The sequence below is a fragment of the Mesocricetus auratus genome, unplaced genomic scaffold (assembly GCF_017639785.1).
Source record: "Mesocricetus auratus isolate SY011 unplaced genomic scaffold, BCM_Maur_2.0 Super-Scaffold_100013, whole genome shotgun sequence".
Classification (NCBI taxonomy): Eukaryota; Metazoa; Chordata; class Mammalia; order Rodentia; family Cricetidae; genus Mesocricetus; species Mesocricetus auratus.
The window spans coordinates 74,636,382-74,706,148 of record NW_024429196.1 but is presented as its reverse complement, the minus strand read 5'-3'; the positions used below and the strand labels follow the sequence as shown (position 1 = coordinate 74,706,148).

General features: G+C 54.0%; 4 protein-coding genes across 5 annotated transcripts in view; 3 read left to right on the top strand and 1 right to left on the bottom strand.

Annotated features, from left to right (window-relative positions):
* Positions 1-314: 314 nt before the first annotated feature.
* Positions 315-8,114, top strand: Sncb (synuclein beta). Its single transcript, XM_005078343.4, has 6 exons — positions 315-582; positions 1,194-1,323; positions 4,200-4,241; positions 4,389-4,507; positions 7,058-7,147; positions 7,500-8,114. Exons 2-6 carry the CDS (start codon positions 1,203-1,205, stop codon positions 7,530-7,532), a joined length of 405 nt encoding a protein of 134 aa, XP_005078400.1. The 5' UTR covers positions 315-582; positions 1,194-1,202; the 3' UTR covers positions 7,533-8,114.
* Positions 8,115-18,706: 10,592 nt separating this feature from the next.
* Positions 18,707-31,633, top strand: Gprin1 (G protein regulated inducer of neurite outgrowth 1). The gene is given in 4 exon segments (XM_040756010.1): positions 18,707-18,824; positions 27,851-28,649; positions 28,651-29,178; positions 29,180-31,633. Coding segments are annotated over 3 exon segments (2,817 nt in total). The 5' UTR covers positions 18,707-18,824; positions 27,851-27,893; the 3' UTR covers positions 30,713-31,633.
* An 8-nt stretch (positions 31,634-31,641) lies between these two features.
* On the bottom strand, positions 31,642-63,297 carry Cdhr2 (cadherin related family member 2). Of its 2 annotated transcripts, none has more exons than XM_013119324.2 (32): positions 63,190-63,297; positions 54,509-54,571; positions 54,203-54,274; positions 53,234-53,373; positions 53,054-53,107; positions 52,813-52,902; positions 51,137-51,226; positions 50,457-50,582; positions 50,236-50,382; positions 50,077-50,152; positions 49,866-49,981; positions 49,542-49,775; positions 48,506-48,661; positions 48,262-48,423; positions 47,936-47,997; positions 47,146-47,389; positions 44,383-44,622; positions 42,666-42,735; positions 41,810-42,415; positions 40,824-40,895; positions 40,373-40,422; positions 37,903-38,051; positions 37,635-37,743; positions 36,448-36,536; positions 36,027-36,095; positions 35,859-35,936; positions 35,700-35,760; positions 35,499-35,623; positions 34,978-35,091; positions 34,820-34,897; positions 34,420-34,477; positions 31,642-31,858 (listed from the first exon to the last, which is right to left on the bottom strand). In XM_013119324.2, the coding sequence occupies exons 2-32, from the start codon at positions 54,558-54,560 to the stop codon at positions 31,718-31,720; spliced, it is 3,930 nt and encodes a 1,309-aa protein (XP_012974778.1). In that variant the 5' UTR covers positions 54,561-54,571; positions 63,190-63,297; the 3' UTR covers positions 31,642-31,717. The 2 variants fall into 2 exon arrangements, with proteins under 2 accessions (XP_012974778.1, XP_040611943.1); XM_040756009.1 differs by having other exon boundaries at positions 52,879-52,902.
* A 5,940-nt stretch (positions 63,298-69,237) lies between these two features.
* Rnf44 (ring finger protein 44) overlaps positions 69,238-69,767 on the top strand; it is a 14,377-nt gene continuing 13,847 nt past the window's right edge. The window contains exon 1 of the mRNA XM_013119320.3: positions 69,238-69,384. The gene's annotated coding sequence lies outside the window, so the exon portion shown is untranslated. The remainder of the gene's footprint in view (positions 69,385-69,767) is intronic.

The window sequence follows — 69,767 nt, the reverse complement described above, 5'->3', positions numbered from 1 at the left end:
AGACAGGCATTGACTCCCTCCTTGGTTTCCCAGAAGACCTACCTGGCGATTCAAAGGGAGAGCTAAGCGGTGGGAACAGTTACTAACAAACGCGGCTAGGATTCCGATCTACCCGAACTCCCAAGCCAATGGCATCATTTCCTCCCACTCCTCTCTCGCAGCATTGCCCCCTCCCACGCTCCCCAAAGACTATGTCTCAAGCTCCAGGGTCCCCGGCTGCACGTCAGAGGCCCTCCCCTGGAGGTTGCTTGCTCTAGGGAGATGTCATCCTCCCCGCCCCCTGTCAGTCAGGCGGAAGGGGCGGCGCGGCCACCAGGGGGGGTGCTGAGCTCAGAGCTGCCGCAGCGCCTGAGCAGGAGCCGGAGCTGAGCCTGAGCGCGGGAGTAGCATCCTTGGTGGCAGCGCACCCAAGACCGGTGCACCGCTGCGCTTCTGCTCAGGGCGGGTGACGCGAGCGAGCGCTTGACCACGACCGGACCCCACTGGCCCCGAGCCCAACCCTGCCCGGCACAGCCCAGCCCCGGCGTCTGCTCGCCGCTGCCGCCACCACAGCTCCATCCCCAGCCCGGCCCCAAAACCCAGGTGAGGTGCAAGGATGGGGATCAAACCGAGGGTCCAGAGGGGCCGAGGGTGAGGTGAGGAAGGGAACTGAGACTGCGTTTGGGGGAAACGTGGGCACGGAGGTAGGAAGCGCTGGGCAGACGCGGGCAGGTGCCCTGCGGGATGCGTGTGTCTGTCCTCTCCGATTGCTACAGTCTGGGTGGATGTGCGGACGTGCATCCGTGCCCGTGTGTCAGAGCGTCCGTGCGCTTCTGAACGCCTCGTGTCCTGTGTGTGCACGTGAGCGTGTCCATGGTGTGTGTTTGTATGCAGACTGTGTGACTGTCGTGTGTACAGAAAGGCCCGGGTGTTCGTGCTGAGCCCAGCTTCCGGTTCTGCGGGCCTGCAGGTTGCAGATCTCCGGATAACCGAGATGGTGGCCCCTCCCGCATCCCGGGGTTTCAAGGACGCTAGGACTCACCGCAGCATGGCCCTGAGGCCTAGAGCTGGGGAGTGGAGTGGGTAGGAGGGGGTTCTGGGTCCAGAAGCGCGCCAATTCTCAGGGATGGAGGGAGGGGACACCACATCCCCCGGGAGGGCCAGAATGAGGGTGTGGAGCCGGCTCCTGGCACTTATGTGTTCACCCTCCCCAGGCCGCCAGGATGGACGTGTTCATGAAGGGCCTGTCCATGGCCAAGGAGGGCGTTGTGGCTGCAGCTGAGAAAACCAAGCAGGGGGTCACCGAGGCAGCAGAGAAAACCAAGGAGGGCGTCCTCTACGTCGGTGGGCAAGGGGCTGCAGGGGCTGCAGGGGGGTGCAGGGGGCTGCAGGGGGTGCAGGGGGCTTCAGGAGGCTGCAGGGGGTGCAGGGGCTGCAGGGGCTGCAGGAGGCTGCAGGGGGCTGCAGGGGGCTGCAGAGGGGTGCAGGGGCTGCAGGGGGCTTCAGGAGGCTGCAGGGGGTGCAGGGGGCTGCAGGGGGGTGCAGGGGCTGCAGGACTGGGTGTCTCCTGGGTATCAGGAAGGGTGCTCAGAGGAATTGAGGGGTCTGGGCGTGGGAATATGAGTCAGCAGATGGACGAGGTCAGTAGGGGTCACTGGGGACACAGCTAGCTTGTGGGATCGACCAGGGGGAGGTGGGGACAGGGTGAGAGCTATTGAAGGTGGGGTCCGAATGAAAGCCCAATGGAGCGTGAGCGTCAAAGTTCCCTTCTTCTTAGCCTGTCATCACTATTAATAGTGGCCTGATGGGGAACCTTTTCTTACTGTGAAATGCCACAGCGTTTGATGCTCCTGGCCTTTTTTCCTACAGCTCAGGGACACTGGGGCCCTCTGTTAACCACTCTGCCCAAGGTCACACAGCTGGGAAAGCTTGAAGCTGGGGTATGAGTTCAGCTGGGAAGCCCCACCTTCCCTGGGTATTGGCGGGCTCTCTCCAGCTACCCCCTTACACTCACGCACACGCACATGCACGCGCGTGCGCGCACACACACACACACACACACACACATACACACACACTGTCTGTGCAGTCCCTCCAGTCCACCCTCCTCTCAGCTGCCAGCTGGTGCCAGGACAAAGGCCAGGAGGTTAATGTCTCTCACCCAAAGTGTGAAAGGACTTTGTGGGTTGTTTGCATACTGAAAGAAAAGGCTGGAGACGAAGCTGGCCCGCTTGGAGCTCACATGGCGGGCCAGAGCTTGCCTTTGTAGAAAAGATACGAAAGAGCCAGATCATTTGCCCAAGGTCAGAGCACATTTGGATTGTGATCATTAAGAACATGCTGTGTGCCAAGCACCGTGTGGATGCTTAGCTGGGACGATGAAAGGGGACAGCACTGCGAACTTCTCACGGCTACGAACAGCATTTGGGCGGTGGGTGGAACTCACCGAGGGAAAGAGGCCAAAGGCGAGCTTACTGTACAGGCCGTGCGTGCGTGCGGGATCAGTCCTGAGCACTAAGGATGGAGCACAGGAAGGCAGGAAGGTGGGTTCAGGGACCGTAGATCCAGCCTGGAAAGCAGAGGGCTGGAGTCGTGGTGAAGGATGGGCTCAGGCTGGTGGGCAAGAGCCAGTTCACAAGAGGACCTTGCATGTCTGGCTGGAGCATCCTCTGGTCGCCATTAGACTGTATAAGGGAGAGAGAGACTGGCGTGATCCGGCCAGTTCAGAATGGTCCCTCCAACCTCCAGGGGCAGAGCAGATGCAGGGAGGCCAGGAGGCATTACCACCTGAGACAGGAGTGGTGGTAATTAAGCCCACCCTTGAGGCCACATCTGCCTAACCAGTCTCTGGCCTCTCTTCTTCTCTCCTCCCAGTCTCTCAGTATTGTCTCTCTGCTAATGGGCTCTGCCTCTCCAAGCCACAGTGCCTCTTCCTTGGCAGGCACTTCCTACTCTTCCCGTGCCCAGGAACCTGTAGCCTTTCACGAAGCGCCCCTCACAGCCCTGCTTCAGCCTACATTTCAGCACTGGTGTCCACCATGCCCAGTGCTCCTGGTACTCGGGTGGGGTTTTGCCTGCCTGGTTCCACAGCTTTGGCTCCTCCTCCCGAGTCTCACTTTAGAATATCCATGTTCCCCATTTCTCAGATCCCAGGCAGCGCCCCCACTTCTTGCAGTCCCTGGAGTCTAAATGTTCTTTCCCTACAGTGAGCCGCTGGCCCAGGCCTCGCACATGAAACTCGCAAACGATTTGCTGATGCGTGAATAGCGTGTAGCATGACTCTTGTCCCCTCTGCCTCCAAATTCTCGCTGGCCTTAATTTTGGGCACACTTCATGCCAGCCTGGCCTCACCCTTGGCTCTGGCTGACCTAGCCTCGTGCTCTCTGTATCGGCCTCAGCCTGGATTTACCAGCCTTTGTCCGGTTGCTCAGACTACACATGCCGGATTACCCAGACCCAGGAGGACACACACCCTGTGGTCAGAGTGTCTTTCCTCTTCCAGTCCTGCCCCACCATCCTTTGAAGACCCACCCTGCGTCACAAGTGCCTTCTACAATCTGAACGTCACCTTTACAGTCATGTGTAGCTGACATTCCCCACTCTAGTCAGAAGGAGGAACTGACCCTTGCTGGGAGGAGACACTCATGACAGACATCCATGAGACATGCATGGGGCACCAAGGGCGTCTTCCAGACACATGGCTCTCTTCCTCCCAGCATCGCTGCCTCCCATCATGGGCTACACATTCATGCAGTATCTGGGAGCGGGAGTTTCAAGTTGGCTGTGAATGCTCGCTCAGCCACTGACTGACTGCAGGGCCCGCACTGAGCTTCTGTTTTCCAAGTATGAAGAAAGAACAACTCCCACCCTCCCACCTCCCGAGCGCACACGTGTACACACACACACACACACACACACACACACACACACACACACACACTGCTGCCCAGGCTGCAGAACAGGAGAAGTTAAGAGCTCTGCATTGGCCCTCAGCCAGACTCCACTGGGAGGTGTGGGTGTTGGGGCAGGGGACCAGAAGGCCTGAGGAAATATGTGTAAGGCCTGAGTGTGATTGGCGTGGGGGTGAGAATTGTGGGATGTGGGGGTCAGGGGACCCATTGCTACCTGGGTGCTCTGCTCACTGCAGGACCCCTGCATTGGGTTGGAATCTCTGTTCACTGAGCTTGAACTCCTAAACACATGCCTCTTTCTTCCCATAGGCAGCAAGACCAAAGAGGGAGTGGTACAAGGTGTGGCCTCAGGTACCAGTCAGTCCTAGTGTTTTATGGGGGTGAGGGGTCTCCTGAGGCTTCTGTGGGGGGCTGCCCCTGGGGAAGAAAGGCTCTGTCTGGGACACTATGTGGGGTTCCCTGGCACTGAGCCCTCCCCCCCCCCACTCCCTGCTCTAGTGGCTGAGAAAACCAAGGAGCAGGCATCACATCTGGGAGGAGCTGTGTTCTCCGGGGCTGGGAACATTGCAGCAGCCACAGGCCTGGTGAAGAAGGAGGAGTTCCCCACAGACCTGAAGGCAAGTGACCCCCTCCCCCAGCACACACTGTGCACACCAGCACAGGCACCCGCCACCACCCGCTCCACCTCTACTCCCCAGCCTGAGGCACGAGCTGGCTTGTCTCCTCTCCGACAAGTCTGTGCTACCCTGGGCTCAGAATGCAGCTGTGTGAATGGCATGCTCGCTGTGGAGGGACCCAGAAGGGGCTGTAGTGCATAGCCCACTTGCCAGCATGATCCCAGATATCCCTGGCCACGTCTGAGCATGCCGTGGTTTGTCCCTTCCTTTCCTTTCACCGGATGTATGTCCACAGCGGTGAAGATGTGTTCTTAGTGGCTCCACAGTGGGTGGTCCCCTGCATTCATGCTTCCGAGGTCGCAAGACAACACAGTGCGAAGCCAGCCAGTGCTCACGACAGTGTCAGACATGCATGAGCAGTGGAGAAGGGAATGCTGTCTGTGGTGGGGTAAAACACGACCACAGGACTAGTTGAGCGTTTCCCTGGGGAGGTGCCATTTGAGGTGACATCCAAAGGATCAAGCAAAGACAGCCCTGAGAAGATATGCCGGAACTGAATTTTAAGCGGTTTTAAACGGGAGACACAAGGGTCCCGAGGCAGAAGTGAGGGGATGAAAATATTCACAGGTGACCTTAATGCTGCAGCTCCAGAGACCACACCTTTCGAGCTATCGAGAAGGAGAGCTTGGCCTGCAAACAGCGAATGCCCCATGACCAGGGTAGCAGTGAGCATGTGACCCGTCAGGGCTGTGTAAGACTCTTGTGGGGCTGGAGAGGTGGCCCAGCAGTTAAAAGCACTTGTTGCTCTTGCAGAGGAACTGAGATAGGTTCCCAGCACCCACATAGTGGCTCACAACCATCTAACTCCAGTTCCTCATCTGGCCTCTTTAGGCACCAGGCCCACAGGTAGTACACAGACATATATGCAGACAAGCACTCATACAAATAAAAATAAATCTTTTTTTAAGGCTGCTTTAACCCCCTCTACACACACATACCAGAAAGAAAGGCATTTTGGAAAGAGATCTCCCTAGTGATGGCAGCAGCCAGTTCAAGACACAAAACACCGGCAGCCTCTAGAATTCCTGCACTGCGCTGCTGCCTTTAAAATCCTGGTCTTAGCCAGGCCTTCGTGAGGCAGTGGAATGTGCCTGGTTCATGGAGGAAATGCCTCTCAAACATGGCCTCCCATGTGCTCTCTCAGCTTCCTTCAGTCTAGGCCCTGCCTACCCTCTCCAAGGGCGCCTGCTTCCCGACTTCCATCACTGCAAACTGGCCGGGCGCCTTCTAACCTCGCCCACGTGAGCGCATGGTCTTCCGTATCCGCTTTTCCTAGCCCGCTATGTTTGTGCTCTTTCTCCATGTCCAGTGGTCCATGTTCCACTCCAGTTAGGCCATGTGCCCAGGGCCGTTCTGCTACCCTGCTGTATCCACTTCCAAAGAAAGGGCTCCAGCTGGCATTTACATGGGACATGGGGCGCGGATGCTGCAGACTGAGCCAAGGCCATTAGCACGCTGCTCACATGTTCTCGCATGGAGCTATACCCTGAAGGACTCAAGCCGAGACTTTGAACTGTGTCTTTCCTGGGTTCTGGTCGTAGCTGGGTAACTTGGGACAAACTACTATTACTTGGTCATCCCCACAAAGAGAGGAATGAGCTGCCATCCTCTCTTGCAGGAGATGAGAAGCCTGGACCCAAAGCCTCGCAGATAGACAATCCTCCAAGGAGCTGAAGCTGCCGGTGGCTAAGGCAACCGGAAGCGCCGGCCTCTCAGTGCCGCAGCTCCAGGGTCCTAGGCATGTGCCAGCCCACATGTGGTCTTCTACAGCCCCAAGCTGTCAGGTGTTTACATATATGTGCTCATCTGCAGGTGGCCAGCCATGTGTCTAGCAGGCCCTCTACATGCATTAGTCATTGGTCTGTGCCCATCTGGGCAGCAGATGCAGGGGGGGAGGGGACAGTCTTAGCTCACACATCCAAGCAACACCATGAGCTGTTGCTTCCAGCTTATCTTAAAATAGCTACAGTGAAGAAATCAGGCCAAGCTCAGCCCTGGGGGAGGGAGGGATGGGTGGAAAGCGGTGGAGAGAAGGGCGCAGAGCCCCTCTCCAGACCCATGCCCGAGCCTGCAGCTCTCTGCCGCCCCGCCCAGGAGGGGAGCTTCCAGAGTTCTCTCCTGGGTCCTACAGTTAGTCCAGCAGTTTGACTGTGCCTAAACGGAAGACCCATTTGCTGTCTCCCTGCCTATTCAGTCTCAGAGACAGAGGTAGAGGCTGCCAGGTTCTGGACTGAGAGGAGCTCTCATCACTCTCCAGACTCCTAACTCCCCCTGCCCCCCTTTTGATTTCGGGGAGGGGGGAGGTATTTACCATTCACAACTCTATCTCACTTCTCACTTTTAAGACCCCCAAATAAACACCTCACCTAAACACCCCTTGCACTGCCAAGCCTAGTCTGCCTCACTCTTCCAAGCCACCCACAGCATACTAGCATGGGGTTTGAAGGAGTGCCCAGCTGCCCACACAGCCCTGCTCTTCTCTGTTTACAGCCGGAGGAGGTGGCCCAGGAAGCAGCTGAAGAGCCACTGATTGAACCCCTGATGGCCCCTGAAGGGGAAAGTTATGAGGAAACACCCCAGGTGAGGGGGCAGCAGGATGGGGGGAGGGGCATCCCGAAGACTGAAGTCATCCCGCCTGGGCGCTGGGTGGGAAGTCCCCAGCATGATAAAGTTGGGCTGGGTGGGCTTCCGTAGCTCAGGCTCCAGGAGTGGGGAGAAGAGGGCAGACAGCAGGCAGATTGTGCCTAATGCTTGCCCTCAGGCACAGCTGCCTTGGGCTATCTCAGCTGAACCCAACTCCAGGTTTCTCCTGGAGGGACACCGGTTTGTTCCTCCTCGACGGGGAGGGATCTGGCAGGCTGCGGTTGACCACTCAAGTCTCCCAACACTTCATTTATGCTCTTCTCTCTCCCACCCCCTCCCTCTGACGCAGGAAGAATATCAGGAATATGAGCCAGAGGCCTAAGGGTCCAGGAGGGCCCCGCACCAGCAGCACAATTCTTCCCTGTCCCTGCCCCATCCCTCACCCCCAGAGCCAGGGCTGTCCTTCTACCTTCTCCCCAAAACACGAGATCTTCCTTCGGCCCGAGGCACCTCCTCCGGGCCTGCGTTAGTGTCTGCCCTGCCCTTCCGTCTGTCTTACCTGCCCGCGTTCATCCCTGAGACGTGGACTGGAGTCGGTCTGGGAGCCCCGCCCTACCAGTGTTACCCCTCACCCTCCATCTGGTCCAGTGTCTGCGCGGATGTAGCATGTTCTATGTATTTTTAAACCAAGAATGGGAAAGCTATGGCTCCTTCCCCCATCCCAACAGAGGTTCTCCGAGGGGGCCCCCGGGCAGCCCCACTTGGACCCCTAAAATGTTTTTTTAGCCCAAACTAGGAGCCAGGTTGTGTCATGCCCCCCTCCCTCAGCCCGCTCAGTCCGAGAGCGGGCGTCGTGTGTTGTGATTGTGGCATGGAGAGTCCCCCACCCACCGTGTGAGCGTGTCCCTGGTGGGCTGGCCCAGCCGCCCCCAGCGTGTCCATGAATAAAGCCAATCTGTCTGTAGCTGGCGCCACCTGGGCAGAACTGGGCTTCCGGGCCCCGGACTGCCCCTCCGCTCTTTGGGCCCTGGAACACTAGCACAGGTACATGGCTAGCTACCTGAGACCTCAGTTCATCCATCTCCTATCCAAGCCAGCTCACGACCCGGAGGGTGAGAGCCACCACTGCGGCCCGCACTGGGACCCAAGTTGACTGGGAGGCGGGAAGTTAGCATTGGGCGCCACCTCCTGGCAGGAAAATGGATGCAGTGCCAAGAGAAGCAGAAGGACCGCACCGGTCTCGAGAATACGCATGCACGATCGTGCACGCGCGCCAGTCTCTGCGCGCGAGCCCGAGTGCCAGCACCAGGGCCAGAGCGCACGTGCAGACCTGCGCTCTCTATCGAGGTTGCAGCTGCGCCGCAAAAAGACGTCGCTAACCGTTAGCAGGCCCCTCCCACTCCGGTCCTGTACATTCACATTTACGCACACCTGCCCAAACGCAAACAAACAAACCGCTGGAGTCATTGACCCAGGAGAGGGCACAGCCCCCAGCAGGTGGTACTTTTCCCCTCACAGAAGCGCCACTGAAAGCTTGAGATTTCAGCGGGAGTAGGGGAGGGTCTGCAGGAAACTGGAAAGCCCGCCAGACACCTGGAGCAAACCAGGATCAGCACTAGGGGGCCCCGTCGACTCAGAGTAAGAAGGGAACTTCAAAAAGACCCGCATTGCGTGGAGGCTCCTCCTCTGCAATCACGCAGCTTTTATTGGCACACAGTGCCTGGCTCGAGGCTCCGCCCCCAACTGTGCGGCGTTCCCACTTGCAGTAGAAACCTGGTCTTGTCTGCTAAAGCCGGACAGACGCCTGATTTACTGCAGAGAAGCCCCCCCAACCTCGCCTTGACCTCCAGCTGCTTAGCGGACAGCAGCTTGCTCTATCCAGTCAGCCCCTTTCCCCGAGAGTCGTTGGCAGGAGAGGAGTTGGCAAGTCTGGGAAGGCAATTACCCTGTGTGTTCTGGTCACCTGGGCCTTCATGTCGGGAAGCAGGAAGCCGCTAACAGATGACCCTGTAAAACAAACTGGTGGGCTTGGATGAGACAGGGGGGGAGAGAGAGGGAGAGAGAGAGAGAGAGAGAGAGAGAGAGAGACAGAGACAGAGACAGAGACAGAGACAGAGAGAGACAGAGAGAGACAGAGAGAGACAGAGAGAGACAGAGAGAGACAGAGAGAGACAGAGAGAGACAGAGAGAGGAGCTGGAAACCCCATTAGGCTCAGTTACACTACTTACAATCTGCTGTCTTCTAGAAGTGATTCTCAACCTTCAAATGCGTCAGCCCTTTAATACAGTTCCTCGGGTTGTGGTGATCCCCCCAACCATAAAATTATCTCCGTTGCTACCTCTTAACTGTAATTTTGCAACTGTTATGAGTTGTAATGTGAATACTTTTGAAGATAGAAGTTTGTCAAATGGGTCACGACCTACAAGTTGAGAACCGTTGTTCTAAACACAGCAAATGCATGACCCTCTGGCTGAATTTTGGCCTCTAGATAGGGTTAATTTACCAGCATGCTATATTTTTGTAAGTTTGGATATCTGTGGTTTATGCACACCCTTTCCAGCCCTGTCTGTCCTGATTTTATTACACCCAGTTTGCGGGCCGTGTGTGTGCGTGTGTGTGTGTGTGTGTGTGTGTGTGTGTGTGTGTGTGTGTGTGTGTACCTGTTTTCCTCAGGCCCGGAATCCCATTTTAGATGTCAAAACCAGGCTTACCATCTGGCCTGTGAAGAGATTTATTTCCTCCTTCCCAAGTGCCAAATCCTACACCTGGCCCCACTGAGAATGTGCTCAGAGACCACATTCTCACCTGCCAGGGTCACTTAAATGCATTCCAGGCACAAGTCCAGAAGACGCCAGCCCATGTCTGATGACTGTGTGTGTGTGCATGCGAGTGTGTGTGTGTGTGTGTCCAGCTCATGGGGTCTGAGCCATTTCCCAAGCTCCCGGTGTATCCCAAGCATGTAGTACTTATCTTCACTAATTTCACTTAAAATAGCCCTCAATGCTTCATTGCTACAACCTCAACCTACAAAGGAGGGAATAGGAGTTACAGAGGCAATGCTACCTGCCCAGGGTTGGTTGCTGAAAAATGTCAAAAGGCATATTGAGCCCTATTCCTGACTCCAAAGGCCAAGACCTTTGGAATTTTCAGAACCTGTATTCTCTGGCTTTGAAGAGAGACGATGAAAAAATAAGAACAGGCAGATGTGGACAGACATCTGTGCAGGGTCGTGGGGACCATAATGGCACTACATACATGTTGACCTATGTGTGATGATTGCAACAGTGATGGGATGAACACATGTGCTATGCTTGCATCTGTGCTCATGTATGCTTGTGGCGTTGTCTATATGTGCTGTCTGCACCATGATCCGGTCTTACACATGGGAGCTTTGGGGAAACCCTGATGTTCTGACAGCTCAGTCTTACATGTGAGGGCTCCTGGGAAACCCTCATGCCCTGACAGCTCAAACGGTCTTACACTCAAGGGCTTTTGGTAAGCTCTGATTTTCTGATGGCTCAAAGCTCAGGAGTCACAATGTGATCAACAAGGCCGAGTGTGGAGTTGACCCTGGAGGATTATGAGTTTGGGGCTAGCCTGTGCTATATAGCAAGACCCTGACCTTCTCAGAAAGAAAAGAAAAAGAGGTCATCTCAAGCTTTGAGAGAAACAAGAGGATGTGATAGGGAGTCTGGAGGGAATGGCATTGAGCGACAGTAAAAGGCAGCCCTGGAGGTCATGGAGCAGTGAGCTGCCTCAGCCGGTGCTTACTGCCACAACTGACGAGCTCAGACTGATCCTGGAACTCACATGGTAGAAGAAGAAAACTAGCTTCAGAAAACCATTCTGTGGCCTCCATGAATGTGCTTCCCTACCCCCCAAACGAATAAATGTAAAAAAAATTAAGTCATAAAATTAAAAAATACGATGGCCAGGTCAAGCACCTCTGAGATGATGTTGGGCTGACCCTTGAATGAAGAGGACGTCAGGAGGCCATCTGGAGAGCGTGACTGTTACGGCAGGTCTGCCTGTGTGTGCAGTCGGGAAGGCCGAGACCAGCCAGGCCTCCCAGGATCCCCGGGAATATCCACCCTCACCCGGGCTGATCTTGGCTTTCTCTTCCTGTGTCTGCATTCTTTCCTCCTGGGCATCTGCTCTCAACTCCACTCTGTGGAGATGAAGCCCGTTCTTTTCAGAGATTTGCTGTATTTCTGAAGCCGTTCCTTCTCACCGTGGTCGTCTGCATCCACACCCTGGAGACTCCCGCTGAGCAGCTAGCTGGGAAACTGCTCCCCTAATGAAGGGTTAGGGGCTGTCCCCATGTCCTTATCATGCCATGTGTCTGTCTCCCCACCCCCAGCCCCAGTAATGTGGCTTCAGGGATTTCTCTGGAACTTTATTTTTGTTTTCTCTCTTCCCTATTTATAGCTCTCTCCCCTCCTAACCATCGCTGCATCCATCTGGTTGCCTAGGAACAGGCTCCTGGGCTGAGGGTGGGGGAAGGCCAGCCGGAGCCCAGGCAGGGGGAAGGAAGAGACGTTACCCACTTCCTGTGCAGCACTGCCCCCAGGCTTCCAAACTCCTACTCTGTATTCTGTCCCGTGCCCGTGGATGTTTGTTAAATGGCAGAGCAAAGTGTGAGAAGCCATAGCAGGCCTCTGTGGAGTCCTTGACAGCTTCGAAAGGGCAGGGCAGTGACTTCACTCAAGTCTCTTTGATAGCTTGCCTTAAAGAGGCCTGGGCTCATTTCTTTTCATGTAAGAAAACTGAGGTTTCCAGGAGAGTAAAACCTCCAAAACCAAAGCATTCTCCAGGGAAACTCTATGCTCTGGATTGTATCGATCTTTGAATACTGACCCGTGACAATGAAAGATTTGAAGACGCCACACAATTCCATAATCCATTAACTACAGGGAGGTAAACAGTTCTAATAATCTTCCACACACTGTTCTCTACGAGCCATGGCTGTCACTACCCCATCCCTGGCCCACCTATGCCACCCGCAGTGCCCTTTTGATGCCCATGGAGTCCAAACACATTACTTCCCACGCCCCACCCACCACGTTTCTCCAGGCCCTTTGTTGGGCTGCTCAGTGCTCACCTCCACCAGCTGGACCAAGGAGGCCTGAAGCTTTTGCCCCGGTGCGTCCTCTCACCAACTGTGTGGTATTGGCCAGCTCACACAAGCTCACACAAGCTCACACAAGCTCTCGGAACTTTGGTTTCCTCATCCAAAGTGAGGGTGTTCATTTCCACCCCCAGATAAAAAGGTACTTCATGAACTGCGGAGTGAGACCAGTTAACCGGGAATGATCAATTAGAATAGTTAATGTTGTCAGTGTTATTTTATTAGGGCTACGAGGTGTGGGGAAGGGAACCAAAATGAGCTCAGGGATTATACAGGGAGTTCCTGGCCCATTTCCAAGCAAAAGGGGGTCCCCATTCCTGGTGGAATAGGAGTATGGCTTCCTGGGAAGCCCTTTTGTATTGTCTGTTTCTTAAATACTCTGTCCCTTACTGCCCCCCCCAAGACTCCCTATTCCTCCCCAAAACACCAAGGCCCACCCCTGCCCTCCAAATAGGCTCTCTGGGCAGAAGGGGGAGGGGCTGTCAAGGAGCAGCTGGGCCATGATTCAGACTGAGTCACCCATCCAAATCCCAGGCCACCCCAGCCTTCAGCTGCTAGGCGTGGGGCATTGCAGGAGGGTAGGGAAGGGGTCTGTGTGGGCATCAGATTGTGAGCTCTCTCTTTTACTTTTTTTTCTTCAGTGCTGGGGATTGAACCCAGAGCCTTGCATATGCTAGGTGAGTACTCTACCGCTGCGCTGCAAACACAGCCCGTTCTTATGTTTCCTTCTAGACGGCCAGGTTTTTGCTTAATTGCCCAGGCTAGTCTAGAACTCATTATAACCTAGGCTAGCCTCAAGCTCTCAATCCTCCTGCCTCCTGAATATCTGGATCACGTGCCTGTGCCACCACACCCAGCAAGTTACACTCAGGCCAAGCAAGCACTTCTGTGAGTCTTGGGACAACATGGTGAGGGTCTGAAAGCAGTACACGTGTGGAGGCCGGAAAGGCCTTGTCAGGTGTTAGTTATCTGGGCTAACTGGGGGAGTGCCCATACATGGGGTGCTGTGTGTACACGTATGACCACACTACAACCCCTGGCTCCGCCCCATTCTAACCGTGTGGCTCTCGTGAACTAATAATGATCCACCTCAATGGGCTTCCCCTAAGAGTTAAATAAGACGAGGTGACAGCTGTGGAACACTTAGGGGGCATCACCATAGTCACCTGGGGGCGGGGTTCAGTGTGCAGGAGAGGCATGGAGCCCGAAGGCATGTGCAGTGTGGGTACTTCTTGATGAGCATGTGAACATGAGTTCACAGTCTCCCTGAAGCACATGAACCATGTGCAGAATGGTGCACAAAGACTGATCAGCTGCTCTTGCCCACCGTAATCCTAAGGCACACCACACATACACATACCACACACACACACACATACACATACCACACACACACATACACACATCACATACATCACACACATACCACATACCACACACACATATCACACATACATATCACACACATACACATACCACACACACATATCACACATACATATCACACACATACACATACCACATTCCACACACACATATCACACATACATGTCACACACATACACATACCATGCACACACATATCACACACACATATACATACCATACCATACACACATATCACACACATACACTTACCACACACATACATATACCACACACACATACCACACCACACACACACATACACACATCACACACATACCACATACCACACACACACACACATATCACACACACATACACACATCACACACATACCACATACCACCCACACACACAAATATCACACACATATACATACATGCCACACACACATGCATATACCACACACACACCACACACATACACATACCACAACACACATACACATACTACATACCACATCACACATACCATACACACACCACACACATACACACATCACACACACACCACACACACATACACACACCACACTCACCACACACACATACACACACCACACACACACACACCACACACACACCATACACACCACACACACCACACACACATACATACACACCATATACACACACAGGCACACACAGACACCACACATATATACATACACACCACATACACACACACACGCACCACACACACATACACATACCATACACACATACAAACACACATCACACACACACATACACACACACCACACACACACACAGGCACACACACACCACACATACATACATACACACCACACACACAAACACACATACCACACACATCTCTCTCTCTCACACACACACACACATCTCTCTCTCTCTCACACACACATCTCTCTCTCACACACACACACACATCTCTCTCTCACACACACACACATCTCTCTCTCTCACACACACACACATCTCTCTCTCTCTCTCTCTCACACACACACACACACACACACACACACACACCATCCCTGGATGCTTTGATTTGCTACAAGCTGTCAACCTAGATCAGAACCAGAGGACAGGCAAAGGGGACAGGAACTATGGATGTTATTAATTGGTCATCTCAAAGCTTTCCCAAAGCCTTCAGCATCAAGAAAAGCTGAAATGAGGTTATCTGGCTAGAGCCCAGGAGTGAGCAGTCCTGGGTGGGAACGTGATTGTTTAAGGCAGACATGAACATGACATGGACATGACAGGGAAGGAGGGCAAACATGAGACACACAGTGACACTTGTGAGCATGTGCACACAGGCACTCGGAGTGGCATGGGGGCTGGTTGCTGTCTCTGCCCTGATACAGTCTGCTTGTCTCCATGGTGCCTGTTGCCACACACGCTCCCTTTTCAAAAAGTCACTGGGATTGTTTATTCCACCCCCAGTCTGGGCATCCGCCAAGGAGCTGCAGGCACTTGTTTATCTCCCGGTGCATACAAATGTGTACGGCTCCCCAGCCGTAGTCCAACCTGAGGCACAAGCACAGGTGTGCATGCACAGACACACGCACATGGGTGTGGGTGACCATGTGCGCTTAGTATAAGGTGAGCCCAAATTCCAGGCCTTGGGAGAGTCTCCATAAAGAGACATGTAATGCCCCAGAAAGCTCCAAGTAGGCACGTCATCGATATAGCAACACCTAAAATTACAGAAAAGCAAGAGAGTCATTTGCCCTGGGTTTGGTCCCCTACATCACCCTATCCCCAGAATGAATTGCTGGATAGTGGTTGGCCAGATCTGGGTCACTACCTACTCCATAGATGGGTCCAGAAGTAATCCCCTAGGGGAAGTGGGGGTGCCACAACGAGAAAGGACTTCTGTGTGAGACTTGCAATTAACAGTGGTGTTCTCCACAAATGCTATACTGTGCTGGGCTCTTGCAGACCTCTGGAAGCCTAGTGTTCTCTATGGTGGCATGAGGCTCAGAGACCTCGAAGCTAGCAACTGGCAATGCCAACACTGAGCACACAGGAGCTGCTCTCTTGCCCCTTTTCTGTTCCTCATCCGCTCTAGCAAGTGTTTCGTTGCCCGGAAAATATTTTAAAGATTTATTTATTTATTATGTATACAGTGTTCCGCCTGCACATATGCCTGCATGCCATAAGAGGGCACCAGATCTCATTACAGATGGTTGTGAGCCACCATGTGGTTGCTGGGAATTGAACTCAGGACCTCTGGAAGAGCAGCCAGTGCTCTTAACCTCTGAGCCATCTCTCCAGCCCACCCAGAAATTTTAAAATACAGTTTAATGAACAAGTCCTTTTGGAACAAAGGCAGCCATAAGGCACAGCAGGGAACACATGGAAAGAGGCCTTGACCGTGACCTCATAACAGACACAGCCAGAGCTCTGACCTTAGCCTTCAGATGTGCTCACCAAGAGGACTCTCCAACAATCCACTACCTGAGTCTTTATCAAGGAGAAGTACTCGGCCTGCTGGGACCATTTTGCATAGGATGCCCAGAAAGAAACCACATCGCCATGAATAACCCAGGGCAGCCCCTAAGCAACATCTGCCAAATGTTGTCACGTGTGTACCCAGATCCCTTGCCCGTGGCCAGAGGAATACTCAAGTGCACACTTACTCCATTTTCCAAGACTTCACTGCAGACCCAGGTGCTGCTCATCCATGTGACCTCATATTGGCTGCTTCCCCTCCCTGGGTCACCTTCTCACCTTCCCTGCTGGTGTCCTAGCTCCTCCCAAATGAGCCTCACGCCTTCCATATTCACCCCCAGGATGTGCATCTCACTCCCCCCCCAGACTCCCGCCCCCTTGCTGGCATCTTTCCCTCCACCCTGGGCCCCTCCCATCTCATCAACATCCCCCTCTGTGGCAGCTGCCACGCCCATTTCGCCCTTTCTTCCTTTCTCTTCCTGACAGGATCGTATGGAGCCCGAGCTGGATCTTGAACTCCTGGTGTCCTCTCCCACCCTGAGTGCTGGACCTACAGATGCGCGCCACCAAAGCTCCCCTCTTTCTCAGGGTGCAGACGTCCTGGGAAGGACGTCTCTTTGCTCACTGCCCTTCCTTCCTCCAGTTTTCACATCAGCCTGTCGTCCCCTGGGAGGTGCTGGGGCTCTCACGGTTGCCTGCTTGTTTGACGCCCTTCCTCCGTATGCTGACTCTCTCCCCACCCCCATGGCTGCCAGCACCCAGTTGGTGTCCCTCCAGCTGTGGCAGCTCTAGAACTCAGCTCTGGACCCGTATCTTAGGGTAGTCATCCCACAAGCACCTCCTTCCTCCAACACCCGTACAGTATATGTCCTCCATCCACAAGGTAGAGCCTCAGAGGACCAGCAGGCGTCTCTCTCAGCATCCACCTCATGGCTAAGGCCGGTCCATGTCCCCCAAGTAGGTAAAGGCCACCTACTATCCATCCCAGCAAAGGCTTCCAGGCCCATTTATCACCAGTGCTCGCCTGAAACACTGCCACCGTCGCTTGGTTCTGCTCCAGCACCACTCTGCCTGTGGGGAGAATCTTGCCAATCACAGCTGGTTCTTGCCACTTTTGGTGTCTTGTGGACCTCCTAAGCCTCAGATGCTTCCTCCGTGACACAGAGCCCCTAACCCCGAAGGGGTGGCCGGTGAGGGATGGAATGATGAATGTGGAAGAGGGTCTGTAAGCTCTGAAGCTAATTAAGTACCCTCTTGAGCAGTCGGAGAACCATTTTCAGCACCAATAACAGGAGAGAGAGAGAGAGAGAGAGAGAGAGAGAGAGAGAGAGAGAGAGAGAGAGAGAGAGAGAGAGAGAGAGAGACCTTGCGCTGTCCGCGGTCCTGAAAAACGGCCCCGCTCTCGTATTCCAGTGAAGCGGTCTGTATCATGAATTTCACTGTTTTTGAGATTTTTAGAAACAGAGCCTTGCTGTGTTTACTAGATCAGTCTTGTCCAGGTTTATCTAGTATTTACTTTGTATCCCAGGCTGGCTCAGAACTCAGGGTTAGTGACCTGACATACACTCCCGAGTGCTGGGTTAGAGGCAGTGTCCCGACCCCTAGGTTTTCCTGTGGGTTTTAAATCCTCCCTTGCCATCTAGATTTTCTTTTCATTTTAAGTTAAGGCGATCAGATAATTAGTGGTTCCTAAGACATAAGCCCACGTGTGGAGCTGCGAGAAGTGACTTGTGTAAGTTTGCAATCCCAATTCGACCTACTAAGGAACGGTGTTTGGAAAATGTGGATAGACTATTCCCTCGCTCTTGAGTGACCGGACATGAAAGTCATCCACATCTATAAATCAAATTTTAGGTCCGTATCCCTGATTAAGAGTTTCATTTGCCTTCGTTGTTATTTTAGCTGGTGACTTTCACAGTTGAGGCACAAGGATCTCTTATCACTTCCAAGACATCCAGAGTTCTCATTTGAGAGGCGGATGTGGAAGGGTCCTCTCCTCAGATGTAGAGGGAAATGGGCAGTGAGTCCTCACACCTTCTGCAGTTGACTCATTTGGAAGCCCTGGACATCGACACCAGGCACCTTATTTTTACGACCGCCCTGAGGAGATTTAATGCTAGTCCCATTTTACAGACTAGAAACTGATGCTCAAAGAGGTGAGATGAATTGTTGGAGGGTATCCAGGAGGAGGACCGGGCTTACCCGGACCAGAAGGTGGGCGGACTCCCCGTAGGGAAGGATGCTGCAGGGAGGATGCGGGGAGCCTCCCAGCCCAGGGCGGACACTCGCCGGAGTGTGGGCAGCAGCTAGACAAAGGGCCGGGGGCGGGGCGGGGGGGCGCAGAGGCCGGAAGTGCGGCCAAGGGGGACGCGGGAAATTTCCTCGCCTAGCCAGCTGGCAGATCGGGACGACCCGGGTTCCGGTGTCGCCGCCGCTCGTGCGCCCGCGGTGCTCCCAGCTGAGCAGCGGGCGGGCGCGCGGCCCCCGGGCCGAGGCGGCGTCTGCCGGCCCTCGCGCGCCCCCGCGGCGCCCCCTCCCGGCTCTCGAGTGCGCCCAGCGCGCATGCCCGGGGCGGGGCGCCCAGCCGACCAGGGACAGCGCGGAGTCGGGTCCGCCCGCCAGCGCGGCCGGGAGCACCGGGGCGGTCTGCGCGGCGCGAACCGGAGCTACGAGGAGCCTGCGCAGGTAAGCGGCGGGCGCGCGTGGGGCGGCGGGGCGCGCGGGCTGGGGTCGCTGTCCAAGGTCCTGGACCGCGCGGGGCTCGGGCTCGGGCTCCGGCTCCGGCTGCGGGGCGGGGGCGGCGGGGCGGGGCGCAGTGGGGCGGGGCCCCGGTGCACTGCCCGGGCCTCTGGTGTGGGCAGGCCGCCCCGCGTCCAGCCCCGCTGCTGCCCGCCCGCTTTGTTCCACACCGGGATGCAGGAGGGGGCGATTCCCGCCACGGGGGGGGGAGGGGCTGATCTCATTGATTCATCCCACTCGTCACACACCCAATGTGGCACACACTCCTGGACGTGGTCACACACCGCGACCATGCCTGGGAACCTCATTTTTGGACGAGGCCACAGGTACACACACACACACACACACACACACACACAACCATGGCCCTTGGTCATTCCATCAGACATTCACATCCGGCCACCTGTACACCCACCCGGTGCACCCAGTGGGGGCTATGCACTCACAGCATCCATCCTGAATCAAGTCAGCGTCACTCTAGTCGGCGTCCAACCACCCCGCTCCGGCCAGCTTGTGCTCATGCCCCTTTGGCACATCCTTGCTTTGTCACCTTGGCGCTCTTCTTCAGCCCACGTTAGCACAAGTCTACACAGCCTTGGGCGTCCATCCTTGCCCTCCTATGGGCTGGTGGAAGGAAAAATGGACAGATGGTCTGGGGAGTGCTTCTCAAAGAAGGTCTTTTGTTGTTGCAGAGTCCTTCGCCTGTGGTAGCAGGCTTTTTGCTGTGGGGCTACGAGATGAGGGGACAAGTGGCAGGAGACTGAGATTTTTCAGTCACACTCCCAGGCATACACAAGCCTTTGTCAGTCTTGTTACCATAGCAGGAGATGTTTGCAGGTGCCTGGCAGCTCTGGCCCTGACCGGGGGTGTAGAGATGACTCCAGACTGGGAAGAGATCCTAGAGGGAAAAGAAAAGCCAGGCTAGCCGTGGATCTGCACGCACAGGATTGCCCTGCCTGTGAGCCAAACACAAGGGCCTGTGCGCACACTCAGGCCAGCTCTCCCAGGCTGAAACTGTAAAGCCATGTAAGACAGACACACACACCCACAGGGTCCAGCAGCCCCCACAGGGCACAGATGCACACCAAGCTTTTCTTAACTGGGACACAGGAGCCAGGTCCTGGGCCCAGACTGGCCTGAGCTGGTGCAGTCCTCCACAAACCGTCCACTCATTTGCATACCAAATTAATTGGCCCATTCACATGCACGGTCATTTCAGCCTCCTACCTAGACTGGACCACACACACCTCCTTACACACACCTCCTATGCAGCCATGTGTCCATAGGGTGTGCGTGTTCCCGAAGGCATGTGTGTAGACTCAGGGACATTGGCTTCCTCTATGCATGCTTACAAGTACTGTTGCCTATGAGGACCATAGGATTTGAAGGATCTTTGGCTAGGCCAAAAATAAAGGGGCTTTAAGAGCCAGATTTTGGACCTGAGTTCAGATCTCTAGAACCCATCTAAAGGCAAACAATGCCCCCGTAATCCCAGGGCTCCAGCTGTGACATGGGAGAAAGGAGAAGCCCTAGAAGCTGAAGGTGTGCAGCAAGAAGACATTGGAAGGGAAGGACTGACACCCGAGGCTGTCCTCTGACTTCTGTGAGAATGCCCACCTTCACATACACAGAGAGAGAGAGAGAGAGAGAGAGAGAGAGAGAGAGAGAGAGAGAGAGAGAGAGAGAGAGAGAGAGAGAGAGAGAGAGAGAGAGAGAGAGAGAGAGAGAGAGAGAGAAGAGCCTAGCATTAGTGTCTGGATGTTGACTGATAGACTGGGAAGAATCCAGGCTTGAGCTCAGACACAACTAATTGTGAACCCCAGTCTTCCTCCCTTCAGACTTGGTATCCTCATCTATGGTGCGAAATGATAAGGGCCCCATTGTGAAACTGTTGTGAAGTCTAAGGACAGAGGGTGCCGGGTTCAGGGATGAGCTGCAGTGGGATGGTAATGGAGGTGTTTTTAGCTGTAGGGTGGAGGGAGAGGATGTGGGACTCTAGGCCTGGGCTGCCTTAGAGGAGTGGCTGGAGGCTACTGAGACTTCCTCTCCAGCCAGGATGAACCCCCACCCCAGAACTGTGAGCAGCACTCCTTGGAATTTGTCTTTGGGTCATTGGAATGGGTGAGTGAGGCTCCCAGAGTGGGAAACCCCATACAAACTCACAGAACAAGTCAGGGTTTGACCCACATCTAGCCAAGATGTCTGTTCCCTGTAGTGGGCCCAATCCACTCTCAGATGCTGAGAGCCTGGAACTGGGAACTGGGAGGCCAACCTCTTCCTGGGAGGCTTTGCAGAAGGGGCATGGTAACATCCGGCCGTGCCTGCCTGTTGGACTTTCCACTTCCTTCTTGGAAAACAGGAGCGTGTCACCTGCCTGACGGGTGTATGGGCTCTGTACGCACTTGGGCAAAGTCGCTTCCTGCGTGTGAATAAAAAAGTCAAAACTTAGATGCTACAGGGCAGGAAGGTAACATACATGAGGATCTGATGATAAGAAAAACATCCAAACTCAGTGAGGAGCGGCGGTGGACAGTTAGCCTTACTGTCCAGGACACCAGAGGGAGGGTGGGGACTGTGGCTGCTTGCCTCCCTCAGGCCACTCTTCTCAGCTCCAGCTGGCTGTTGCTCTGCAGGAAGCACGGTCAGCTTGCCAAATTTTAGTTTGCCAGAATAACCTGGACATCTGATTTCCACATGAACTCTATCAATGTTTAGATTTTGGTGACTTTGCTCCTTTATTTGAAATCAACTTAAGGGGCTAGAGAGGCTTGATCTCCTCCACCCACATTAAAAAAAAAAACCTGAAGAGCCAGAAACAGGGTTGTCCCTGGGCCTCACTGGCCAGCCAGCTGAGCCTAATGGGTGAGCCCCAAATTCCATCGAGAGATCCTATCCCAAAACACAAGGTGGACAGCTTCTAATGAACACAAGCCAAGGTTGACCTTTGGTACACACACACACACACACACACACACACACACACACTGATTTAAAAAATAATTTGTTAGCATTGTAGGCCAAACAAGCATCTCCTGAAGCCAGATTCTGCTGAATTTTGTCTCTGTTGCAACCATTTCAGACTCAGCCCCCCGCCCCCATCCCCTCCTGGGAGCACAGCTGGGCCCTGACAGACTGACTAGATAAAAACAGGTTTTCCATGTACACAGCCTGGCCCTAATGTGAGCAGAACCGTGCACACCCTTCATCTACTCTAATTCTCACCACAGGCTTGGGGGGGAAGGCAATGAGTCGGCTTGGGGTGGGGTTAGGAGAAGGGCGCTGCTTGAAGTCTCAGGCCCGCCGGATGGTGAGGTGTCTGCACTTTCTGCCCAGGAGCTGGTGCGGAGAGACCCCTAGGGTGGGCTAGGTTACCAGTGTGAAATAAAGGGTGGGGGGCTAGGGCACCCCACCTTTAGCCTTTTCTGACCCTTGCAGGCTGTACTTCCCTCCATGTGTAATTGCTCCTATGTTTCAAAGGAGGAAACAGGCAAGTGTGGCAAATAGATCTTGGTTCTCACCGGAATTCTAGTACTTTCTTTTGCCCATCTGCCCAGATACTAAGGCTTATAACATCCCTTTCTGCAACCCCAAGGACAAGATGGGTCACAAAATTGACCTGTGCAATTGTTTTGTTTGGCCTTCATGTTATGCCAAAAAAAAAAAACCGAGCCAATATGAAAAATATTTAAAAAGTCCATGTGTGTGACTTTGCTCAGTGAGTTAAGGACCTGGTCACAGAACAGTCACACACACACTTCCTGTTTGAAGCACGCCAGTGTTTGCTCAGTACCCTTAGGATAAGTCCTCACCACCCCAAAGCTGCCACTGCCCCTTCCTCCCTGATTCCAGCTCTACTCCAGCCTCTCTGGCCTTTTCATGGCTGGCTCAGATGTTAACCTCCTCACAGGGGCCTTTCTGGACCACGTGTCCAGACCAGCTGCCCACTCCTTTGTCCTCAGAGCATCTCATATCAGCAATGACATCATTTATTTACTACTAGCCTATTACCCTCTCCTCATTCTCTTCCATATCTGGGGGTCAGGGACCACAGGTTCTACATTGCTTATCCCCAACACGTGGAATCTGCACAGGTGTCCGGTGAGCGTTGCGTTAGTGGGTGCAGGGGCTGGAACTGGGTGCTGTTACCACTTTCTAAGACCCAGCAGTCTCTGTTTTTGTCACCGTCCCCACTGTGACTCCTTCCAGTCTCCCCCACTTGAGGGTACCGGGGTCCCTCTTGCTTCGGGTCTCCAGACATCTCCCTTGCTCTATTCCATGTCACGGTCGGTGGGCAAAGTAAATGAAGACAGACCCGTCCGTGCCTGCCAGGTCCCTGCACGCTGGTGTCCTTCCACACCCTCATCTCTACCGATGAAGACCAGATCCAAGAATTCAACCAGACCCCTGTCCCGCTTGGCTCTTGCGCACACCCCATAAATTAAAAAGGTGCCCAGTCCAGCTCTCCAAAACCGAGGGTCCTATAGTCGTCAGCAAGACTGCTTTTCTGTGTGTCCATCCTTGTGGTGACCTCCATCCCCCCAACCCTCAGACTTGAGATTTAGGGAATTCAGTGGTGAACAGTACCAGCTGAAACACATCAGGATCCTGAAGACCAGTCAGGGACTCAGGTTAAATGGACACAACAGAAACCTGGATATCGGGATAGGAAGGGGCCATGAGACTCCAGAGGAAGATGGTAGGCAAAGGCGGCTTCCTGGAGGAGGGGACGTTTAAGCTGAGGACTAAAACTTTAATAAGACACAGCCTGTCTAGCAGGGGAAGATTCCTACAGCAGAGGGTGTGTGGAGGCTGAGACGGGAGGGAACGCCAAGCCATGACTGTTCAAAAGCAGTCACTCGTGTGTGTGTGTGTGTGTGTGTATGTGTGTGTGTGAGTGTGTGTGTGTGTATACTTGGGTGTGAGAGTAAGTAATGAAAAATGAATACCAACAAAGAAAGGCAGTGAATGTATACGGCTTAGATGTGCACTAAGGAGATGTCCACCCTCCCAAAGAACCGGTAAAGGTTTCTTTCACGTTCCTGTTTTTCAAAAAGGGGCAGCCATGCAAAATGGAGCTGGAGCTCACCTACCTCCTAAAGTTCAGCACCGGGTGCCCCTCACCTGTTCGTGGCGATGCCAGTATCAAGCAGCCTACAGTGCTGCCAGTCCTAGGGACGCAGAAAGTGTGCGATGCGCCGGGCGTTGGTGGTGCACGCCTTTAATCCCAGCACTCGGGAGGCAGAGGCAGGCGGATCTCTGTGAGTTCGAGGCCAGGCTGGACCAACAGCCTTGAAAACAATACAGGGAAACCCTGTCTCGAAAAAAAACCAAAAAAAAAAAAAAAAAAGAAAGTGTGCGATGCACCAGGGTGACACCCGACAGTGGCAATCAGTGGCTGCATCGCTGGTTTAGGGGACGTACAGTATGAAGCTGCTACTTTGTTTTCTTGCAGTGCGGGGGACGGAGCCCAGGCCCTTGCACACGCTAGACAACCACTCTACCGCTGAGCTACATCCACAGCTCTTCATTGTTGCTTTAGTGTGAACCCTTCTTGTTTTTTTTTAAGCTGATATAGGGCTGGAGAAATGACTCACTGGTTAGAAACACTGTTCTGGCAAAGGACCCCCATTCAGTTCCCAGCATCCGTGTTACAACCACCTGTAATTCCAGCCTCTGGCTTCTGCACACAATGTACATATACCTATATGCAGAAAAACACCTGCATGTAATTTAAAATAAGTATTTTTAATTGACTATAGACAGAATGCTGTATCACCAGTATCATCTCAAGTTCACTGAAGCCACAGGGAGTTTCTGACCCATACTGTTTAGGATTGTACTAAGAACCCATCGTGATGTTCAAGCCACCACAAGATCGCCGACCGCACATGTTTCTCAGAACACACATCCGCGGTTGCAGCACACGTGCAGTGTTCACCCGCAACCCAAATTCAGACACCACAGAGGGCATACAAAAGCATCATCCAGCTCTTGCGTTAAAGAGGCCACCGCAATGAAAGTTTCATGAGACTTTATCTGGAATTTCTGCCTATAAATAACCCCAGGAACACGTACATGTTTCTCCTTGGCCACACGTGTAGAGCCCTGGTGGTTATACCGTCCCTGTCCTTACATGCTCTTGCCCGATCGGGCTATCCTGGGCATCTCCCCTCGCCACTCTGCATGTTCCAGCGACTGTGCAGGGGTCCATGTGGATGAATCACATATCCTCACCACTTCTGATTCCCCCCAGGTGCTCTCTTGCACCCCAATGTACCTCCCTGTGTCTGCAGGAACACCCCTGAGAGGGGACATGCTGGACTAAACACTTTGTGCCTTGTAAATCTGTGTAGAGATTGACAAATACCCTTCCTGACTTAACTCCTGGCAAGAATAAGGAGAGTCTGGGTCTAGGAGCAGCATCACTAGACATTAGAAGGAGCGTTCTGTCTTTCACATAGCTAATGTATACTGAGAATTTACTTTCTGTCTGCATGCTGGCTGTTCTTGACTCTGATGTGTGGATGAGAATAAAGTCCCTATCACTTAGAAGTGTGTGTGTGTGTGTGTGTGTGTGTGTGTGTGTGTGTGTTATGATTTGTTCTGAGACCAGGTCTTGCTATGTAACCCAGGTTGACCTCAAATTCAAGCTCCCACTTTTGTCACCAACACCGGGATTACACCGTGGAGCTGGCATTCAATGAACATGTATCTATGACACATCAGACAGTAACGAGTAGTCTGGATTTTAAAATTTCAGTAAAACAAGGCTGGGTGTGGTGCCTTTAATCCCAGCACTGAGGAAGGAAAGACAGGCAGATCTCTGAGAATTCGAGGCCTACATAGAGAGTTCCAAGCCAGCCACACACTGTCTACACAGTGAGACTATCTATATATAGAGAGAGACACGGTGGATGGAGAGTGACAGCCAGCATTGGAGATGGCTGTTTTATACAGGATGGGCCAGGAAAGACCTCAGAGAATAGACCATGCAGGTACCTGCAGTAAAAAGGCCAGTGCAAAGGCCCTAAGGGCATGGGGTGGGTGGTTAGGGAACCAGAGGGTAACCCACTGACATTAAAATCAGACTCATAGAGGGGTGGGTGTTTAAGGAACCAGAGGGTAGCCCACTGACATTAAAATCAGACTCAGAGAGGGGTGGGTGTTTAAGGAACCAGAGGGTAGCCCACTGACGTTAAAATCAGACTCAGAGAGGGGAGGCAGGAAGGAAGGCCAAAGGAGACAACAGAACCAGCCAATGCAGTCTCATGAGTTCCTGTATTTGCTGCTTCTTCGTATCAGCTGGGGAGACGCTGAGCGGTTCTGAGCAGAAAGACGTGACCTGTTTGGGGTTTAGGATTCCTCCGACAGCTTTAAAGAATAAACTCGACAGGGGAAGGAAAAGCAAGGGGAATCTAGTGCAGAGTGGTGACCCAGGGTGGAAGTCAGATTCTGGATATGTTTGAAGGCAGATTCATTCTATTTTGCCGGTAGGTGGCTCATGGTATATGAAAGCTAAGAGAGATTCTAGAGCAGTGGTTCTCAAACTTCCTAAGCTGGGACCCTTTAATACAGTTCCTCATGTTGTGGTGACCCCCAACCATACAATTATTTTTGCTGCTACCTCATATCTGTAATTTGCTACTGTTATGAATCATAATGTAAATATCTGACATACAGGATAGCTGATATGCAACCCGACGGGGTCGCGACCCACCGGTTGAGAACTGCTTCTCTAGAGATTCTGGCCTGATCACGGGTGAGATGGTCTGGGGGCAGGTAAGAAACAGTCACCATCCGTCTCTGCTCATTCTGGATGCTGCATGAGCAACGGCAGCGTCTCCGAGTCCATCTGCCTGCCCGACCCTCTTCCCAAATGCTCCCCAGGCATCCCAAACTCATCCCAAACATCCCCGGCTCCTCCCATCTCCAGCTCAGTGCTATTGCCCAGCAATCCCCAGCCTACCCAGAACTCTGCAGACCACCCCCACTCCCACTCTCTGAGGCCTTCCACCTGCTCTTCAGACCTTCAGGGCACTGTCTTCCACGAGTCCCTCGGTGTAGCTGCCTGGGGTCCACGGCATAGCAGGGGCTATGGGAATGAGTGAAGATCACTTGAATGAGAGGCTCAGTGGCTTCCTCGTGGGTGTCAGCCAGCTCTCCTCTGCTCTGAGCCCAGCTGCCACACCACCTCAGAGCGGTCTTTGAAAGCACGTGACTATGCCCTTTCCTTGACAGCCCACTCACAGTTCCCCAGGCCTACACAGACATAAACTGGTGGCCTGCAGACATGTTTTCTTTGGCCCACATAGTGTTTGGGGTTTTTATTTAAATCTTGAATTAGTTAGCATATTTTACATCAGAGTCTGGATGTCTCATTTTCCTAAGACACTAGGAGAGCTAGGCTTCCCAGGGTTCATTTCTCCAGGTCAGCATTTGGCCCCTCTTTGAAAATCCATGTACTCTACAATTTGCCATAGATGCCCTACTGCAACCCCCCCCCCCCGTGTTTTGTATGCAATCTACCCCCTTCGCTTAAATGACCCATCTAGCCCAGTGGCATCAGAAGTTTTCAGTCACTGGCCTTGAAGACAATGCGTCAGAGACGGACAAAGGTGAGGAAATGGTAGTGGAGTTGAAAGGTCGAATTGGAGCCAAGCTGTGAAGGGTCAGTTTGTCTGTCTGTCTGTCTGTCTGTCTGTCTGTCTGTATTGCTGAGGCTTCGTCTCACTGTGCAGCCCAGCTTGGCCTCAAACCAGAAATCCTCCTGCCTCAGTGCCCCAAGTGCTGGAGTGCTGGCGTCTTAGATAACTTTTGGATGAAATGATGCAGGGAGCGAGAGGGTTGGGTTTATGTTTTTAGCCGAGGTCTTCTTGACAAGAGACCACACAGGGAATCCGGTAAGGAGCCTGACATGGTTGGGTGGTTCCCCCTGGAGAGTCTCCTAAGCCTGTGTCTGTGCTTTGTTTCAGAGGCAGACAGCTGTCTCCAGCACAAACACGCCTGTGAAGGTAGATGCGCGGTACTGAAGACCCAGCCTGGTTCCAGCAGCCACAGAAGGATGGGAGCCTGGGCACTGAGGGCCCGGTCATGAGGGACTGCTGCTCATCCCCAGAGGCCATCCCCGCATCCCCAAGGCACACCCTTGACCACAGCTTAGGCATGGACTCCAGACGCGGCAGTCCCAGCGGGGCTGGGGAAGGGGCCTCCCTCTCTGAGAGCCCCGCTGTAAGCCTAGCCTGCCCCTCTCCCTCCTGCAACCCTCTCCCAGAGGCAGTGAGAGGGCATGGAGCCTTGATCCCAGGAGCCTCTGACAAGACTCTGGTAGGGAAGCCAGAGCCCGCATCCTCAGCAGACGCTCCTCCTACAGCCCCGGAGAACAGAAATCCTGTGTTCTTGGAAAAGATGGAGTCCAACTCCTTGAAACAGCCAGATTCTGCTTCCACGGGAAAGGAAGAGGCTGGGCCCTTGAGGAAGGAAGAGTCCATGCTGATGGGAAAGGCAGAGCCTGCAACCTGTGGAAAGGGAGATCCTGGGGCTGTTGGAGGGATGGATTGTGCGGCCCCAAGGAAGGATTCTGTGTCCTTGGGAAGAGTAGATCCAATGTGCTCCAGCAAGGTGGATACAGCGACTCCAGGAGGGGAAAATCCTGGGTCTTTAGGAAAGGGAGAGCCTGTATCCTCAGGCAAAGTGGATCCAAGAAAGGAGGACCCCACGTATTCCAGAAGAGAGAACCCTGGATCTACAGGAAAGGAAGATCTTGTGTCTTTGGGGGGGAAAAGAAATGGAACCTCCAGAAAAGACACACCCTGCATCCACAAAAAAGACAGATTCTGGGTTCTCAGGGAAGTCAACTCCAGGGTCATCAAGCAAGACAGAACTTGGATCCTCAGGAACCAAAAAGGTGAATCCTGTATGCTTGGGGATGGTGGATCCTGCAGCTGTGGGAAATACAGAAACTTTGTCCTCAGCAAAAGAGGGCCTTCCCTCCTCAGGAGAGGGAGGGCCTGTGTCTGTGAGAATGGCGGAAACTGTACCCGTTGGACAGCCAGAAGGTGTGTTCCCAGCAAAGACAGAACCCACATCTGTGAACAGCACAGGACCTTCAGGCAGCATGGACCCAGTTTCCCTAAGAAATATGGAGCTTGTGTCCCCAGTGAAACCAGAACTCTTGTCTTCTGGGCAGGCAGAACGTGTGTCGCTGGTAAAGACAGAAACCCTATCCTCAGGAAGAGAGGATTCACGGTCTTCTAGAAGGGTGGATCACACAAGTGTCACAGGAAACATAAAGACATCTCAAAAAAGGGAATCCCGAGTCTTCAGGAAAGATAGAGTCCGTGTCTTCAAGTTCAGGAGATGCCAAGTCTTTGGGGACATGGGGGTCCGTGTCTGCCTCAAAAGTTGAGGCGGTGACTGAGGGGAAAGGAGACCCACAGTTCTTGGAGAAGGCAAGTCCCACAGCCCCAGAGAAGGCTGATCCCCTCACTCTCAGCAAGGAACGCTCTGCAAGCCAGGGAAAGGCAGAAACTGTTCCCTCTGAAGAAATGGACTCCACGCCTTTAGGAAAAGTGGCCCCAACGGCTTCAGGAAAACTAGGTTTAGTGTCCCCAGGGAAGGTGGATCTCATGGCCTCAGAGAGAGCAGAAGGCATTTCAGAGGCAAAGGCTCCAGAAAGGAAGGATCCTGTGAATTCCACCAGTGCCTCGGGGAGTGCTGAGCCCAAGTCTGGGGTCAAGGTGGTAACCCAGCTTCCAGGGGCCTCGTCCCCTGGAACGGTGGAAGCAGCGCCATCTTCGCAAAGAGAGCAGCCACAGGTGTCTGGGAAAATGGATCCCTCCGGAAAAGTCGACCCCACTGCGTCTATGGAGCCTGTGTCCCTGGGGAAGGCTGACTCCGCATCTCCATCTCCGAGAAAAGCAGAGTCTCAAGCGTCGGCAGAGACTGCCCCCCTGCCTCTGGAGAAGGCCAAGTCCTCTCTCAGGCAATCAGATGGTGCACCCTGCAGCTCAGCCCAGCCTCTGGGAGACGCCAGGAGCAGCGGGGCCCTGCCAGAGCCAGAGCCCTCCGCCAGCACCAGCCAGAAAGACCCAGCGGCAGCTGCGGCTCCGAAGAGCCCCCGCGCCGAGGGCACAGCGCCCCCGCCAGGACCACGGACTCGCGACAACTTCACCAAGGCGCCGTCGTGGGACGCGGGAGCGCCGCCTCCCCGCGAGGACGCGGGCACGCAGGCCGGCGCCCAGGCCTGCGTCTCGGTGGCGGTGAGCCCCATGTCTCCGCAGGACGGCGCGGCCGCCCCGGCCTTCAGCTTCCAGGCGGCACCGCGCGCGCCCAGCCCCGCGCCCAGGCCGCCGTCGCGCCGGGACGCGGGCCTGCAGGTGTCGCTGGGAGCCGCCGAGACGCGCTCGGTGGCCACCGGGCCCATGACTCCGCAGGCCGCGGCACCGCCCGCCGCGCCGCCCGTCTTCCCCGAGGTGCGGGTTCGGCCCGGCTCCGTGTTGGCGGCCGCCATGGCACCCCAGGAGACGGTCGAGCCGGTGCGCGACGTGAGCTGGGACGAGAAGGGCATGACGTGGGAGGTGTACGGTGCCTCCATGGAGGTGGAGGTGCTGGGCATGGCCATCCAGAAGCATTTGGAGCGCCAGATAGAGGAGCACGGCCGCCAAGGGGCGCCGGCGCCGCCGCCCGCCGTCCGCGCGGGCCCAGGCCGTGCAGGCTCCGTGCGCACCGCGCCTGCCGAGGGCGCCGCCAAGCGTCCGCCCGGCCTCTTCCGCGCGCTGCTGCAGAGTGTGCGCCGGCCGCGATGCTGCTCGCGGGCGGGCCCCACAGCCGAGTGATTTGTCCCCGTTTTGTAGGCCCGGGTTTCCAACCTTCTCAGGCTCCCTTCTTGATATCAAGTCCTTGAAAGCTACGCCCCATCCCCAACCCCGCGTGCGCCAGGCCTCCGAGGCGGCCTTCAGGGGCTTCTTTCCAGTCCCTCCTTTCCCAAACACCGACGAAAACCCCTTGCCCAGTCAGTCCCTTTGTGGCCATGAGCCCACACACCCGACCCTGACAACCCCACCCCGGTGCCCTCGCAGCCTTTCGCGCCGCTCCCTCAGGTAGTAGTGGGAGAGCACGGGTGCCTGCGCCCATCCCTCCACCCTAGAGCCCAGGCAGGCTCCTGAGGTGGCCAGACTGACGCTCTGAGGCCTCCAGCGGGCCAAGGTCCCCAGAACTGGGAAAGACTGCACGCTTAAGTGTTCTTCCACGTGTGCCAGGATCGATACGAAGCCACCAGAAAGGCAAACTCTGAATGGGAGGTTGGGGTGGGGGGCGGTGAGTCTCTGAGCGGTGAGGGGTCTCCACATGGTGCTGGCCCCACGGCCAGGGTGTCTCTTGCATGCTGTTGGTAGTCCTACTCCCTCCCCTGTCTCCCCATCTAGTCCAGTGCCCTGTTTCCTCTCCTACCCAGTCACTATGCACAGTTCCCATAGAGGCCAAAGGCTAGGACTGCCCGGGGCTCGGCTGAGAGGGGAGAGTCATGAAAGGTGTCAGGCCACTGGGAGCCTGGGCGACACCTGATCTTAGGTATTGGGAACAGGGTGGAGAGCTCCTTTGACACCCACAGTTGTCTTTTAAAGGTTCACCTCCTATCTCCCATCTTCCCTCAACACACACAATGCTGTGAGCCCCGACAAGTTCCTTGTAACCACTGAGCGCCCTGTTTTTGGCTACTAACTGTCACAGTATACATTGGTAATAAAACCTTTCCCCAACTCTTGTCTATGATTGAAAGACCATATATTATATTTAGGGGAAGGTAGGCAGCACAGATTGCACTTGAAGAATGGAGGTCTCCATCACAGATCTGAGGTGTCCAGGCCAGGATTAGTGAAGGACAGATCCCTCTGCTCTGGTCCGCTTGTGCCCGAATGCCTTCCCGAGAGCACTGCACTCAGGGGCTCTGGGTCTGGTTTGGGTGAGTTGTGTGGAAGCGGCTTCTGGAGAGACAAGAAGGGGAGGGTGAAGATGGGGTTCTCTCCCCAGACCCTAGGACAGCCTGGGCCTTTACACTCATCACCAGGTGGTTCCTTAGCTAGAGTTTCTCATCCTCGCTCCTGTTGGGGTCTCTGTGCCTCAGAAACAGCCGTGGCCAGGTGGGGTGGGCTTCTGGCCTGTGCCTAACCCCAAGAGAACAGTGTTCTAGCATTCTGCCCAGTCTTAGGCCCAAGAGCAACCTTGTCAGTTCTTGTCACCTGTACCCCAGAGCAAGCCATGCGCTGGGCAAGGGCGGCCAATGCCCTGACAGAGCCATAGACGCCCTGCTGAGCAGGGATAGAAGCTGAGGCTCGCCCTAGCTAAGAGGCAGAGCAGGAACTGGGCAACCATTCTTGTAGATGTCCACAGTAAAATACTAGGTTCTGCTTGAATTTGCCGTGTCCTGTCTTTTTCATGAATGCCACCCAGGGCTACACCTGTTCCTTGTCGTGACTCACATCTCTGCTGTCCCTTCCTCTTGCCTTCCCCATGTGAGGTCATACACAGCCCACCACCCCACACTCCTCCTCACACATGCCTTCCATAGGGAGGGCCCAGCCCCTGAGCTACTTACTCCGCTGAGCAACCACTCCCCTTCCTCCACAAGGCCACAGCCTCGAGTCACCCCTACCTTCCCTGGATGCTAGAAGGACTTTTCCAGCCTGGGGATGATACCCTCCCTGGTAAACAGTGGAGTGTGCAAGAGCCTGGAAGGGGTTAGTCAGACCCTGAGCCCAAAGCAACCGACCAGCATTGGACTAGATAAAATAACAGTCCCCCCACTCCCGCATCCCGTACCTAAAGTCTTAACTTCTGAGCTGAGTTACTCTGGAGGCTGTCAGGCCTTAAGCCAGACAGCACTCCCTGAGCGTCTGTGTCCCCGCTACTTGATTGACAAGGGGGATTGGATGGTTTCCTGGCTACTCACACCTTATACACAGTGTTTACAGGGCCCTTACAGGTCATGCATTCAGGGATTTCAAGAAAAAAACCTGTCTGTCCCTCAGCCAGTCACACCCTCTCTCCAGACACTTCTCTTGGAAGTCCTGTTGTTTCCCAGCCCACGGGTCAATCAGGAACCCCTGACTCTACTCTTGGAGGGGAGTCCACAATGCCGTCCTCGGGGCCTTGAACTTTTTTTGCCTCAGTTCCGTCAGAGAAGTTCTCTAGAGAACTTCACACAGAGATGGGCCACACACAGGGGCTGCCTGGCTTGTTACCCAAGATCCCCATTCTTGGGAGCACATCTAGAAGTCTTCATGCCAGATTTTTCATCATCATACATTTGGACTCCTGTACAAGCCCAAGAGAAGCTTTGGCTTAACCTTTCTATCCAAGAAATTAGTCCTCTACCAGTGGTGGTGGCGCCCACCTTTAATCCCAGCAGTCGGGAGGCAGAGGCCAACAGATCTCCTATTTCAAGGTCAGCCTGGTCTACAGACTGAGTTCCAGGACAGTCAGGGTTACATAGAGAGACCCTGACTCAAAAAAAAAAAAAAAGAAAGAAAGAAAGACAAGAGTCCTCAGGGAGAATAAGGTCTGCAGCACGGGTAGGCTGGGGCCCGTGGGGGAAGGGTGGTGTGACAACGCAAACATCATTTCTTTCCCCGAAAATGAACTATTGCGGCTAATGGGCCCCAAAGACCTTCCGCTCCAGTGGGAGGAGGGGTCTCCTCTAGAGAGCCCCTCCTGAGGTCACTGACCAGTTCCTGTGAGTCTCCACTCTACCTAGACATCGGAATTGCCTGAAGAGTCAAACAAGGCAACACGTACCTGTAATCCCACCACTCAAGAGTCTGGGGCAGGAGGACGGAAAGTGTGAGGTTGACCTAGGCTACACAGTAAGACCCTGTTGCAAAACAAAGCTCAGGGAAGGAACTAGAATGCCCTGGGGAGCTTTGGCAGTGTATCCTTGCTCCGAGCCACCCTGTCCCACGCTGGGCCATCGGGATCAGGATCTGAATGTGACATGAGCATCAGTTGTTTTAGAACTCCCCAGGTGATTCCAAGCTGTGCGTTCCTTATCTCATTTACTAAGCAACTAAACCTCTAACCGGCTAACCAGCTAACCAGCTAACCAGCTAACCAGCTAGCCTAGATAACGAGGAGTGGTGTCGCTTCATGATTGAGCTTCCCTCTTCCCCTTTGCTGCCTTTGTTCGTGTCCAGATCTCTCCCTCACCTACTAGCATTTGGGTAGAGACCAGAAATAGGCCTTTTCTTCCCTCTTTTCATTGGTTTGTCGTTTTGTTTGTTTTTACTTTGGAGACTGAACCCAGAGCCTTGGCAAGTGCCCTACCCTTCCACTGCGTGCTTGCTCTGACTTAATCCCCACGTCAGCCTTGCAGAGTTAATGTTTTCATTGCCATTTACAGATGAAAGGAACAAAGAGCCAAAAGCGAGAAGCAGTTCACCAAAGAGCACGTTAGGGAGGAACAGGGACCGGGCCTCATTCACCCCGAATCCCACCCCCCAGAGAAGCCTCAAGTCAGAAGCCCCAGGTGCCAACTCATCCCCCATCCTACCTTGATTTTCTTACTGTCTGCGTCCAAGTCCACAGCATTTTTGTCTAGGGAATTGAGGCTATGGGAGAAGCGGTAGAATTTAGATGGTTAGCAAACTGACCCAGCCTTCCCAATCTGTGACCTTGCCACCGCCATTACCATGACTACCAACATTGCCATCGCGAGCACTGCCAATATCACTGCCACCAACATTATAAGTGTCACCACCTATACCACTGCTATCACTGCCACTATCCCCATTACCATCGCCGCCTTTGCCATCAGCACTGTGAACACATATTCCCTGCTACCAACATTTCCATTGCCATTATCACCATGACTACCACCATCACCATTATCCCTCATCACCATTTATTCCCTGCTACCAACACCTAGTCTGGTAGTGAGAGACGCTGTTCACCTGACGTTGTCCAAGTCACCGGAGGAGAGGCACTCCAATCCCAGATCTTTGGTGGGGAGGTCCAGCATGGGGTTGGCTCTGGGGAGAAAGTTCGGCTAAGCAACCATGGCCTCCAACCATCTTACAAAGTCTCTTGCTCCCTTTTGGTTCATGCTCACCGATCAGTATTGTACACGTTAGTCCCAGGGAGAGCAGCAGTTGAAGTCACTGCTTCTGTTGGTGTCTTCCGGGCCTCCTTGCCAGCCTTCATAGCTAGAAGCTTCCGGTGGTAACTGTTGAACCAGGAGGAAGTCACATTTGGAACACAATCACCTAGTGCCTACTGGGGGCCCTTCGACTGTGACTTTACAAGGATCCCGGCTGGTGATGATTTTAGCTGCATTTTATAGGGAGTAGAAACCACCAGCAAAGGGAATGTGTCGTCAAAGAACCACAGAGGCAGCCAACAGTGATACCTAGAGGAGAACTCAGGGGAAGCTACCAATTGTGTTCTGGGAAGGGGAAATGGCAACGGTTTGAAGTGCTCAACATTTCTGCCCCAAATTCATGGAGGAACCTAGTGCCAAACCAATTCTGCAGGCAAGGAGACAGGCGGTCTTGCACATGTCCCTGGTGCCACATACATCGGGCATCTGGGCCAGGAGGGAGCTGGAGACAAAGGGAGACACATAAGCCATACCTCTTCCGCATACACAGGATGGCAGTGATGAAAATCACGAGGACCAGCACCAATGCTACCACCAGTCCTATAATGACACTGGTGAGCAGTTTCGGCTGATCGGACTCCTGGGTCTCCTGCGAGCTCTGGAGAAGAGGGAGGGTGAGGAGGCTGCGGGATCCATGCCCCCCCACCCATGACCTCTGACCCCACCACACTCACCACCACCACCAGGCCCCGTTGCAGCAGCTGCGTCAGTGCGTCCTGGTCTCTCCGGATCATCCTGCCACGGAGCCCCGCTTAGACCCAGGGCCACCGACCTCCCCTGGGGACTTCCTGATCTGCTTTCCCCTGCCCGCCCTCCCAGACAGCCCCACTCACATATTCAGCTCGTTAAGCGTCAGGGCTGACCCATTGGGGAAAACAAAATAGGCATCCATGTAGGACTGGACTTGGGCCCTGGAACAGACACATAAATAGCCCAGGAACATCACAAGCCTCTCCAACTATTGTCGCCTCAACCCAGCCCCTGCGCCTGGGGACACTCACCGAGCCGCAGTGTCTATGTTCTGGATCGTCACAACGTAGACAGAGGTCCTGGTCGCCTGGACAAGAGCCCTACAAAGATGCAGGTGTTACAGATCCGTGGAGTGGGGCCATAGTCCAGGGCTGTGACCAGGGCTGTGTCAGTGGAGCCGTGCAGAGGGAAGGTATGTTCACTAAAGAGCTGAAGCCTCTGCACAAACTAGAGACGGAAACCTTTTTTTCCCTGGACCCCTGTTCCCCAGGGCATGGCTTCCACAGCTGTACACGACAGTTTTGTTCATGCTCACTCCACCTTTGACTGAGCATGGGCTTCCGGATCAAAGATAGGGACAAGTTCAATGTAGCCAGGGACAGGGTGGAGGGGTGTTTTATCCAGGACTAGCCCCTTAGGCCCTGTTCTTCCCACAGCCCTTCCCAGACCTACGCCTTAATCTCCTCCACGTTGGCACCCACTTCCACCTTGTTGGTGGAGAACTGCAGCCTCACACGGTAACTCTGGTCCACAGTGAAGAGCTAGGGTAAAAGGGGGTGTGGAGAGGAGACATCAGAAACACAGGGCGACCACAAGATCGCCGACCGCACATGTTTCTCAGAACACACATCCGCGTGCAGTGTTCACCCGCAACCCAAATTCAGACACCACAGAGGGCATACAAAAGCATCATCCCAGCTCTTGCGTTAAAGAGACCAACACAATGAAAGTTTCATGAGACTTTATCTGGAATTTCTGCCTATAAATAACCCAGGGACACGTACATGTTTCTCCTTGGCCACACGTGTAGAGCCCTGGTGGTTATACCGTCCCTGTCCTTACATGCTCTTGCCCGATCGGGCTATCCTGGGCATCTCCCCTCGCCACTCTGCATGTTCCAGCGACTGTGCAGGGGTCCATGTGGATGACTCACATATCCTCACCACTTCTGATTCCCCCCAGGTGCTCTCCTGCACCCCAATGTACCTCCCTGTGTCTGCAGGAACACCCCTGAGAGGGGACATGCTGGACTAAACACTTTGTGCCTTGTAAATCTGTGTAGAGATTGACAAATACCCTTCCTGGAAGATTACAACTGACTTAACTCCCGGCAAGAATAAGGAGAGTCTGGGTCTAGGAGCAGCATCACTAGACGTTAGAAGGAGCGTTCCGTCTTTCACATAGCTAATGTGTACTGAGAATTTACTTTCTGTCTGCATGCTGGCTGTTCTTGACTCTGATGTGTGGATGAGAATAAAGTCCCTATCGCTTAGAAGTGGGAAGGGGTATGGTATATGATTGTTTTGAGACCAGATCTTGCTATATAGCCCAGGCTGGTCTCAAATTCGAGTTCCTCCTGCTTTTGTCCCCAAGCAATGGGATTACAGGTCTGCCTCACAGTGACAAGTATTCTGGATAAAAATTCAATAAAACACGCCTTTAATCTCAGAGCTTGAGAGACAGAGGCAGGTAGATCTCTGTGAGTTCAAGGCCAGCCTTGTCCATATAGGGGCTCCAGTCCAGGCAGAGCTACATAGTAAGGCCCTGTCTTAAAATAGCAAAATATAAAACCAAAAGAGAAAGGAAAAGTGCAGGGCTTGCCCAGAACTCCGAGGCTGGAGGCAGGGAGTGGCACTTACATCCAGAGTGATCTGAGTGTCCAGTGCAGGACCCACAAGAGGCTGGTCCTGAGCCTGAACTGTCACCTGGTATCTGCCTTGGAGAGTGGAATCAAGGTTGGTCACCAGCCTGTGAGAGACGGCAAGACACGGCTTATTCTGTAACCCATCCTTCCAGCCCTGGGGAAACCTACCTGCACACCTTGCAGGATGGAGACCCTGCCTGAGCCCGTGCTCCCCACCCCACCCCACTCCACCCCACCCATCCAGCCATCCATGGCCACATTACACTATGCTGGCGGTGTACAGGCCAGCTTCCACCGAGCGGATAATCCGGAAGACCTGGACAGGGTTGGTGGCCCCGTCCTTGGAGATGAAATCTGCTTTCGGGATGGAGAAGTCGATGAGGCTGTTTTGTTGTGAGTCCTCATCTCTGGCCTGGGAGCAAGGGTGGATGTCTGGGGTAAGGCTAGGAAAGGCCTCCCCATTCCCACCGCGACCGGAAGCTGCAGCGGCCACTTAAAACATGCGTGTGCTTTTTAGTTTTATTTTTAAATAGGGTCTCACTATGGAGTCCTGGCTGTCCTGGAACTCACTATGTAAGCCAGGCTGACCTTGAACTTTCCGTGATCCTCCTGCCTCTGCCTCAGAAATGCTGGGGCTACAGAAGTCTACACCACACCTGGCTAGACTTTTGCCCAAGTACCTTCTCATGCACCCCAATATAGCAGATCCCCACCCAAAGCCCTCCCTTACTGAAACCTGCCTCCCTCTCCTCTCCCCAACTGCCAAGCACATGCACGCCTACTCACAAACACAGCCACACCTGGCTTAAGAGCGCCTACAGTGTGCTTCCCCCCTTAGTGTTAGTGTGCACCCCCTTAGTTAGTGTACACCCCCTTGGTGTGTATCCTCCCTTTAAAGCCCGCATTTCAGAACTGATTAATGTGAGCCCACATTCCTTAGTGAATCAAAAATGAGCAAGGAGGAGGGACAAACATTCTAACGCCTTTAAAAACAATGTGACAGAGAGTTGGGGTGCAGGAGCACACCTTTAATCCCAGCTTTTGGGAGGCAGAAGCAGGAAGATCTCTGTGAGTTCAAGGCCAGCCTGATCCAACCCTGTCTTGAAAAAAACACATTAAAAAAAGAATGCAGTAGGTCCATAGAGCTTCAAGCTCAGTGTGAACAGCAGGACTTCCGGTTGTAAAAGGAGCTATTTTTTAAAAAGCACCAGTTGGGTCAAGAAGAGTACTCAGTAAAGTGCTTGCCCCGTAGGCACAAGGCCTGACTGTGTTTGTGTGCCAGAAGCCACATAAAAAGACCAGGTATGGTGGAACGTGCATGTAATCCCAGCACTGGGGAGGTGGGGACAGGTGGATCCCTGGGGCCTGTCAACCTAATAGGCAAGCTCCAGGCTACTGGGAGAGCCTGTCTCAAAAAAGAGGTTAGGAGCACTGGCTGCTCTTCCAGAGGTCCTGAGCTCAATTCCCAGCAATACATGGTGGCTCACAACCATCTGTAATAAGATCTGGTGCCCTCTTCTGGTGTGCAGGCATACATGCAAGCCGAACACTATAGACATAATAAACAAATAAAACCTTAAAAAAAAAAGGATAGCTTCTAAAGAACAATACCCTACATTGTTTTTAGCATATACACACACTGCCTATACCACATGCATGCATATGTGCATATACATAGATATACATCTATGTACACACATGTATACACATATGCATAGTTATGCACAGATACACACACAGAAGCGTGTGCACCCACCCGCACATGTGTACCTGCACACGCACACACATACAAAAGAAAACAATTCAAAACCATGACTAAATGGGGACATGGGCATACAGTTGGCATGAGGACTAGAAACGAACTGTCTTGAGTCTCGAAAGAACCTACAAAGGGAAGATTGCTGTCCCCAGGAGAAGAGCTGTGCTGAGGACACCCTCAACTCTGAAAGGGCCTTTCCAAGCCTGGGGCATACCATTCGTGTAGTGTTAGCCAGGAGCCACCGGCCTCTTGTCAAAGCTGAGAACTGAGTTGGGTGTGGTGGCTCATGCCTTTAATTTTGGTACCAAGGAAGCAGAAGCAGGTAGGTTTGAGTTCCAGAATAGCCAAAGCTACAAAGTCAGACCCTGTCTCAACACACTCACTCACACACACACACACACATACACCACACATACACCACACACACACACACACACACCACACATACACCACACACACACACACACACACACACCACACATACACCACACACACACACACACACACACACCACACGCACACGGGAAACCTAATCCCCGAGAAGCCAGACAGCTCCAGGGCCTCACCCTACATGGCCTGGCCACCCTCTCTTCACACACACATCCATCACCGTAACAAATTGAAAGTATTGCTGTAATTGTGCTCAGGAAGCTATTTAAGTAGAAGAAGCCCTTTTAATTTACAATTGGCTATGGGTTCTCGATCACGCTCAAGGATTCTGGCATCGTCGGGAAATCTAGCCTACAAGTGGTGTTTCTGGTCATGAAATTTTTACGAATGCTAAATGGAACAATTAACAGAATGGGAGAGTATCAACTGGGCAAGTACTGCTGCAGCTTAGGCTTTGTGTCAGCCGGTTGTGAGCCCAGCGGCGTGTCTAGGGCTGAATGCCTTAGGGGCAGTTGGAAGGCGGGGTCCCTAACTCTGTGCCCGGGAGTTGCTGTGACTGGTAATGGCTGGGGCTGAGGACTCACCTGCACAGAAGCCACCTGCTGGCTGGGCAACACGAGCTCTGGGATGATCACTACACATGAGAACAGGAAGAGGTGGTCAAGGCTGGCCCAGCGCCTCCTGGCCCAGCACTGCCCACAAGCTGAGTCCACGCCGCAAGACCATCCCCCATCCCTCTGCGAAAGTGACCCCACTGCAGCTGTTCCCGAGGCTGTGGCTGGCAAGGCGTCCATCCTCACTGTACATATGGGGAAATGGAGGCTTGAGGAGGAAAGGCCTGCCTTAGAGCCAGCCAACAGTTGATCCAGAGCTGCGATGAAAACTCAGATATCCCTTCTAGCCACAAGCTGGCAACAGAGGTAGACTGGACCCCTCTGTGGCCTAGAGAGGGTTTACAAGGGTAGGAGAGGGGGAGTGTCTAAGAGTAATCCCGTGTTACGAAGTGTGTAGCTACAATGGGGGTCATTCATTCACCAAAGGTCTGGTTGACAGGCAGGAAGTAGGGAGCATTGTCATTCTTGTCCTCGATGACGATGGGGAGGTCTCCTGAGGAATGAGGTCACGTAAGTCAAAACTCTGAGCCAAGTCCTCACCCAAAGAGCCTGGGCCTCGTCAGGCTTTCTCCACCCCTGCTCCCCACCCAGGGGGCCCCACAGCCTCTTCCAGATTTCCTGTCTGTCAAGGTTGTTCCCACCCTCCCCCCCCCCCGAGGATGGACAGCTGACAGTCGGAGCCACACAAGAGTGGCAGTCAGGGTCTTCCCCAGCTGACCAGGGCATTGTTTACATGAATGGGTGTCATTCAACAGCACACTTGACTGTCATGAGAAACACCCAGGGTTCCATTCTCAACACGCCTAAAGTGTGTGTGTGTGTGTGTGTGTAAATGTTATTACGTTTGTCTGTATTAATATGTAAGTGTGATGTCAGCTGGACATTTAAACACTCACTCTGAGCAAGGAGTAGTAACACACAACTATAAATCTAAGCACTTGGGAGACTGAGGCAGGAGGATTATAAGTGTGAGGCTAGCCTGTGTTACAGAGTGACACCCTGTTTCAACAAAACAAAACAAACAAACAAACAAATCCTATCCACTCTGTGCCTTGGCTTCCTCATCTTTAAGATGGTTGGTGATCACTAGCTCATGAGTTGTGCAGGAATGAAATGAGCAAATATTTTAAGGTGCCTGTGTGTCTGTCTGTCTGTGCTCACTGTCAACACGGCCCATGTGGACGAGGATTTAACTAGCTCTGGAGTGCTATCTTTGTGCTGTTTCACAAATGGCAGCCGTCAGTAGGTGCTTCCAGACACCCCACTAAACACTGAGTGCATGCTCTCACGCTCCACAACCCGCCCCTTGGCCAATCCCCACTGGACAGATGGAGAACAGAAGCCCATGGGCAGTGGCATAGTTGACCAGGGCTGACGTGGGTCCCCGGGCCCTGCAGGCCCTCTCACCATTGCTGCTGTAAGCATCAAAGCGGGGGTCTGTGGTGAGGTCGTGTGCCCGCACCACCAGTGTGACCAGATGACAAGCCTCATAGTCGATGGCCTCGCTCTGATTGATGTACACCGAGCCATTGGCAGTCATAGCGAACCAGCCGTGGCACACGCTGCCCACGTCAACGTTATCCTTGGTGCAGATGACGTCCACTAGTTCTATTCTCAGCAAGGAATCGGTATCCACGTCCTGGGCTGTCACCTGAGCCACCTGGCCATGCTGGGAACCATTCTCAGCCACATAGACGGCCTGGAGTGAGGCTGCATCCAGGGTAGGCGGCTCATCATTTACATCCACCACAACCACCGTGACACCGGCTGTGGAATCAAAGCCCTGGGGGCCTGGGTTCTCAGCGCTCACTGTCAGATTGAGGAATGTCTGTGTTTCATAATCCAAGCTCACATCGGGGAGCAGCCAGAGGTACCCCTCGGCCCACCCGTCTTCCAGAACACTGCCTCGGACAGCAAAGTTGTTGACACCAGTCCCGGACAGGCTGAAGCTGATGCGGTTGTTGGTTTCTGTCTGGTCAGCATCCCAGGCTTTCACTGTGCCCACAAACTCTCCTGTGCACAAAGGACAGAGGTTGGGAGGGACTACCCACGTCGGCCTCAGACACTCCGGACTGGTCCTATAATGGAGCTGTTAGCATGGGCCTCACTATGAGATGGGATATGAACGGACTCTGCTCCAGTGTACCCTACCCAAGTGCTGCCTCACCAAAGGATGGCACCAGCAGGAGTATCCCGCATAATACCCGTGGCGCTAGGATACATATCCCCATCATCTGCACAGCTAGCCCGTGAGGGCACATACCTGGATCCCTCTCCTTTACAAAGAATTCATAGGAGGATTGGTTGAATACAGGCAGGTTGTCATTGATGTCCTGAAAGGAGAGGCAGGTCTGAGTCCTAGGGACCACGTAGCCCCAGGACCGTCCTCCCCAGAGTCATCTGAGAAGCAGTAGCATCTCTATGCGGTTAGAGCCATTGTTTCTGTGTCCCTCAGACAGCACCACCCAGGTTCCAGATGTGTGGACAGCCTTCCAGAGAGGCCCGGAAGTGGTCCTTCTTCTGTTTGTCTGGCCCCCAGCCCAGAGCTACTCTAGTTCCACTTCCCAGAACTGTTACAGGCTCCTGTCTGTGTCCCCATCTGGCTTAGTCTGAGGTCCCATTTCTCAGACCCGTGACACGGGCTCTGCGCTCAGCCTGAACTGGGATCTGAAGTCCTGGACGCCTGTCCTCAACCACCACACACAGCTGGATCCCTGATTCCATGTTGTCCCCAGTGTTGTCATGTGCCTGGGAGATGCCCTGGATGCTCCCAGCCCCTGCCAATCTGCCAGCGTGCAAGCACCTTTGGATGGCCGGTTTTCTCTGAATAGCCATAGGGTGGAGACCTGGGAACAGAACTCTAACCCTAGGATAAGGCATGCCTTCCCTACTCGTCCTCCCCCGCCCTTCCCTTCCTTCTGTCTTTCTTTTCTCTGTCCCCTCTCTCTCCTCCTCTCCTCCTTCTCTCCTTCCTTCTCCTTTGTCTTTTTCGGAGATAAGAGTTCTCATCATGTGACCATCTCCTGAGCTCGTGAGATCTTTCTGGAAGTGCAGAAGGGGCCTCTGCTCATCGAGGCGCACGGTCTAATTGGGGACTCCTCAGGCCTGTGTCACCGGCTCCTTGCACGGGCTGCTGAATTCTCGTGGTCCTCCTGACTCACACATTTGAAAACAGGGCAGCCTCGGACACTCACATCAAGAGTATGAAACTCCCAGGGGCAAAGGGACCCCTCTACTTCAATAAATATAATTCTTCGTTTTTTCCTTTAGTGTTCTACCTTGTTCCCAGGATGCCAGCAAGTATGAAATCTACTTCATTGTCTCCTTTATCTCACAAGGTCCACTATGTATCCCAAGATGGACTAAAATCCCTCGATCACCCTGCCTTAGTCTCTTAGGTATTGGGATTATAGGTGTGTACCATCACGCTTGGCCCCTCCCTTTCTTCTTTTTCTCTTTCTTTCTTTTTGTTTTTTATTTGTTTGTTTGTTTGTTTTGTTTTTTTGAGACAGGGTTTTTGTGGGTTTTTTTTTTTTTGTAGTTTTGGAGCCTGTCCTGCAACTCACTCTGTAGACCAGACTGGCCTCGAACTCACAGAGATCCGCCTGCCTCTGCCTCCCGACGGCTGGGATTAAAGGTGTGCACCACCACCGCCCGGCAGCCCCGGCTTTCCTAATGAAGTGGTTGTCACCATCCCTGTCTTGGTGTCTAGGAGACACAAGAGGAGTCAGCTTCAGCTGCCCATGGCCTTTGCTTGGTTCCAGGTGAGACCGCACATGGCAGTGAGAGCTAAGGCCTTCCCTGAGCGACTGACACACCTTCAGAGCCTCTGCACTCATTCTTGCTGATTTCACCCCTAGTCTTCCTGACTCCAGGGCTAGGTCTGCCATGCTGAATTCCATCTACCACGCTGTACAAGGCAGGAAGTATGACTCGTGCTGGAGTCAAGGAGCGAGGCAGTGTGAGAGCCGCTGCCTTACCTCCACAGTGATGCTGACATTGACTTCAGTGCTGAGGGGAGGGTCGCCACAGTCTGCCACGAGCACAGTTAGTACAATGTGGCCCTCCAGGGCTGGGTCAATGGCCTCTCGGTCCAGCGGCTCCAGATTCCTGAGGAGCCCTGTGTTGGGGTCTATGGAGAAGTTGTGGCTATAGGGCCCAGGCAGCAGGCTGAAGAGCAGGCGGCTGTTGTTAGTGTCTGGCTGGTCATCATCGTAGGCCTGTGAACACAGGAGGCCTCGAATCAGGTATATAGGCCTCAGGCCCAGTGTCTCCCTCCCGCCCTGGCCTAAGTGACCATTGACTGGAGCCAGGGGGAGACGGGCCATGGCTCCCTGCTGACATGTGGGGTACAGCCAGCAGGGACTCCTGGTCTCAGCCTTGAGCTCGTCCATCTCCCAGATAACTGCTACGTGCTTCTTGCAAAACCTGGGCCTGAGCCAGACCCCGGGAGAGTCCTGAAGTGGAGGTTCCCACAAAGCTGATGTTACCCAGAGGGTGTGGGAGAGCATATGCAGGGACTTGACATTTTTAATGTAAAGTGTGAAATTAAAAAAAGACCGATTTACTCATGACTGCTACAGCGCGCTCCTTTTCTGCTTCTCTGTCTCACTGTCTGTGTGTCTTTTTATTCACACACACACACACACACACACACACACACACGGTGGGCTATTTATTCATTTAGTTAGTTAGTTTGACACATGGTCTTATGTAGCCCAAGCTGTCCTCACACTCACTATGTAGCCAGGGATGACTTCAAACTTCTGGTTCCCCCTGCCTCCACCTCCAGAGGTCTAGGATTGCAGGTGTGCACCGACACACCCTGTTTACGTGGTATTGGGAATAGAACCCGGTGCTTTTTGCGTATGCCAGGCAAGCACCCGCCCCAAACACACACACACCAAGTGAATTACATCTCTCGCCTAGTACTATGTTTTTCTCATTTTCAAAGTTTAAAAGATTTTTCACGTTACACATTTGAGTGTTTTGCCTCCATGTACATAATTTAGTATACTATAATATAGTATAGCATTTGTGTGGAACCATTTGTGAGCTACCATTTGGGTGCTGGAAATCAAATCTGGGTCCTCTCCAAGAGCAGACAGTGTTCTTAACTGTTGAGCCGTCCCTCCAGCTCCACACCCAACTTTTCTTTGAAATAGGGTCTCGCCACGTAGCCCTGGCTGGCCTGGAATTCACAGAGATCTGCCTGCCTCTGCCTTTCAAAGGTGAAATCAAAGGTATGCATCACCACATCTGGCTACAGTACTGTGCCTCTTAAACGGCTCATGCTTCATACAAAAGGCATGTGCGTATGCACAGACGTGTTCTTCTCAGGGCCCCGGACATCCGGGTCACACTGGAATGAGCCTGCACAAAGATTGTGTGTGCCTTCACCCCTGCAGCTCCTTACCATGCCGTCACCCCTGCAGCTCCCTACAGTCCTGCTACCTTTGACCGCACAGATAACACCATCAATAAAGACCTGTTGCTTAGTGGGAGCCCCAGGAACAGGAGTCAAAGTGGACCTTAACCGCAGTAAAGGTCCTCTGCACGGGGTTCAGCAGAGGACACAGCAGGTGTCGGGACGTGAGCGAATCCTAGTCCTTCTGCCCAGTTCATCACACAGCATTGCCTTCGCTTCAGTTCTGTTGGCTCTTGCTCAGTAAATGCCCCCTTCATAAGCAGCCAGAGGTGGCCCGTCCAAAGGCACAGCCCATCTGTCCCCACGAAGGGCCTCAGTGTTTGGTCAGTTAATTCTCCAGGCACTCCTCTGCATCCACAAGGGCACCACAGTTCTGACGAATCAGAAGCGTCTCTCCCACAGGGTTCTTAAAGACCAGGGACAGGGGGAGCAAGTCCAGGGGCATCTGGACCGCAGCCCCACTACTGCCTGTGGTGGCAGCGCAATGGCGGAAACACTTGACCTTGAAACATCTGCAGGGAGCCTCAACCCCTGAGCAATGAAGGGACTGAGACAGAGAGGCGACCTCCTAAGATCCCTTCTCAAAAGGTGTCCGGCTGGGTCATCCTACAGGAGAGTCTCAGCCTCACACCGTGAAAGACGGAGATCTCCCCTGCGTCTTTGGAGTCACAAGTGGGTTTTTACCGTATGACCCTGGGAACCTGGCCACTGAGCTGTGTATTTCAGCTCCGGCTGCTAGGAAGCCCACCGCCAGGGGCTGTGTTCCAACTGTGTTCTTTGGGTTCTGGGTTTTCGTGCTACCTTTGGACCATGAGGCCACCCATCTGTGTTATTTGTTCTCTGTTCGGATCCTGGGTTTTGTGCTTGCTTTGCTTTTCTCCAAACATTGCCTGCATAGCCCTGGCTGTCCTGGAAGTCAGCTCTGTAGACCAGGCTGGCCTCAAACTCAGAGATCTGTCTGCCCCTGCCCCTGCCACTCAAGTGCTGGGGACTGCACCAGCACACCTCGCTTGGACCTTCCTTTTTGTGGAAGCCACATCAAATCTTTTTGGGATGAGTTGGGGGGGGTGTGCATGTTAAATGTGTTTGTGAGGCCTGTTTAGCCCCGCCAGCCCGCTGCAGAGCAACTTATACCCATTATCTCACGCCCTGCTGACTCTGAGTAAGGACTGTGATTCTTCATTTTCCAAGAGGAAACAGATACCCAGAGAGACTGAGTGACTTCCTCAGAGCCACGCAGTAGAGTTCAACTTCATACAGGGCCAGCACAGTCCCCTCCCTGACCTCCCCACCAGGTCCAAGGTGGCTCTCTCACCTGGATGGTCACGGAGACATTGCCACCCTCCTCCTGCACGAAGACGTTGTAGGAGCCCCGAACCACGGGAGCGTTGTCGTTCACGTCCAGCAGGGTGATCTGTAGTGTGGCGGTGCTAGACTGGTTCCCGCCGTCGGTGGCCTGCAGTGTGAGGTAGTATACTGCCTGCTTCTCCCGGTCCAGCAGCGAGCCATTTTTCACCATCAACGTCCCTGAGTTTGGATCCACCTCAAACAGGTCCTCTCTGCTCGAATTTAGCCAATACAATGACAGGACATGGACTTACATTTGAATTTCAGACAAATGATCACACAGTCGTGAAGGATCTCATGATGCAGTATTTCTGGCATCCTCACGACTGGGGATTGGTCGTGCTGTGAGCGCCCTCAAGCCTCCAGGTGTCGGACACTTGGTCCACAGTATGTGATGACGTTAGGAGGGCCTCTGAGAGGTGGAGCCTTTTGGGGAGTTGTCCCTGGCCCCTTCCCTTCCTCTGGTTTCCGATCTTGTCATATGATCTCTCCATGTCATGCAGGGTCCCACCGGGTGATTCAATATACTCTGAAGTCCTCACATGGAACAGTGGATGGCGCCCCACCCCAGAACTAAATATCTCTCTTTATAAAATACCCCGCCTCGAGTGTTTTATTATAGTCACGGAGAACTAACCACTTCTAAAATTGTTTTTCTGGAATGGACACACACCTGAGCACCCTGTTCGTCTGCAGGCTACTCTGCTCTCCCACCCTACCCCCCCCCCTCAGCTTCCCTGCACACCTTAACTGCTTACCCATTTCCTGGAAGCAGACTGTAGGTGATACGGCCCCACTCATCCTTATCCTGGTCTGTAGCCTATGAGGCAGAGATGGCAAGACGCTGGAGGCGGGGCCATCTGTGGCACCACACAGCTCCTTCAACAAGGCTAGCGTGCATCCCGACTCCGAAGGTTCGCACACATCTGCATTCACACATGTTCACACTCCACACACCCAGGTACACCCACGCGTGTATGCATGCTTGCAGGGACCAGTGACACTGAATGGAACCAAGTCTGGGACAGTCTTCGATTGGCCCCTTCAGCATCTCCCTCCCAGCACGCCAGCCAGTGTCACTCACATGTACACTGCTGGTGACCACAAACCCTGTTGGACTGTTCTCCGGCACGGTGAGTTCATACAAACTCTGAGAGAACGTGGGCCTGTGGTCATTAATGTCTCTAAGGTGGATGGCCACAATGGCAACAGAGTAATTCTTGCTGACTGAGTCAGTGGCCACAACCTGAAGACAGAAGAAGAGGCGGCAGTATAGGGGCCTGGTCGCCTGTGGCCTCTGTCACCTGCAGCGCCTTGGCAAACCATACCTGCACAGACATCACCGAGTTCTTCTCGTAGTCCACCATCTCTGAGTTCCTTACCACCACCTGCACGCTGACAGACCCTGCCGCTCGCTCTGGGGACACGCTGAAGGCTTCAGCCTCTTGGCCTTCCAGCGACAGCAGGAAGGTTCCATTGTCGCCCTGTAAGGAAGGTGGTAGAGTAGGGATTGACCCCCTATGTGCATATTTCCCCGGTCTCCAAGCTCCGGCTTTCTGCAGATGCCCTGTCCAGTGAGACCCACAGAGGGAGTCAGAAAGACCGAGACAATAATCCAGGTGCAGGAAGTTGGGCTGGCTATTCAGCTCTGTAAAGGCAGCCTCGGCAGTTGGGGACTGCCCACAGCCCTGAGGGTCGCCAGGGCTGGAGGGATAAGCCACGCTCCCCCCAGCTCCCACGATATTCCCACCGGCCTTCCCGACAAGCCGACACTCACCCCCCACACCCACCCCAGCCTGTTCCCTCTAAGCTGCCCTTCAACGCTAGCTGCCGGCTAGGCACAGCCACCAGCCTCGCGTCACTGCTTGGCACCCAATCCCATCAAACCATGGCCTGGCCCATCACTTCTGTGGTGGTTCACTTTAAAGTCAGATCACTTTAAACACACCAGACGCCTTCCCCTAATGCTCCCACTTCCCCAGGCCACAGGCTGCCCAGAGCCAACGGCACCGGTGTCCCAGTCACCCACTGCTGCCTAACACCTAACATCAACCTCCATTCCACGCTGCTTCTGCTCAGCACCACCCAGAAAACACTGCCAAACAGTAGGCACCGACCTCCGCTGTGCACGACTCGCAGACCGGTGCCCCCCCCGTCATTACCATTGTGGTCTCTACCTTTGTTCCCCGTGGACGCCGCATCATCCTGCGTGTGCTCCGTAATCCACCACCCGTCTCAACTCCGCTCATCCCCCACTCTCTTCCCCAGCTTGCCCTCCCCCTCCACTGCTCCCTTCTCCCGTCTGTGACCCCCTCCCTCCTCACCCTCCTCCAGCAGTGCCCCTCCCCGCTCCCGTGCACCTGCCTGATCTGGGTCATAGACCACCATGGTCAGGCCGTCGATGGGGATGCGGGCAGAGGTGTGCTCATCCACGTAGCCTGTGAAGTTGACCTGGGCCTCTTGGGGGCTGAAGGAGCAGCTTGGGAGGCTGCAGTTGTAAAACTCCGGCTTGTGGTCATTGACATCAGTCACCCGGACTGTGACCCACATGCTCGCCTTGGCCTCCTGCCCGTAGATGTTCAGATGCTCCTCAGTGGCCTGAGAGGCAAAACAGAAGTCAGAGGGCAGAGGCCAGTCCTCCGAGAGTGAGACCTAGGGTGGAGGGTTAGAGAAGGGAGTCTCACTCACCGTCACCTGAATCTGCACTTCCTCGTTGTCATTGAGCAGCTGCTCTCTGTCCAGGGGGCCGCTGACCGTGATGATGCCATCATTCCCGACGCTGAACCACCCGGGCCTTGTGGAGTCTGATAGGGAGGCACTTGCAGCAGCTATTCCAGGGGCTCTGACCCCCGCCCCACCCTCACCCCCCGCCCTCTCTAGGGGACACCCCGCTTCTCACTGGTGATGCTGTAAGTCACGTTGTCATTGATGCCCTTGTCACCATCCACGGCCTCCACCTTCAGCACCGAGGTTCCCTGGGAGGAGGTTTGATGAGTGCGTCTGACCCATTGCTTAGACCTCACCGCTAACCCTCACCCTCACAACCCACAGCACATACCAAGGCCGCATCCTCAGCCACGGACGCTGAGTAAGACTCCCTGACAAAGTGGGGGTCCAGGTCTGGCTCATCAACCACTGAGATGGACAGGAAGGCTGGCTGGGAGCATAGGGTGACTTGACTGTTCTCCCACATGCCACCTGAATCCTGTGGGCGAGAATGCCTCCGGTAAGCCAGGGCCACAACCCTGAGCCCCCGGCTCTGCCTGCACCCCCACTCACACAGGCTTCCAGCTGCAGCTGGTAGAAGGCACTCTTGCTGTTGTAGCTGAGGCTTTCACCCAGCACAATGGAGCCGTTTTGCAGGATGTGGAAAAGATTCTTGCTGTCGTCGGTGCTGGGGATCACCTACAACAGAGGCTACTTGGGTGAGGCCTGTTCGTGAACCCTACTCTGAGAGACATATGGTCACATATGGGCCCCAGCATTGACCAGAAATGCCCATGCTTCCAAGCCACGTAATCTCTCTGAACCCTGGCTTCTCCCCTGGGCTGACATAATTGCTACAGTGGGTTGAAAGTAAGTTTTTAGTTGGTGTTCGGGAAGTGGTTGGATCACTAGCAAACCAGCCGTCACAACACACATGTGCTTTGAGTGTCTGGATGAACTTGGGCAAGTTGACCCAGGCCTCTCTGAGCCTTGATTTCTCCGGGAGCTGTGGATGCTTTAGCCTGCAAGAGGCTGGTGAAGGGGGTGGGAGTAAGGATTGGACCCTCCTCCAGCAACTGAGCAAAGTGAGATTTCCCTGTGGTGGGGCGGGGAGGGGGGAGGGGCAGAGAGTGGTCAGAGAGGCTGGGGAAACCAGAGCTACGATTGCCTGTAAGGATGCTGCCCCCTGGTGGACATAAGGCACAGTGAGATCAGCTCTCACCTGGGTTCCCCAGGGACCCTCAAGCACTCACCTTCACTATGGAGTACTTCACTAAACCTGCTAACCCAGAGTCCTTGTCCACAGCCAGCACAGAGAACACCACGGAGCCGACTGGCAGGGTCTGTAAAAAGGGACTTTTCACCTGTGTGTCCAACCCATTCCAACCCTGGGCTGGGCCTTCAGGGGAGGCATCAGGCAATTAAGATGGGACAGGCAGCCTGGCAGTGGTGTACACCTTTAATCCCAGCACTCAGGAGGCAGAGACAGGCAGATCCCTGAGTTAGGGGCCAGCCTGGTCTACAGTGAGTTCCAAGACAGCCAGGGCTACACAGAAACCCTGTCTCGAAAAACAAAACAAACAAAAGCAAAACAAACAAAAATAAAAGATGGGACACGCAGCAGGACCCCTTTCCCCAAATATCCCTGGTATGGAAACTCCTCCGTACACCGCCTCGTACCCCCAGAGCTGATTTATACAGTCCTCCAAGACCACAAGCGGAAGAACATGCCGGAACCCAGCCTGACTGAGGCACTCCACTGCTCAGTGTCCCAAGGGCTCCCTATAGCCCACAGCCTGTTTCAGACTTCCACACTCTTGACTTCCGGAAGTTCCCCATTCTTCCTAGAATATGGTCCAAACAGTTTTGGTGGCCCTCAGAAGTCACACAGCGGCCTGTCTCTTGCCACTCCCCAGCCTCTACCCTCAGCCTCCGAGGCCAGCCAAAGAGTCGAGAGCAGACACAGGGAGAAGCAAGGTGGGCATGCCACACTGAGAAAAGGAACCAAGCCACATGGCAAGGCACTGATAAGAAATATGGGTTAATTTAAGTGTAAGAGTCAGCTAGTAACAAGCCTGAGCTATTGGCCGAGCATTTACAACTACTATTAAGCGTCTGTGTTGGTTATTGGGGAAGCGGCTGCTGGGACAGAAAACTCCACCTACAGTCACCTGCTCAGAGAAGCCAGAAGCAGCCCTGCCTTGCCATCTTCACTGAGTTTCACACCTCTGAAGCATCCCCTGCAGCTTGCTCTGTGCTGCCTGGGCTCTAGACAGTGCGTCCTGAAGCTCACACCCGGGGGAGTCAGTGTCCAGAATGTGGGTGCTAGGTGGGACCTGTCCAGCAGATCTCATCCCTGACCCCACTTCAAAGGTTCTCACCACCAAGTGGCCTTGGGAACCTAAGACAACACTTTGTTAGTCAAGTGCCGCACTGGGGCACCTCCAGGAAACAGTCAAGATGAGGTACCTCTGGCTAAAGAAGGGGCTGCAGCACAGACCAGCCATTCTAGGCCTCTGAATTGCCTCTAGAATGAACACATGGTCCAACGTGAGTGTTTGAAAGCCAGGCCTGTGTGTGCTGGAAACAGGGAAACAGCCAGTCTTCCTTCCGAAGCTGCAGGGGTGGTGAGGTATTAGCTTGGAGCCGGGGCTGCCGGCTCCACACCTCAGGACAGAGGCAGCAAGTAATGGTCTGATCAGTGGGCTCCGGCCACACCTAAGTCAGAGTACCTCCAGCTTTTCAGAAACACGGGAAAAGTGTATCCCTCAGAATCCTTTTCCTACGTAAAGAATCCTAATCGGAGGTGCTTGCTTATAAACTGTGGCCCTGTGGTTCATGGCCTCACAATGTCCTTCCTGGCCTCCCCAGACAGATGCTCCACTAAGTGGTGCCCCGGATGCTGTCCACCCCACAAAGACTGGGGTACCTCATTGATGCTGGTGGAGTATCCAGAACCCTGGAAAACGGGGGCATTGTCATTTCTGTCACCTACCAACACCCGCATTTCCTTCCGCACCTGCAGACGAGAAAGCCCAGGTGAAGTCAGAAAATGTGGTTTCAGATGCCAGAAGAGTTTCGGGGGCACTACGCAGAACCCTGCTACATTTCTTCTAGATGTGCTCCCATCCCCCATCCCAATCACCCTCCCCTCTCTCCCTCCAACTCACGGGGCTGTTGTAATTGTCATTTACGGAGATGGTGATCCCGAAGGAATAGTGTGTCTGAAGCAGTGGGGAGAAAAAGTCCCTGTCAGTGTGAGACCCCAGCCATGCTCCCGGGACTCCGGCTCCAAGGTCCGTCCTGCCCAATCCCTCTCTCCAGGCTCTCCCTACCCCAGCACTCTTTACCTCGAAGTCCAAAGGGCTGGCCAGCTTCACTTCCCCAGTGTCTGGGGTGACAGAGAAGAAATAGGCATAGGTGCCACTAATGTCATAGGTCAGCTTGTCATTATCACTGTCTGTAGCCACCAACCAGAAGGCCACGGCACCTGCAAATGAACAGGACTGCCCCAGGTCCACGGCCACCTCTGCTAGGGTGGCCTGGTCTAGCTTCCCAGAGGGCAGAGGTGCAGACGCAACTTGAGATCTGGGGTTCTGATCCCCAGGCACCATCCGGCCTCCCTCCCTGCCCCTGGCCTGCAGTGAGACTAAAACTGTGCAGTGTTCTGTGGAAGGAACACTGTCGGCCGTGAGACTCAGTGCCCATTTGATGGCCGCTTTTAAATTTTCTTTCCAAGGAAAAAAAGAACTGTGTTAAATGACCATCTCTATGACAAGAAAGACACTTTCTGACAAGGTGACGCTAAGATTCAGACACAGTTCTGGTGCCTAAGGAAACATGGGCAGCAAGAGCCAGTGAGTGGGGGTCTTGTCGGAGGGGCTCTGTCCTCAAGCTGGTGAGGAGTCACGACCGAGGTTCTCCGTCCTCCACAACCATGGGATCAACCAATCACAACGGGCTAGGACCCTCCTCAGAAGCCCAGATCGGTGAGTACTCAGATCCCTGATGCAAAGTGATGGAGCATTTGTGTAGAACCCAAGCCTGTCCCCCTTGCCTCAATCCCCTCCAGACAACTGTAACACCAGATATGGTGGAAGTGGTTGGTTTATAAAGTAAGGGCAGGAATAAAAGCTACTATAAGCTTTTCCCCAAGTATTTCAGCTGAACTTAAGCTGTGAGACTCAGGAGCAGAGGGATGACTGCACATGTGACCATCTGGGCTGTTTCTGGGACATGGGTGGGGAGCCTGAGCCTATGTGACCACCTTGGGATAAACGCTCATCTCTGTCCCAGCGTAGGGACCATTCATTACTCACCCACTGGTAAGTCCTCTGGCAGAGTCACTACCGACAGATTGCTCGCAAACACTGGTGGCGCATTGGCTGTCACTGCAGAGACACACAGCAAGGAACATCTGTACACCCCACACCCCACCACCCACTAGTCCCTTGGATGCCCACCCTTATCCTTACAGTGAACCTTGTGCCCAGGTCACCCACCCAGACCAAGACTCCTCTATAGCCCTCCAGGGCCTGCCTAGGGCGGACCATTCAAGCTGGGGCATTTACTAGTGAGGCCTGGCCCCACAAGGCTCTGCTGGGGGTCTCCAGTTTAACACTCACCAGACAGCATGAAGGCAGGAAGCAGTGCACAGAGCAGCCACAGCCAGGCCATTGTGGAGGGACCTAAGAGAAAAAAGTGTCAAGGAAAGGGATCTGGGCACCGCCCGCCCTAGTGGCAAAGCCCACTTGCCTAGGCCCAAGCCTGAGTTATCAATAGCATTCACTCTATAGCTCTGCCAGGGCCTCTACCACCCCCTGTTCATCTTCCACAGGGAAGTCAGGGGTAGGAAGGATGCTTAAACCCACACCTAACCCACTGAATGCCAGGCACTGTTTTAAGTGTCTGGGTGTGGGGTCACCTTGTTTCTGTAAGCACAGGGCAGCTGTTGAGCACTGGGCTGAGTCAGTGGCACGCCTAAGGCCACACAGGAAAGAGTGACAGGACTTACTTTGAACACAGGACTTTTGACTCTGGAATTCACACCCTTGACCACCAGGGCATCTCCCCTGTCTCCCACAGAATCGTGCTGTTCAGAACCAAGGAAAGGTTCAGAGGACCAGGCAGGTGGGGGAGAGGGAGGCAGGGGAGGGAAAGGCCGACTCGACGGTGAGTCACGTAGCTGATGACCTCTACCACACACCCCTTCGTATCTCTCCTCTAGAACTGTCACATCCTCCGTCGTCCCGCTCTCCCATGTCACACAGGCCGCCTTCCCCTCCCGTGTTCAGGGTCTTCAGCTGCTCAGGGTTCCCTCCAACTCCAACCCACTCCCTGCTCTCAGGCCGTCCCACCATGCCTCTTGTCCCTTGCTTAAAGCCCTGCGGTGGCCGCCGGTTATCAGGGTGCAGACTCCATGACAGAGCTTCCAAGACTGCCAGTAACCTCCCCCGCCTCATGGCTAACATTCCCACATGCCCGACCATCCCTTTCCAGCAACTTCTCTATCCCTCTGCATACGGAGCACCTGCTTCCCCAGCCTGCTGACCTCCAGGGCTGCTTTCTGCCCACACATCCCAGCGCGCTTTCCCGAAGGAACGGACCCCTCCTCCCATCCTTACTGAGATAAGTGAATGACTCCATGAGCTCCAAGCTACCTACGGCCCACATGGGACCCTAGAGACTCAGCAGGGTGGTCAGCGCACCCCAGAGCCTGGGTACAACGCCTCCGGCCCTGGCTTCCATGGGGAAAAGATACGCTGGCCTCTGCCCCGCAGTGCCAGCTCCAAGCAAGCATAGAGTAAAATGTTAATGGTCAATGTTACAAAAGAAACTCATCTCTTGACCCTTCATGACCGGTACCCTTACTCCCGGTCCCTTTCTTCCCCAAACTGCCATGACTGACTGCCTTGTACTCAGTGTCCCCTCAACGGTCAAGACTGGCTTCCACCTCTCTGCAGCCCTCCTGCTCTGAGGTCCCAGCACAGCCTTCTGCTTCGATGCAGATCCATCTTGCCTCAGTGTGGTAGTCTGAATAAAAATAGCCCCATAGCCAGGTGGTGGTGGCAGGCAGATCTCTGTGAGTTCCAGACCAGCCTGGTCTACAGAGTGAGTTCCAGGACAGCCAGAGCTACACAGAGAAACCCTGTCTCAAATAACAAAGCAGTAATAATAATAATAGCATCCATGGACTCAGATATTTGAATTCTTACTCACCAGAGTGTGGAACTATTTAAAAGAATTATAAAGATTAAGAGTAGGTGTGGCCTTGATGGAGGCAATGTGTCATCGGGAGTGAGCTTTAGGGTCACAAAAGCCCAAGCCAGGCCTAGTGTCTTTCTTTTTCTGCTGACTCAGATCAAGACGTAGAATTCTCCAGCACCATGTCTGTCTGCACGCCATCAAGCTCCCCACCATGATGATAATGGACTAAACCTCTGAAACTGTAAGTCACCCCAATTAAATGCTTCCTTTTATAAGATTTGCTGTGGTCTCTTCCCAGCAACAGAACACTGACTGAGACGTGCCGTTTTCCCCAAGCTGAAAGAAAACACTGAAGTGAGTATCTTCTCACTTCAGGGTGCAAAAGTGTCAGGTTGGGGTACTGGCCATTTTAAACATCTGCTGACATGTTCTGAGTGCCTGCTACATGGTGAGTGTCCCTACTCACTCCCTCCACAGATGCTGGCTGCCGTTACATCCACCATATGCCAGGCCTGGCAATACACAGTGAGCAGACAGGAAGGGGCTGGCCTCGCTCAGCTGATGGCTGCCCAAATGTTTGCTGATTACCCACCACGAAGGAAGAGAGCATTGCGGGGGAGGAGGTCAAGAACATAAAGAATAGAGATTAGTTTAGGTGGTTGACAGACGAGTAGTTTTATTCATTTTTTTTTTGACATTTCTCTCTGCAAGGAATGGAAACTATGTCTCTTTCCCTATATCCTGGCTGGCCTGAAACTTGATCTGTAGAGCAGGCTGGCTGTGAACTTGTAGCAATCTTTCTGCCTCTGCCTCTGCCTCCTGAGTATTGGGTGAATCGGGCGTGCTGATTCTTTTCCGTAGTTTATGATGTTCTGACGTGTTTGGGGTGTGGCTGGCTGGAGGAGGCTGGAGCTAATTCCAGAGACAGCAAACAAGGCCTTCAGACAGGCCTTCCTGTACAAACCGAACAATCCAGAGCCGGGAGAGATTTGAGGGGTCAGGAGAGGCCTGTGTGAAGAGTGGAAGAAACTTCTGCTTTGTGGGATGGCCCCGCGTGCCGCTCCTCTGTCACCCTCTGGGAACCCCACCCCTCTGGGAGCCCCACTGGAATGGCAGCAGGAGTACTGGAAACTCGGGAACTGTTGGCATGGGGTCACTTTATCACTTGAAACCGAGTAGGGGTAGGAGTGGAGTGCACCCCTGCTTGGGGAATCTCCCCTTCCTGTTCTGGTTATCTCTGACTGTAAAACTTATCACCACAGAGATTACTGCCAAAGAACATGCAAGGACACATGTCATGATGCTTGCCTGTGCTCCCAGCACTTGGGAGGCCGAGGCTGGAGCATCCCTCCATGTCAGGAAACATGGTGAGACTCCCATTAAACACACGCGCACACACACACACACACACACACATTAATCACACATGCTCACACACACGCACAGGCACTCACACACGCATGCACGCACACACATAAATACCTTTAATTCCAGAACTTGTAAGTAGAGGCAGGTAGATCTCTGTGTCACCCACAACCCAAGGCCTCTAACCAGAGTTATCTAGATTCAGCCATAGTGATAGCACAATAAAACAGAGCCTCCCCCACGCCCCCCCCAGACTCCACAACCACCCACAGAACTGCAAACTCAAGCCAAAAAGAACTTGGAAAGACCAACTCTGAAGACACAGAAAACACAAGAGACCCAGGAACATTATAATACTGGGTACCCCCAGAACGATACAAGAGACTCCATGAAGACCAACATCCAAGATCATAATTGACTCAACATTTGGTGCTTTCTACTGGCATTCAGTATGTAGAGGCTCTACCTCACAGGCTGCTCCCACAGAAAATTACCCACCCCGATTCAACAGTGCTGGGGCCATGGGCCCCCGAGGCTGCTGAGCTGTGAGAACTATGCCCACTCAATTCCACTACTACAGCCTTGCACAAAATCCTAGCTGAGCAGAGTTGAGCAATTCTTGCTATACCTAATCTAAACTCCTGCAGAATCATGAGCATTAATAACAATAAATTGCTGTTTAAGCCGCTGTGCTCTGCAATATTTAATTATGCAGCAGTGAGTAGCCAGGACACTATTTCTGCAAAATGCTGAAAACAAATGATTTCCAACCTGGAATTCTATCTATAACCACTAAAATTATTCTATCTATACCCACTAAAATTATTGGCCACACAGTCTTAGACTGAGCCCAGATTTTTGCCTCTCAGAAATCAAGTATACGAGTCAGCTGGAGTCAGGAAAAAGGTTGCAAGCCCCAGAGTGGGATGCAGCTGGCCTCCGGTGGGCCCTGAAGACCAGGGGCTCCCACATTCCGCGGGAGGCTTGCATCTCTGGCGGAGTGAAAAGATGGACTTGTGAAAACCAAGCGAACAGGACCAGTGACGGCGGGAGTGGAAGTCAGTCCTAGCGGGTGACTCTCTGAGGGAGCCTGTGCTCTGCTCACCTGCCCACAGGCGCTCCACAGACCTGAGCCCTCCCTCCGTGCGGAGCTGGCGGCTTCACCTTGCCGGCAAGGTGAAGCCGTTGTACTCACTGAAGTCACCAGGGAGCTTGCTGCGAACGAAGACAAGGTCTGTGTTTGGGGCAATGGTGCGGGGTGGAGATGCTAGCGAGTGGATGAGAGGGATCTAGGCAGAACTGACGGAGGAGACGGTGTGGTCATGGAGGCGGTGCCGGCGGCAGGTGGATGACAGTAGGGTCTAGAATGTGGTGACAGATTGTTTACGATTTACTAAGGCAACTAAAGCAAAGTCATCCTCGAGCTATAGAGACCAGGCAGTGGTGACACACACCTTTAATCCCAGCAGCCAGAGGCTAGGAGGTGGTGACACACACCTTTACTCCCAGCAGCCAGAAGCTAGGAGGTGGTGGCACACACCTTTACTCCTAGGACTCGGGATTAAGAAACAGACAGATCTCTGTGAGTCCAAGGCCACCCAGATGTACACAAGAGTGATTCAGTCTAAAAGAGAATTATATCTCACACTTTTAATCCCAACGTTAGGGAAGAACGTAAAACAGGAGCAAAGACTCAGGGAGACATTCATTCATACTGAGGAAAGGTTACAGTCTGAGGCTCATGGAGACGAGACCAGCCCATCCAGCCTGAGTCGGACGTAAGAAGCTAGTGGCCGGCTGCTTTGCTTTTCTGACCTTCAGCTTGGAGCTTGAACCCCCAGTATCAGTCTCTGGGTCTTCTATCTTTTCCTGTCACATAGGTGGGACTACGGGGGTGATGGTGTGATCTCCGGTGGTGATGGATGAGAGTGAGGGACACCAGAGCTCTGACGCCGAAGAACATGCAGGGCTTTCCTGCCGCCAGGGCACATGAGGACCTGACATCTCCACGGGTCTACAGCTTCGAGTTAACGCCTTTGCCTTTTCTCCGGTCCTATTCCTTCTATTGGGAGTAAAGAAGCAGCTACAGGCTGATCAGTCACTACACACGCAGTTCACCCCCGTCACAAAGTTCATCTCAGCCAATCTCCCAAGAAGGAAGTTTCTCCACCCAGCTCACCATGGGAAAGGGAGTTATGATGAAGGGTGGTGCCGGGCTGGCCCTTTGAACACGCTATCATGTCCTTAGCAAAGAAGCTTGGGAGGAAGCCACCACAGTCACTAACGGGACCCCGGTCCAGGGGGGTGAGGTGGTGTGCCTGCAGCCCCAGCTAGTCGGAGGGAGAGGCAGGAGGGCTGAGATTCCAGCGCTAGCATAGAAACATGGGAGACTGCACTTTAAAATAAAATTTAACATCAGGCAGTGGCACACGGCTTTAGTCCCTCACTTGGGAGGCAGAGGCAGGTGGATCTCTGTGAGTTTGAGGCCAGCCTGGTCTACAGAACAAGTTCCAGGACAGCCTCCAAAGCTACATAGAGAAACCCTGTCTCGAAAAAACGAACCATATAAAAATTTTTGCAATTAGAAAAAGTAAAATTGAAAAGGTTTGGAGATGTACGTCAGTGGTAGAACACCAGGCTGGCGTGCACAGGGCCTGGGTTCCATGCTCCGCAGAGGACAAATCTTTCTTCTCTCTTTTCAGGGCTTTGCCTCTCTCTTCCTCCCCCTCCTCCTTCCCCTCCTCCTCCCCCTCCTCCCCCTCCTCCTTCCCCTCCTCCTTCCCCTCCTCCCCCTCCTTCCCCTCCTCCCGGTCTCTCTGGTGTGCCGCGTTTTCCCCCAGGCTCCATAGTACCCCCAGAGAGGTGAGCTTGAGGAAAAGGACACCAAACTGAGACCTTCATCCTCCCTGGCCACCAAGGTCTCCACTCACAGCCCTTACTGCCCACTGTTCATCCAAGTTCGCGTCACTTCCTGTCCTGTTCTCCCAGTGTGACTCAGGTGACAGTGGCCCACATCTGCACACTGCCATCTCCCCTGCCTCGTCACTAGCTCCTGGGAGGGAGTGACGGCTCAGACACACCTCTTTGCCTCTCGGGAACCTTAAACCTCTGGGGAACTGGATCTCCTGCCCAGCATCCAGTCACAGGGGCCACGCCCAGGGCTCCTTTTGGTCCCGCTTCCCATACTGCGTGAGTTGACCCTAGGTCTCAGGTTCTCGTCCCCTTTGTCACTGTGACTTTTCACAAACACTGTCACTGACCATAACGAGATCAAAGTCCCGCGGTTTGTAGCATTGTCTGCTGGGTTCCATCACTTAAGAAAATGTGCTGTGAGGTCAGAAAGTACCAGGTGACCCGCGTCACCTGGATGGACACAGACACTCCCAAGATCATGCGCGTCCGAGGCTCACGCTGGCTGTGGGACACACTTCCCACCCTTGGCGAGCCATGTCCTCAGGGGCCTTGGGTCTCTTCCACGAGTGGCTCTCCCCCCTTGTGGGTGTCCTGTCCGCTGTCCACACCCTGCGATCTCACGCTGCATTTGCATGTGTCTCTCTGCCCGAAAGGCCTTCTGTTTCCCTTGACATTGTGCAAATTCTGTCTGTCCTTCAAGGTTAAGGTCATAAATGGAGCCTCTGAGCCCCAGTCAGGGGACGTTTGTTCAGGACATAAGAGAGAAGAAAGGGGGGGTTGCCCACAGACTGGGGCTAGGGAAACTCCCCCGTTTTCTCCTGTGAAGAACCACAAGCCAAACTTGGGCGTGAAGTGAGACCCCACAGATGCGGCTGGGCACCTGACACAGTTTGCTTCTCAATGGGAGGCCGGGCCTGGAGTACAGCCCACACCCCATTACTCAGGAGGCCCGAGGCCTGAGCTACAAAGAAGGAGCCTGTAAAAGACAGAGAAGCGGGAAGGGAGGGAGGGAGGAGCGATGGAGATAGGGAGAGGAAGAGAGAACAAATCTAGACCCAACACATCCCAGGCCCTTGCTCCCAAGCTCCCGCTCCTGTGCCGCTAATTCAGGGCTGAGTGGAGGCTTTCTTCCACAGCAGGGTAGCTGTGAGGGGGAAATTACTGAATATTTCAAATTAGCTAGCCAGTGAGAAGGAGTTTGCTCGCTCCCAACACAAAGACGTGAGACCTGTCTGGGGTGAGAGATGGATGGGCCAAATATCCTGATCTAATCTTGAATTAATGGATGTGGCAACGCTGGGCTTCGCTTCATCAATATGTCCCATCACTCGGTGTCAGTTAAAACCAAAAACAGACTTCCATTCACACTCTAAAGTATCTGAGGAAAGTCAGCAGCATCCGGGGCTCCGGGCTGGCCTATGAACTCCCAGAACTGGGACATCCTCTGCTGGGCTTGACCAGCAAGGGCTCCTTCCCCCCAGCTCAGAGAGCCGCTTCGGCCACACCTAAAACTCCAGGAAACCGAACACCTCTAGAATTCGATCCACTAGGAGTGAGGACCCCAGACCTACCCAGGACTTTTGGGAGGACCACAGGGCAAGGGGCCCCTCCTCTGTCAAAAGCCCAGCGTGGGCTCCCCCACCCACAGCCACCCCACTCCTCCTCATCCCCAGCTCAGCTGCCTTCCTTTCACTTCCGCTTTCTCTCCTCCTTCCCACAGCTGCTCCCCAGGAGGCGCCGTCCTAAAAACACTGGCAATCTGGAGGGACAGCCAGGAACAAAGAGGGTCAGATACCAGCCACACGCAGGCAAGGCTGGACCCAGGTGCCCCGCTGAGGTCGCACAGGGGTCTCTCCTGATCCCACCAGTCCTGCCAAGTGGTCCAGCAGCAAAGACAGGGAGCCAGGGGTATTTTAGCTTCCATCCCCCAGGGACACCAGAGACTACCCCCAGCCTGCTTCTTCTGGAGACAGGTACGGATCAGGTCCCAGGTCTGGATTCCAGCATTTCACACACTGGCTGTCCAGCACCAGGCAAGCCTCCCTCTCCCTCAGCTACGATTTCCCTGTTGAGGAGCACGTTGACGATCAGGCTAAGGCCTATGCTGACCAGGGGAACATCAGTGTTCTCTGAAATGCTGCCTCAAGCCAACCAGCAAGTGAGTCCTGTCTGAACAAGGGCTGGTCTGGCTGAGTCTCCACCCTGTGACCAGGACAAGGACTGAGCTAGGGTTGGGACCAGCATGGTTAGTGCTCCCTGAGGTGACCCAGCACTTGATCTCTGAGTCTGTGAGGGACAGCCTTCATATTCCTCCCTGCCTGCTTCATGAACCCTCCAGGGACTACTAGAAGTACCACACCCACTCTACAGATGCAGAAACTGAGGCCCCAAAGCAGTCAGCAGCCCACTCACAGTATGAATGGAACTGAATGAAGCTCTGAGCCTAGCAGAAAGGAGCCAGCCTTTTCCCCTCAGGCCCAGCGTCAGACTCAGCCATCTTCCTCATCTCCTAGATAGCAGCTGAGGAGGTTAATTCCTCCTCCCTCAGCCTTGAAGGATCCCTTTGGCTGCTCCAAATACCCCAGGGACTTGAGAAGGCAGAACAAGGACCTGCCACAGCCTGGAGAGGAGGTCTTAGCCCTACATTCTAGAAGAAACAGGCTTCACGGGCAGCTTCACCAATTCAAGCCCAGCTCTGCCCAGCCCAGTAAAGTGGCTAGTGCCACAGCTGGTCCCGCCCACCGGTGCCCCCTCACCCCAGATGCCAGCAAATGAGTCTGAAGGACCCAAAGCTTGCCTCAATCCCAAGGACCCCACTTACCCCTGGCTAGGAGCCCCCAAGGCAGCTGAGCTGGACGGCCCCCACCGGTGCCCTGGAAGGGACTCAGAGGCAGGGATGAGCGCCAGTCACAGGTGGGCACGGTCTGGGGACAGCAGCCACACAGCCGCAGACTTTGGCACCATCTCCGCCTCCTCTGAGCAATCATTAACTGTACAGAGACCACACCTCCCCAGAAGGTGCCGGAGGCAGCTGGAGCAGGCAAGGCCCTAGGGCTGCGGTCCTGGAGGGACGGGCAGGTCCGCCGCCAGGGATGCCCAGCTCAGGGTCCTGCAGTGTGCTGCGGGTATTGATCGTCAGAGGGCACGCCAGGACCTCCTGTCCTCTCCTGGCCGTTCTTCAGTGGCAGGGGCCTGTGGAGAAGGTGGGTGGGGCGGTCAGGTGGGATGAGGGAACTTGTAATGACACAACCACCAAGCACCTGGCCTCCAGGGCAACCCCTGAGGCTGGCATGAAGAGGCATCTGTGGCTTGGACAAGGCCCTCGCAGCCTGGTATCTGTTCCCACAACGCAGGCCTTCAGAGGGGGCACCAACACTTGACATAGTGGCTTATGTTCTTAATCCCAGCTCTCAGAAGACAGAGGCAGGTGGATTCCTGTGAGTTCCAGGCCACAAGTTCCAGACCAGACATAGTGAGATGTTATCTCAAAGACACAAAAACAAAGAAAAGATAATCAAAGGACAGGAACATTTTTCCAGGGGCTCCACCCACCCACAATGGTGGCCCCCCAGGAGGGCACAGGTCCCCAAGTTAATTTCATCCTACCACACAGTGGGAAAGGGGCCTGCACACCAGATCACCAGCCTGCGTGCCTCCTCCAAGCCAAGTGGTCTGGGGGAGTTGCCGCTTCCTCAGACACTGCTGTGCCCCCTTGAGGTTCCGGTCTTCGAGGGCAAATCCTCAGAGAGCACCAGATCCTCCACAAACGGCTGGGCTCCAGGTTCTTCAAAGTCCTGGTGAAGCTGTCCTCACGTCTCTGGGGAGGAGCTGGAATCTGCATTTATTGAGCACATGCTGTGTGCTTTGCGGTGTGTCTCACAGACACTGGGTGCCACAGGAACCAAGAACCACCATTTGTGGTGTCCATCCCCAGAAGGGAGCCTGAAGCCATGCCTGGCTCCCTTGAGTGCTGCTGTAGCTGAGGGGAGCCCACCTGATTCACAGGACGGAAAGTGCTGCCCTGTGCCTCCTAATTACGCCCCTTGGGGGTCCTCCTCTGTGCTTCTTCCCACCCACAAAGCATTCCTCATCCCACCCTCGGCCATGGGTACCAAGGTCCAAATAGCCCAAGAGCCCTTGTCCAGGTGATGATCTTCTAGTTTCCTTTAGGACCCCCCTTCCCCCCCCCCGCCCCACATGGCGCGTGACTGAGGTCTAGACAGTAAGGCTTAGGGCCACAGCAAATGGACAGGTTTGGTTATAAGAATCAATGAGAACCCCAGCATGGTGGCCTGTGCTTACAATCCCAGCACAGAGGAGGGACAGGATGATGAGGTCAAGGTCAGCCTGGGCTACATAGTGTCTTCAAATATATATAAACAAACCTAATGATTGGTCTCAAATAAAAGGCTTTATTTGGTTGGGGGCTGGAGAGATGGCTCAGAGGTTAAGAGCACTGACTGTTCTTCTAGAGGTCCTGAGTTCAATTCCCAGCAACCACATGGTGGCTCACAACCATCTGTAATGAGATCTGGTGCCCTCTTCTGGTATTGCAGACATACATGGAGGCAGGATGTTGTATTCATAATAAATAAATAAATCTTTAAAAATAAAAAAGGCTTTATTTGGTTGAAAGGATAGATTTCTCCCTCCATGTTTGGAGTCTAAACTGTAAGAAAGTGACAACAGCACCACACAGTCGTTTTAATGTCACCAGAACAAGTAACCAATATAACCCAAGACTAAGGTAAGCAGAACTAGGAAACAAAAACACAGTCATGGTGGCACAAGCCTTTAATCCCACTGCTCCAGAGGCAGACCCTTCTTCTTTTTTTTTTTTTTTTTTTTTTTGGTTTTACGAGACAGGGTTTCTCTGTATTGTATTGGAGGCTTTCGGTCCAGCCCAGCCTCGAACTCACAGAGATCCGCCTACCTCTGCCTCCCGAGTGCTGGGATTAAAGGCGTGCACCACCACCGCCCAGCAGACCCTTCTTGAGAACAAACAAACGAAAAAGACTTTGTGTTAGCTCCGGGATGCAGTCACACCAGATGTCAACCACTATAGGGCTCTTCACCTAAGCCAAAACGTTGCCTTTTTCTTTGATTTTGTCAATTTCATTTCTGCTCTGACTACACTCTCCTTAGATGTTAGAAGTCCCCGGTCCTTCCAACACTCCACCAGATGCAAGGGAAGGGGTAGGAGGCCAGGACTTGACTGTGGCTTGGCCATCTCCCAACAGCTAACTCTCTGGGAGAGCTCCTCCTCCTGAGGTTCTTAGCCCGGACTACATGAAAATGAGGGCAAAATCAATCACACTGTCTACTTCAATGGGATGTTTTTTGTTGTTTGTTTTATTTCTTGAGACAGGGTTTCTCTGTGTGGCCCTGGCTGTCCTGGAACTCACTCTGTAGACCAGGCTGGCCTTGAACTCACAGAGATCTGGCTGCCCCTGACTCCCAAGTGCTGGGATTAAAGGTGTGAGCCTCCACCGCCACCTGGCACTTTATAGCATTCTTTGGTGCTACAGGAGACTGCATTGCAAAACTGGAGCCAGGGAGGTGGCTGGGCAGGTAAAGACCGCCACTAACCCTCACCCCGAGTCCCTAGAGCCACACGGAAGAAGAGAACGGCTCCTGTCGGTTGTCCCCTGACCTCCACATATGAGCTGTGGCACAGGCGCCCCCTCCCTCCCCCCCATGTAGAGAACTAAGACAGCACTGCTGGAGTAGGACCTGGCAGACTTCCCATCACTCTCTTGGGCTCCCCAGACCGAACCAGAGCTTCCCTCTGGTCCTGCTTGTTCGGTGGCCTGCGGATCATAGACAGAGCCGCGTCTGGTTCACACTCAATGCGTGTGTGTCCTGTGCTCAGTCTAGGGGGACATTTTGACAGGGTAGTTTGAGTCTCCCAAATGTAAGACAAATTATTAAAATGCGTGTTGTTGGTTGTGCTGGCGCGAAACCTTTATTTTCAGAACTTGGCAGGAAGAAGCAGGCAGATCTGTGTTCAAAGTTAGCCTGGTCTACATAGTGAGTTCCAGGATAGCCAGGTTGACACACAGAAACCTTGTTTTGAGAAACAAACAAAAAGATAAATATGCTATATATCAGGATGAAGGGAGGGGAATCTATAATTGGGTCTTGTCTACCAAATACATCTTGACGTTCTGGGTAAATGAAGTAGTCCATGAAAGAGGTTTCTGTGAGTCTTGGTAGGCAAGGCAAAAAGAAAAACAGGATTCATCTATTTAAAAGCATATCTAAGGCCAGGCATGATGGTGCACATTTTTCATCCCAGCATTAGGGGAGGGGAGCAGAGGCAGGTGGACCTCTATGAGTCCTGAGTCAGCCTGGTCTACATACAGGGTTCCCAGCCTGCCAAGGCTACATAGTGAGACCATCTCAAATGACCAAACAAAAGCATGTCCAAGCCAGCAGTGATGCAATCCTAGAATTCAGGAGACAGAGATAGGAGGACCTAGAGTTCAAGGTTACCCCTGACTACAGTCTGGTCTACACAATGAAAATCTACAGACCAACTCTGGAGCTATACTGCACTACAAGGTTCAGCACCCGGGAGGAATTTTCTCCCCGAGGTCTTCCTGAGGACGCTGTGCAGGGCTGCACACCCGACAGGATCACTCCATGAGACATCAGGCACCCTTAGGGTCCACTGGGTGGGAAAGCTAAATAGCCTGGCTATGTATGACCCCTGCCTAGGCAGGTGGCGTGGACGACAGGAAAATCACACATTTAAAGCCCGAAGCACAGGACATCAGTGTCAAGGTCTCGGTGAACACACGCTTTTGTTGTGTGTGCAGCTGGTTGTTTTGTTATTGTTACGAGTGTAATCACTTCACAACTGTAGGATAACTCATCCTTTTACTACAGGTGGAAAAGAAATGAAGCCCAAGGCCAGACTATCAGTCAAGGGTCACGTGTGCTTGGTAACACTATCTGGGCAACTATTTTTGCCTGGTTCTCTGACCACAGCTGGTGAATTCTGCTCTGGGAATCAAAGGGACTAACCTTGGGCTGGAGGCTTGGGTGGTGGGAGGAAAGACAGATGACCTCAGCAGAGGCTCAGCTGTGCCTTAGACCTTGGGTCCAAGTACACCAGACTGGTCTCCGTGCCCAACCCAACAGGATGGACTCAGGACTCCTTCCTTGCCCTACAGCAGGCCAGCAGCTCTGAGTCACAACTCTGCCGTCAGAGGTGGACAAAGGCTAGACTTTTGCATAAGCCTCTGCATAGCCCTGATACAGCAGTGGCACCCTTTCCGTCTGCCACCAAGGCAGCCTGAGAATTCCACTGGGCTCTGGGCTGGGATGATCCATGTCCACTGTCAGTTTCAGGGATGGGAAGCAGAACGTGGGGCTGAGTCAGTGATGACCAGGTAGGTCCTAAGGTCTTCCTGAAACTTACCACTTTAGGTTCTCATGTCCTCCCTCAAGCCCTGGGCTGTGAACTGCACATAAGGATGGGCTCCAACTCATGGAAATGTTGTAGGGACAATTTTGTAAAGTTTGAGAGCGCCAGACACAGCAAGCCACAGAGCAGTGTTCTTCACACAGGTAAGAGTTTACACCAAGGTCATTCGTAGCCACCTCATTAGTGTTTGCTTTGAAAAACAACAGAGCACTCCTTTAATCCCAGCACTGAGGTGGCAGACATAGACTGGTGTATGTGAGTTCGAGGCCAACCTGGTCTACACTGCGAGTTCCAGGGCAGAGAAGGCTATATAGAGACCCTGTCTCAAAACCAACAAAACAAAATCAGAAAAGCTTCCTGTGGTCTCTGTTCTGTTGCAGCCTCTGTGCCCAGAAACTGGTCAAGGTTGAAATCTAGGGGCAGCTTGTCCCTGATTGTAGCCATTCTTTCTCTCAGTACTGCCTCAGGGGTGACCCATAGAGCCACGGCTGACAGAGACTCCTTGGTAGAATGTGCTCACGCCTTCATCTCCCATCCTCCTAGATCGTTGCACTTTGCAGGTACAAAGTTCCTTCGGTGCCTGTGTAGTTGAGGGTACCAGCCCAGGAACAGGTCACCCCCAGAATCAACTTTCCAACCCACTCCTGGCCTCAGACCCGGGGCCCCTTCCAGGGAACATATTCCCTTTAAAGGGCTCTTGTCAGGAGGAAGCCAACAAAGGAGGCTTTAAAAGCCCAGTTAACCCCGAGGACAACGGACTGCACAAAGGAGCCAATCAAGTCTGGAACTACAACTTCCGGCATGCTTTGCCGCATGGCCCAGTGGGAGTTGTAGTCCTCACCGACTCGCATCCCGAGTGGCTAAGGAATGGCACGGGCAGGATCTACCCCGTCCTGTCGTATCTGGAGTCTGTCTCCTCTGGAGAATCCTTGAAAGACCGTAGCGTCGTATTTAACTTGTTTAACAGAAGAGGAAACACAGGCCGCTCTCATGCCGGGTCACAAAGGCACAGAGCGCGAGGCGCTTCTCCCGCACTTCTCCCCGCCCCCCGCATCCGCGATGGTGCGGCCCGATAGGGCCCATTGTGCGCAGGGAGAGCCGACGTTCAGCTCGGGCTTTTCGCCGGCGCTGAGGGGGCGTGTCCAGATTCCACGGTCCCGTCCTCCCCCGCTCCGCGTTGGTGAGGCCCGACCAGCCCATTGCGCACGCCAAGCGGGGACTTCGTCGAGGGGGCGTGTCCGGACGCCCCGCCCAGGTCTTCCCCGTAGCCGCGATGGTACGGCCCGACGGGCCCATCGCCTGCAGCGAGGCGGGGCGTGACATTCAGCTCGGGCGCGCGGCAGCCGCGAGCCCAGGAGGGAAGCGGTCCCAGGCGCCCCGCCCCTACCCCCCCTGTCCGCGATGGTGCGGCCCGACAAGCCCATCGCGAGCTCTAGGGAGGGGGAGGCGACGAGCAGGGTCCACTGCGGGCGCAGGGGGAGGGCCGCGGCCGGCGGCTTCCGAGCCGCAGCCTGAGCGGGACCGGGCTTCTCCGGGAGCAACGCGCCGCCGCCTAGTGGGGGTGGAGCCCAGCCGTGGCCCCAGGTAACGCCCGGGCGCGGGCCGCTGAGGACGCGGCGGGAGGTGCGGGCGCTTCGGTGAGGCCGCGCCGGCCCTAGTCGCCGCTGCGGCCGGTCCGCTCGGTCCAAGTGCTAGGGTGCCCGGTTGGACGAGTTTCTGCGAGCTCTGCGCTCGGCTGGTGGGGCTCCAGCGAGGATCCCGTGTCCTGTGGCCCCGTGTGGGTCCCTAACATGTGAATTCACCCTTTGGCAGCCAGAGTGGCTGGAGGTTCAGGAAACAGCACTAACCCGGGGCCGTCACTGCATTTGGGATGTCTGAAACCCGAGGGGTCGAGAGTCGGTTTGCATCTTGCCCAGTCGCAAAGCGTTTTCTGTCTGCGCCCCGCTAGACTTGAGTGAAGCCGGGGA

Excerpts from the sequence above, each read along its gene's own strand:
- Sncb (XM_005078343.4), top strand. The coding sequence starts at position 1,203 with ATGGACGTGTTCATGAAGGGCCTGTCCATGGCCAAGGAGGGCGTTGTG. Across the intron at positions 1,324-4,199 it reads GGAGGGCGTCCTCTACGTCG|GCAGCAAGACCAAAGAGGGA; the intron begins GTGGGCAAGGGG and ends TTCTTCCCATAG. Across the intron at positions 7,148-7,499 it reads GTTATGAGGAAACACCCCAG|GAAGAATATCAGGAATATGA; the intron begins GTGAGGGGGCAG and ends CCTCTGACGCAG.
- Cdhr2 (XM_013119324.2), bottom strand. The coding sequence starts at position 54,560 with ATGGCCTGGCTGTGGCTGCTCTGTGCACTGCTTCCTGCCTTCATGCTG. Across the intron at positions 38,052-40,372 it reads AGCAGGTGGCTTCTGTGCAG|GCCAGAGATGAGGACTCACA; the intron begins GTGAGTCCTCAG and ends CCTTGCTCCCAG. Across the intron at positions 35,624-35,699 it reads AACGGGGCCTGGTGGTGGTG|AGCTCGCAGGAGACCCAGGA; the intron begins GTGAGTGTGGTG and ends CCTCTTCTCCAG.